At 43.4% G+C, this 72,089-nt stretch overlaps 3 protein-coding genes across 3 annotated transcripts in view; all 3 read left to right on the top strand.

The window, feature by feature from the left end:
- Positions 1-12,178, top strand: part of LOC115147147 (collagen alpha-1(I) chain-like) — a 71,224-nt gene extending 59,046 nt beyond the window's left edge. The window contains exons 39-58 of the mRNA XM_065004600.1: positions 34-87; positions 445-552; positions 725-778; positions 1,177-1,230; positions 1,385-1,438; positions 1,548-1,601; positions 1,702-1,809; positions 2,015-2,068; positions 2,248-2,301; positions 2,541-2,594; positions 2,781-2,834; positions 3,029-3,082; positions 3,221-3,274; positions 3,447-3,500; positions 3,589-3,642; positions 10,479-10,532; positions 10,751-10,804; positions 11,405-11,422; positions 11,684-11,737; positions 12,047-12,178. Of these exons, the coding sequence (XP_064860672.1) occupies positions 34-87; positions 445-552; positions 725-778; positions 1,177-1,230; positions 1,385-1,438; positions 1,548-1,601; positions 1,702-1,809; positions 2,015-2,068; positions 2,248-2,301; positions 2,541-2,594; positions 2,781-2,834; positions 3,029-3,082; positions 3,221-3,274; positions 3,447-3,500; positions 3,589-3,642; positions 10,479-10,532; positions 10,751-10,804; positions 11,405-11,422; positions 11,684-11,737; positions 12,047-12,178 (1,230 nt within the window). The remainder of the gene's footprint in view (positions 1-33; positions 88-444; positions 553-724; positions 779-1,176; positions 1,231-1,384; positions 1,439-1,547; positions 1,602-1,701; positions 1,810-2,014; positions 2,069-2,247; positions 2,302-2,540; positions 2,595-2,780; positions 2,835-3,028; positions 3,083-3,220; positions 3,275-3,446; positions 3,501-3,588; positions 3,643-10,478; positions 10,533-10,750; positions 10,805-11,404; positions 11,423-11,683; positions 11,738-12,046) is intronic.
- A 33-nt stretch (positions 12,179-12,211) lies between these two features.
- LOC135562382 (collagen alpha-2(V) chain-like) lies at positions 12,212-19,104 on the top strand. Its single transcript, XM_065004676.1, has 5 exons — positions 12,212-12,373; positions 14,324-14,433; positions 15,207-15,287; positions 15,461-15,643; positions 15,845-19,104. The coding sequence occupies exons 1-5, from the start codon at positions 12,214-12,216 to the stop codon at positions 16,046-16,048; spliced, it is 738 nt and encodes a 245-aa protein (XP_064860748.1). The 5' UTR covers positions 12,212-12,213; the 3' UTR covers positions 16,049-19,104.
- A 12,570-nt stretch (positions 19,105-31,674) lies between these two features.
- Positions 31,675-45,849, top strand: man1b1a (mannosidase, alpha, class 1B, member 1a). Its single transcript, XM_029689186.2, is given in 15 exon segments — positions 31,675-32,164; positions 33,078-33,221; positions 34,984-35,092; positions 35,244-35,491; positions 35,682-35,818; positions 35,967-36,088; positions 36,237-36,428; positions 36,567-36,715; positions 37,745-37,933; positions 38,246-38,436; positions 38,620-38,740; positions 38,913-39,107; positions 39,668-39,799; positions 40,750-40,784; positions 40,786-45,849. Coding segments are annotated over 14 exon segments (2,094 nt in total). The 5' UTR covers positions 31,675-32,164; positions 33,078-33,119; the 3' UTR covers positions 40,958-45,849.
- Positions 45,850-72,089: the final 26,240 nt, after the last annotated feature.

Here is a 72,089-nt window from a genome sequence, read left to right as displayed (position 1 = left end):
TGTAACTCTTGAGATGTCTCCTTTGGTTCTTAGGGTGATGTCGGACCTACTGGCGATGCTGGTGGTCCAGGTTTCAAAGGGGAGAAGGTAAACAAACACTGACTTTTCAGCACACAGCATCAATGTGAATGTGCTGTATGTATACTGCATATCTATTCTATTCATATCTATTGCATTGGACACTAATTATTGACAGGGCCATAGAGGGGGTGGGTAGTGGTTACAAAACAGGTTGAAAACTGGTTAAAATTACATCATTACAAACAAAGTTGAACATTTGTTGAAATTATTTCTTAATTTTAATTGAACCTTTATTTAACTAGGCAAGTCAGTTAAGAACAAATTCTTATTTACAATGACGGCCTACCCATAATTACAAACAGGTTGAAATGTGGTTGAAATGACATCATGGTGATGTCTGACTGACATGGCTGTTATTTGCAGGGTGATGTGGGACCTCTGGGGCCAACAGGGCGGAATGGTCCATGGGGGGCGCTGGGGGAGAATGGGGAGAAGGGACCAAAGGGAGAAAAGGCCCATATCGGACTTATGGTGAGTGTTCAGATGACAATACATAATGAGCTGCACATTCTAGCTTATGTTCAACACACATTGAAACCATCAAATGGAATCAACTGAAGTGATTTTCAATGTGATTTTTGAGATGTGGCTTTGGGTGATCAATTTGATGACTGATGCTCCACCTCTGTGCTGTGTCCACCAGGGTCAGCCAGGATTTATGGGAGAAATAGGACCCGCAGGCTTGTCAGGGCTACAGGTGAGTCAGGAAGCGATATTTATGTCAATGAAATGTACGTGTTTTTCTCTGACAAGTATTGACCAGATACTACTACAGTATATGTCACTCAAAGTTCTACGTTTCTTGTTGACATTAACTCAAATTTATCAATGTCCAATGAGCATATATATAGATTAGACTTCTCTGCACTGTTAGGCTCTTTCTCAATTTATCCTTCCTCGATTGCTCACATCCTCTTTTTTTGCTTCTTTCTCAAAACTGATTGGAGAAGAAGACCTGAAGGGACCTTGAATCTAGTCCTCCAATAGGGTTGAGAAGGAGGCGAGGAGATAGGATGGGAGGAATTGAGGAAACACGGTTGGACATAGTGTTGTCAGGGTGACGGTGATTCATTGGTCTCTTCTGCTTCTTCTCAGGGTATCATGGGCCCCAGGGGGCCTCCAGGGCCAGATGGACCTGAAGGAGAGAAGGTAATGACTTGATTCCCTGGCCTGCACATCAAATGGAGGAGCAATTCAGGACAGGGAAATGCTAAACGCTTCCACTACCCCAAAAAATCCAAGCAATTACTTCAGAGCAGATCTGTAATTCCCATCTGATTTCTCTGTCTCTCTCTTTCTCTAGGGCCAGTCTGGGTCTGGCGGAACCATCGGACAACCTGGCAGAATAGGGCCTCCGGTAACAGTCGCTTCAAAACCTAATTACTACAGTACTGATATTGTATGCAGGGTGAATGGCATTTGTCCTTTTGGTATAAATGCATGTTTTCTTGTTATTGTATTCTCAGGGGGTGGCTGGAGTCTCAGGGGTCAGAGGTGACCCGGGGAAGCCAGGAGCACAGGTCTGTGTCTTTTAGACCACCGTCTAGTCAAGTCAGCCATATTCCCAGTGATTCCCCTACGAGTAGCATTATCCATGTGCTGGTGTGGTGTATATTGCAGGGTCCAGTTGGGAAGGTTGGGCCTGAGGGAGACTTGGGCCATAAAGGTGAGCCAGGGCCAGACGGAGACAAAGGGGAGCCAGGGGAATCAAGCGAGCCAGGAGAACAGGTGAGCACATTCATTGTTGCTGCCAGTTTGGCCTTTAGGCCCCTAAAGCAACACATCAGTTCAGGTGAAATAGACAGTGCCCCATTTAACCCCAATTCAATGTCTGGTTTTATTATAAATGTAATTTTCATAATATACTCTACCATGCAATTAATCAGAAATAGATAAGTCTTCAAGGTATTTGATTTTGTATTGGTCTCTGTAGGGGCTCGACGGTCTGCCGGGCATCAGAGGGCCACCAGCACTTCCTGGTTTAGAGGTAAAGAGCAGCGACATCTTAGTCTGGTCCCAGATCTGTTTGTGCACTTGCCAACTCTGTTGCTCATTGTCAAGTCAAACATGTCAGGCACTCCGGCTAGAAAAATCTTTCCTCAAAGACATACTATTTGCTTCGGCTTCATTCTTCCCTGTTTGTTATTGTCTCCTCTCCCACAACAGGGGCCACAGGGTGAAGTGGGAGCCCAGGGGCCAGAAGGTCCCCTTGGGGTGCTGGTGAGTACACAGACACAGGGATGCCATGGATGATGTAACTGCATTAGGCTCCTATAGCAGCGGGTTTCCCTATGGGTTTGTTGTCTAGCCGATAATGAGGACTCAAGCAGTGTCAAATGGTCATCTTCTGTATGTAAAACTAACAGCACTACCAGAAGGTCGCCTATATGTCTTCAACCTGATCATCTCTGACATCGTGGATGTTTCTTAACGTCATTCTATTGTGTTGAATGTTGCAGGGTGTCAGGGGAAGCCAAGGACCTGAGGGACAACAGGGACTGAAAGGAGAGAAGGTGAGATCAAGATGCTCCATCTCTCATCTCTCTATTATCCTTTTCTCATTCCTTCTCCTCTTTGTACTGTGAAACCCAATCTCAAGTCTGGCACTGGCCTGCATTCAGCTCACCTCTCTGGGGCACAAGTGCACACAGAGGCTAGATTATATCCTCCTGTTTGTTGATGCTGTGTTTGCTCAACAGGGAGATGACGGCAGAGATGGATCACCTGGAAAGACAGGTCACATCGGAAGGAGGGTGAGGGCTCCCTCCTTCAATCCGTTAAATTGCACAGTGTGAATAAAAAGGGGAAAATAGATGATCCAGGTTCATGAATGAAAGATGAGGGAGTAGCTCACTACAAAGGGAATAGGGTGTCATTAAGGACACGACCGAGATGTGTCCGTGTGTTTTACCCTTGCCTCGTTCACCGACATTGTAAACATTCACAGGGCAAAAGAGGCAAGGCTGGAATCAGGGGCACAAGAGGAGAGAGGGGACCAAAGGTCAGAGGTCGGGTGATGTGAAGGGTCACACACGCACATGCACACACACACACACACCCCACACTCCAATCTCTTAACCATGCTGTATATCATACATATCATGGTGTGCACGAACGTTGTGTCCTGTCATTCCTACAGGGGAAAAGGGGAAATGTGGGATTGATTGGTCATCCAGGATGGGCAGGGTCTATAGTAAGTCCAACAGATTGATACTGTTTCATTTCATCATTCAATCGCAGGCAGAGATAGCCTCCGATGCACTTCACTGTGAGCAGTATTGTTTTATAAGAGTAAAGCGTCGTTACATGATAATGCTTTAGGTCGGCTGATGATCGATACACAGCTGACGTCTTTTCTCTCTCAGGGAATCCCAGGCTCGCGAGGAGACGGAGGGCATCAGGGTGACAAAGGGAGCAAGGTAGGAATAGAATTTAATTATTGATACTAGTGAATCAGCGAGAGTTGCATTGGGAAACCTTATTTACCATATATGTCCCCCCCTACAGGGAGAGAAAGGGGACATAGGGCCGCTCGGTCCGCCAGGGGGTGATGGCCTAAAGGTACGTTTTGATTGAAAAATGTCTGGTATTCATAAAACGTCTCAGACTAGGAGTGCTGATCGAGGATCAGGTCCCCCGCCTGTCCATTGTCAGGGTTCACCTAGCAGTCATGATTTGGGGCTGTACAAATGTTTGATGTATCAGAATAATTGATTATGCTTATGTTTTATGAACAGAAGGGGAGGGGTTATAAGACATTTATAGGGTTTTAGACTACGGATTAACAGTATATTTATTCATTGGTTCTGGTCCCAGGAGTAGAGGATGATGACGTAGGCAGTGACATCATCAGGGCGCGACTCAGGGTTTAATGAAACAACTGGAGACCTTTTGTTGGAGGCAGAACTTACTCAGAAACAGCCGTGCTATGTTCCTGTTTGTCAACCTCTGTCTGCAATTGCATTAATAAAGGTTTTTGAATGATTTTATTGAAGATATTGTACTAATGCTAATTTCACCGATGAACCAATGATTGACAAAGAAGGACGTAAGAAACGAACCCTTAACACCATCGACTTCAATCTGGAATGCAAAGCTTATCCTAGGTCAACACTCCTACTCTGAGACACGACAAACAAGCCTTGGTGTCAATCTGGAATGCAAAGCTTATCCCTAGGTCAACACTCCTACTCTGAGACACGACAAACAAGCCTTGGTGTCAATCTGGAATGCTGAACACTCCTACTCTGAGACACGACAAACAAGCCTTGGTGTCAATCTGGAATGCAAAGCTTATCCTAGGTCAACACTCCTACTCTGAGACACGACAAACAAGCCTTGGTGTCAATCTGGAATGCAAAGCTTATCCTAGGTCAACACTCCTACTCCGAGACACGACAAACAAGCCTTGGTGTCAATCTGGAATGCAAAGCTTATCCTAGGTCAACACTCCTACTCTGAGACACGACAAACAAGCCTTGGTGTCAATCTGGAATGCAAAGCTTATCCTAGGTCAACACTCCTACTCTGAGACACGACAAACAAGCCTTGGTGTCAATCTGGAATGCAAAGCTTATCCTAGGTCAACACTCCTACTCTGAGACACGACAAACAAGCCTTGGTGTCAATCTGGAATGCAAAGCTTATCCCTAGGTCAACACTCCTACTCTGAGACACGACAAACAAGCCTTGGTGTCAATCTGGAATGCAAAGCTTATCCTAGGTCAACACTCCTACTCTGAGACACGACAAACAAGCCTTGGTGTCAATCTGGAATGCAAAGCTTATCCCTAGGTCAACACTCCTACTCTGAGACACGACAAACAAGCCTTGGTGTCAATCTGGAATGCAAAGCTTATCCTAGGTCAACACTCCTACTCTGAGACACGACAAACAAGCCTTGGTGTCAATCTGGAATGCAAAGCTTATCCTAGGTCAACACTCCTACTCCGAGACACGACAAACAAGCCTTGGTGTCAATCTGGAATGCAAAGCTTATCCTAGGTCAATACTCCTACTCCGAGACACGACAAACAAGCTTTGGTGTCAATCTGGAATGCAAAGCTTATCCTAGGTCAACACTCCTACTCTGAGACACGACAAACAAGCCTTGGTGTCAATCTGGAATGCAAAGCTTATCCTAGGTCAACACTCCTACTCTGAGACACGACAAACAAGCCTTGGTGTCAATCTGGAATGCAAAGCTTATCCTAGGTCAACACTCCTACTCTGAGACACGACAAACAAGCCTTGGTGTCAATCTGGAATGCAAAGCTTATCCCTAGGTCAACACTCCTACTCCGAGACACGACAAACAAGCTTTGGTTTCAATCTGGAATGCAAAGCTTATCCTAGGTCAACACTCCTACTCTGAGACACGACAAACAAGCCTTGGTGTCAATCTGGAATGCAAAGCTTATCCCTAGGTCAACACTCCTACTCTGAGACACGACAAACAAGCCTTGGTGTCAATCTGGAATGCAAAGCTTATCCTAGGTCAACACTCCTACTCTGAGACACGACAAACAAGCCTTGGTGTCAATCTGGAATGCAAAGCTTATCCTAGGTCAACACTCCTACTCTGAGACACGACAAACAAGCCTTGGTGTCAATCTGGAATGCAAAGCTTATCCTAGGTCAACACTCCTACTCCGAGACACGACAAACAAGCTTTGGTGTCAATCTGGAATGCAAAGCTTATCCTAGGTCAACACTCCTACTCTGAGACACGACAAACAAGCCTTGGTGTCAATCTGGAATGCAAAGCTTATCCTAGGTCAACACTCCTACTCTGAGACACGACAAACAAGCCTTGGTGTCAATCTGGAATGCAAAGCTTATCCTAGGTCAACACTCCTACTCTGAGACACGACAAACAAGCCTTGGTGTCAATCTGGAATGCAAAGCTTATCCCTAGGTCAACACTCCTACTCCGAGACACGACAAACAAGCTTTGGTGTCAATCTGGAATGCAAAGCTTATCCTAGGTCAACACTCCTACTCTGAGACACGACAAACAAGCCTTGGTGTCAATCTGGAATGCAAAGCTTATCCTAGGTCAACACTCCTACTCTGAGACACGACAAACAAGCCTTGGTGTCAATCTGGAATGCAAAGCTTATCCTAGGTCAACACTCCTACTCTGAGACACGACAAACAAGCCTTGGTGTCAATCTGGAATGCAAAGCTTATCCTAGGTCAACACTCCTACTCTGAGACACGACAAACAAGCCTTGGTGTCAATCTGGAATGCAAAGCTTATCCTAGGTCAACACTCCTACTCTGAGACACGACAAACAAGCCTTGGTGTCAATCTGGAATGCAAAGCTTATCCCTAGGTCAACACTCCTACTCTGAGACACGACAAACAAGCCTTGGTGTCAATCTGGAATGCAAAGCTTATCCCTAGGTCAACACTCCTACTCTGAGACACGACAAACAAGCCTTGGTGTCAATCTGGAATGCAAAGCTTATCCTAGGTCAACACTCCTACTCTGAGACACGACAAACAAGCCTTGGTGTCAATCTGGAATGCAAAGCTTATCCTAGGTCAACACTTCTACTCTGAGACACGACAAACAAGCCTTGGTGTCAATCTGGAATGCAAAGTTTATCCTAGGTCAACACTCCTACTCTGAGACACGACAAACAAGCCTTGGTGTCAATCTGGAATGCAAAGCTTATCCTAGGTCAACACTCCTACTCCGAGACACGACAAACAAGCTTTGGGGTCAATCTGGAATGCAAAGCTTATCCTAGGTCAACACTCCTACTCTGAGACACGACAAACAAGCCTTGGTGTCAATCTGGAATGCAAAGCTTATCCTAGGTCAACACTCCTACTCTGAGACACGACAAACAAGCCTTGGTGTCAATCTGGAATGCAAAGCTTATCCTAGGTCAACACTCCTACTCTGAGACACGACAAACAAGCCTTGGTGTCAATCTGGAATGCAAAGCTTATCCTAGGTCAACACTCCTACTCTGAGACACGACAAACAAGCCTTGGTGTCAATCTGGAATGCAAAGCTTATCCCTAGGTCAACACTCCTACTCTGAGACACGACAAACAAGCCTTGGTGTCAATCTGGAATGCAAAGCTTATCCTAGGTCAACACTCCTACTCTGAGACACGACAAACAAGCCTTGGTGTCAATCTGGAATGCAAAGCTTATCCTAGGTCAACACTCCTACTCTGAGACACGACAAACAAGCCTTGGTGTCAATCTGGAATGCAAAGCTTATCCTAGGTCAACACTCCTACTCTGAGACACGACAAACAAGCCTTGGTGTCAATCTGGAATGCAAAGCTTATCCTAGGTCAACACTCCTACTCTGAGACACGACAAACAAGCCTTGGTGTCAATCTGAATGCAAAGCTTATCCCTAGGTCAACACTCCTACTCTGAGACACGACAAACAAGCCTTGGTGTCAATCTGGAATGCAAAGCTTATCCTAGGTCAACACTCCTACTCTGAGACACGACAAACAAGCCTTGGTGTCAATCTGGAATGCAAAGCTTATCCTAGGTCAACACTCCTACTCTGAGACACGACAAACAAGCCTTGGTGTCAATCTGGAATGCAAAGCTTATCCCTAGGTCAACACTCCTACTCTGAGACACGACAAACAAGCCTTGGTGTCAATCTGGAATGCAAAGCTTATCCCTAGGTCAACACTCCTACTCTGAGACACGACAAACAAGCCTTGGTGTCAATCTGGAATGCAAAGCTTATCCTAGGTCAACACTCCTACTCTGAGACACGACAAACAAGCCTTGGTGTCAATCTGGAATGCAAAGCTTATCCTAGGTCAACACTCCTACTCTGAGACACGACAAACAAGCCTTGGTGTCAATCTGGAATGCAAAGTTTATCCTAGGTCAACACTCCTACTCTGAGACACGACAAACAAGCCTTGGTGTCAATCTGGAATGCAAAGCTTATCCTAGGTCAACACTCCTACTCCGAGACACGACAAACAAGCTTTGGTGTCAATCTGGAATGCAAAGCTTATCCTAGGTCAACACTCCTACTCTGAGACACGACAAACAAGCCTTGGTGTCAATCTGGAATGCAAAGCTTATCCTAGGTCAACACTCCTACTCTGAGACACGACAAACAAGCCTTGGTGTCAATCTGGAATGCAAAGCTTATCCCTAGGTCAACACTCCTACTCTGAGACACGACAAACAAGCCTTGGTGTCAATCTGGAATGCAAAGCTTATCCTAGGTCAACACTCCTACTCTGAGACACGACAAACAAGCCTTGGTGTCAATCTGGAATGCAAAGCTTATCCTAGGTCAACACTCCTACTCTGAGACACGACAAACAAGCCTTGGTGTCAATCTGGAATGCAAAGCTTATCCTAGGTCAACACTCCTACTCTGAGACACGACAAACAAGCCTTGGTGTCAATCTGGAATGCAAAGCTTATCCCTAGGTCAACACTCCTACTCTGAGACACGACAAACAAGCCTTGGTGTCAATCTGGAATGCAAAGCTTATCCCTAGGTCAACACTCCTACTCTGAGACACGACAAACAAGCCTTGGTGTCAATCTGGAATGCAAAGCTTATCCTAGGTCAACACTCCTACTCTGAGACACGACAAACAAGCCTTGGTGTCAATCTGGAATGCAAAGCTTATCCTAGGTCAACACTCCTACTCTGAGACACGACAAACAAGCCTTGGTGTCAATCTGGAATGCAAAGCTTATCCCTAGGTCAACACTCCTACTCTGAGACACGACAAACAAGCCTTGGTGTCAATCTGGAATGCAAAGCTTATCCTAGGTCAACACTCCTACTCTGAGACACGACAAACAAGCTTTGGTGTCAATCTGGAATGCAAAGCTTATCCTAGGTCAACACTCCTACTCTGAGACACGACAAACAAGCCTTGGTGTCAATCTGGAATGCAAAGCTTATCCTATCCCTAGGTCAACACTCTGGAATTGGTGTCAATCTGAATGCAAAGCTTATCCCTAGGTCAACACTCCTACTCTGAGACACGACAAACAAGCCTTGGTGTCAATCTGGAATGCAAAGCTTATCCCTAGGTCAACACTCCTACTCTGAGACACGACAAACAAGCCTTGGTGTCAATCTGGAATGCAAAGCTTATCCTAGGTCAACACTCCTACTCCGAGACACGACAAACAAGCCTTGGTGTCAATCTGGAATGCAAAGCTTATCCTAGGTCAACACTTCTACTCTGAGACACGACAAACAAGCCTTGGTGTCAATCTGGAATGCAAAGTTTATCCTAGGTCAACACTCCTACTCTGAGACACGACAAACAAGCCTTGGTGTCAATCTGGAATGCAAAGCTTATCCTAGGTCAACACTCCTACTCCGAGACACGACAAACAAGCTTTGGTGTCAATCTGGAATGCAAAGCTTATCCTAGGTCAACACTCCTACTCTGAGACACGACAAACAAGCCTTGGTGTCAATCTGGAATGCAAAGCTTATCCTAGGTCAACACTCCTACTCTGAGACACGACAAACAAGCCTTGGTGTCAATCTGGAATGCAAAGCTTATCCTAGGTCAACACTCCTACTCTGAGACACGACAAACAAGCCTTGGTGTCAATCTGGAATGCAAAGCTTATCCTAGGTCAACACTCCTACTCTGAGACACGACAAACAAGCTTTGGTGTCAATCTGGAATGCAAAGCTTATCCTAGGTCAACACTCCTACTCTGAGACACGACAAACAAGCCTTGGTGTCAATCTGGAATGCAAAGCTTATCCTAGGTCAACACTCCTACTCTGAGACACGACAAACAAGCCTTGGTGTCAATCTGGCAAAGCTTATCCCTAGGTCAACACTCCTACTCTGTCAATCTGGAATGCAAAGCTTATCCTAGGTCAACACTCCTACTCTGAGACACGACAAACAGGCCTTGGTGTCAATCTGGAATGCAAAGCTTATCCTAGGTCAACACTCCTACTCTGAGACACGACAAACAAGCCTTGGTGTCAATTTGGAATGCAAAGCTTATCCCTAGGTCAACACTCCTACTCTGAGACACGACAAACAAGCCTTGGTGTCAATCTGGAATGCAAAGCTTATCCCTAGGTCAACACTCCTACTCTGAGACACGACAAACAAGCCTTGGTGTCAATCTGGAATGCAAAGCTTATCCCTAGGTCAACACTCCTACTCTGAGACACGACAAACAAGCCTTGGTGTCAATCTGGAATGCAAAGCTTATCCTAGGTCAACACTCCTACTCTGAGACACGACAAACAAGCCTTGGTGTCAGGTTTAACCTCATAGAGAAACGACAGACAGGTTTGTCAACATTCCAGAAGTGTGACGTTGCCTATAATGCTGTAAGTAGGACATGGGCTGTGACAAACAGACTGACCAGCTGTATGTTTTACAGGGTAGTCAGGGTCCTGTTGGGGTGCCAGGACAGACAGGCCCAAAGGGAGATCAGGTGAAACAACATTATCTCAACACACTCTTCCTTTCAAACCATCTATAGCAAGAACTCTCTACGATAAGCACCATAGCCATTAGTGACAATTACCAAAAGCCATGAGGCTCATTGAACCAATAGTGATCTATCAGAGTTATTTTGCTTTCTTTTTCTTTCTGAAAAGATTCATTGATAACTTTTTAATCAACGTTTCATGATCTACTATTTCCAACCAGGGGAATATCGGACCTTCTGGGCCAAGAGGAACACCTGGGATGCCAGGACTACCTGTAAGAAACCCTTCCTGGATCATCTCAGAAATACCTTCCCAAGCCCTTTCAATCCTCTCAAATGGCTCCCTATTACTTAAGTAGTGCACTACTTTTGACCAGTGTCCATAGGGCTCTGGTTGAAAGTAGTGCACTATATATGGAATATGTGTTCCATTTGGGGCACAGGGAATGTAAAATCATAGTTCTTTTGCAAGGACAAACGAGCGCTAGACCACTAAGTCCATCATTCAGCCACATATCTTAACAACCCCCATGTCCATTAACCATCAAGACCAAGACTCGGCCTAAAAATAAGTTATTATGATGATTATGATCATGCCTAGAATTCCTTTTAAATTGCAGACTCTTATATAAGTCCATTCCTTTACTTTCACCAGACTGTCCTGCCATTCTGCCGTTCTCTCCGAGTTTAGCTGTAGATTATTACTCTGTTCAACTCGCCATCGCCTCGGCTCTTAGAAGCAGTGAAGCTGGAGCTAATGTGATCCTAATGCAGTGAGTCAAGGCATTGCAAGGTTGCAACAGCTGTTAGTGCAGAGCGGTGCGCTTCCGACCTGCGACTCAAACTCATCTCCTTTTTCTTCTCTCGATCTGTAGGGTTTGTTTGGAGAAAAGGTATGATATAACAAATGAGTTTCTTGTTTTCTCAACATTTCAAAACCAAACCCCACGTAGAGCTGCGTGTTAGCTTTTTCTCACAGTGAAAGCAAACATTCACAAGCACATATGTCATCACAATGGAAAACACAGAGGGGAAAGTAGTGGGATAGTACTATAGTGTGCATTTCCTTATCTAATTACATTTGAATATGGCGTAGTAAGTATGGAATGGTAGAAATCCACTCTCGTCTCACTATATGGCCTGTATGTCCATAGGGTTTGAAAGGATTTGAGGGATATCCTGGGGAACCTGGTAAGAGGGGCCTGCCGGTAAGTGGCACTGATTTCATACGTAATGGTCAATAGTACATTTCGTCAAATGCTGAAGATTGACCACAGAGACAACAACAAAAAAAGATTGCATCCATCACACAATAACCTCCCACTTAGGGTTACACAATTCTGATTATGTTCCCAAAATTCCCAGATTTTCTAGAAATACTTGTTGGAGGATTCCCGTATTTCCTGCTTATTCCCACACGATTTGAGGAATATTTCTGGAAAACCTGGGTATTTTGAGAAAGTTACTGGAATTTTACAACCCTAGTCCCACTCTTTTTTTTGTTGCATTTGTTTCAGGGGGCACCTGGACTCCCAGGACTTCCAGGTCCTTCAGTGAATCTGACCCTCACTCAACTCAAGGCAAGTCATTCATCTTCGGCAAGTAGGACTGTGTCCCAAAATGAAGTGGTGGAAGGAATAACTCCATAATGATCATATCGTTCTCATCACCATTGTAGGACCTGATGTATCTGTCAGACAAGCCCAACTACCCCCTGCTCCAGACCCTGCTGGACTCTCTACACCAGGACCTGAGGCTGCTGATGGACCCCCCTGACGGCAGCAAGGAGCACCCTGCCACCACCTGCCTGGAGCTGCGGCTCTGCCACCCCGATTACACCAGTGGTCAGAAACCCTATCTATCCCTGTATTGTACAGCTGAAGTCAGAAGTTTACATACACTTAGGTTGGAGTCATTAAAACTTGTTTTTCAACCACTCCACAAATGTCTTGTTAACAAACTATAGTTTTGGCATGTTGGTTAGGACATCAACTTTGTGCATGACACAAGTAATTTTTCCAACAATTGTTTACAGACAGAATATTTCACTTATAATTCACTGTACCCAATTCCAGTGGGTCAGAAGTTTACATACACTAAGTTGACTGTGCCTTTAAACAGCTTGGAAAAATCCAGAAAATTATGTCATGGCTTTAGAAGCTTCTGATAGACTAATTGACATCATTTGAATCAATTGGAGGTGTACCTGTGGATGTATTTCAAGACCTACCTTCAAACTCAGTGCCTCTTTGTTTGACATCATGGGAAAATCAAAAGAAATCAGCCAAGACCTCAGAAAAACAATCGTAGACATCCACAAGTCTGGTTCATCCTTGGGAGCAATTTCCAAATGCCTGAAGGTACCACGTTCATCTGTACGAACAATAGTACGCAAGTATAAACACCATGGGACCACGCAGCCGTCATACCACTCAGGAAGGAGACGCGTTCTGTTTCCTAGAGATGAACGTACGTTGGTGTGAAAAGTGCAAAATCAATCCCAGAATAACAGCAAAGGACCTTGTGAAGATGCTGGAGGAAACAGGTACAAAAGTATCTATATCAACAGTAAAACGAGTCCTATATCGACATAGCCTGAAAGGCCGCTCAGCAAGGAAGAAGCCACTGCTCCAAAACCGCCATAATAAAGCCAGACTATGGTTTGCAACTGCACATGGGGACAAAGATCATACTTTTTGGAGAAATGTCCTCTGGTCTGATGAAACAAAAATAGAACTGTTTGGCCATAATGACCATTGTTATATTTGGAGGAAAAAGGGGGAGGCTTGAAAACCGTATAACACCATCCCAACCGTGAAGCACGGGGGTGGCAGCATCATGTTGTGGGGGTGCTTTGCTGCAGGAGCGACTGGTGCACTTCACAAAATAGATAGCTTCATGAGGAATGAAAATGATGTGGACATATTGAAGCAACATCTCAAGACATCAGTCAGGAAGTTAAAGCTTGGTCGCAAATGGGTCTTCCAAATGGACAATGACCCCAAGCATACTTCCAAAGTTGTGGCAAAATGGCTGAAGGACAACAAAGTCAAGGTATTGGAGTGGTCGTCACAAAGCCCTGACCTCAATCCTATAGAACATTTGTGGGCAGACCTGAAAAAGCATGTGTGTGCAAGGACACCTACAAACCTGACTCCTTTACACCAGCTCTGTCAGGAGGAATGGGCCAAAATTCACCCAACATATTGTGGGAAGCTTGTAGAAGGCTACCCAAAACGTTTGACCCAAGTTAAACAATTTAAAGGCAATGCTACCAAATACTAATTGAGTGTATGTAAACTTCTGACCCACTGGGAATGTGATGAAAGAAATAATAGCCAAAATAAATCGTTCTCTCTCTCTACTATTATTCTGACATTTCACATTCTTAAAATAAAGTGGTGATCCTAACTGACCTAAAACAGGGAATTTTTACTAGGAATAAATGTCAGGAATTGTGAAATACTGAGTTTAAATGTATTTGGCTAAGGTGTATGTAAACTTCCGACTTCAACTGTATCTATCTGTGAGCCAAAGCCCTTTGTGCTGCTTGAAAATACTCATTAATGGCCACAGCATCCTAATCCCATGGCTCCCAAGTTGTCAAAGCAAATTAGAAGCACGGTAGAGAAAGACAATGTTATCCATTGTATGGCTAGTTCTCAGAGGAAGATCTCATAGCTCTTTAGGAGTGTTGTTGCACATCATAGCGTATGACGACTAGTGAATATACATGAATGTTACAGGTCAGAATGAGGATACACTGAGATGATGGTTGCTCTTTGTCTGTACAGGGATGTATTACATTGATCCTAACCAGGGCAGCACTGCTGATGCTCTCCTGGCCTACTGCAACTTCTCTGGTACAGCCGCACACACCTGCCTTCACCCCAGAGACGCCCAGGTAGACAATAACATCATCAGTACCCCACACATCTCACCTCTCACCCTCACACCTCTCTATCAAACCAACAGTGGGAATAATCCTGCAACAAATGGCTACAGAATAATGAGATGCTGTCTGGGCGAGCAGAGAATAAATCCATTTTTAACGGGAATCCAATTTATATTTTTTTTTTTGCCTTTGAGCTAAATGCTAATATCAAGAACAGAGACTGTCAACAAACACATTTTTAAATATGCCTCCAGGTATCAGTGTAAACTTTTTAGAATTCATGCCATCGACCAGTGTGTATCTGACAATTGAGCAGATCCTGCAAGCTAATATCCACAATCATATTTATACTTAATACCATACGCATAATTGTCACACCCTGACCATAGTTAGCTTTGTATGTTTCTATGTTTTGTTTGGTCAGGGTGAGATCTATGTTACATGTCTAGTGTGTTTGGCCTGATATGGTTCTCAATCAGAGGCAGGTGTTAGTCATTGTCTCTGATTGGGAACCATATTTAGGTAGCCTGTTTGGTGTTGGGTTTTGTGGGTGATTGTTCCTGTCTCTGTGTTTGCACCAGATAGGGCTGTTTTGGTTTTTCACATTTCTTGTTTTGTTAGTCTATTCGTGTATAGTTTCTTTATTAAAATACCATGAATAATAACTACACTGCGTTTTGGTCCGCCTCTCCTTCAACTCAAGAAAACCGTTGCAATAATACATAATCATATTTATACTTAATAACATACTCATAATACATCATATTGTTTTATACCTAAAGATGCCCACGAAGGCCTGGCTTATGGATTCAGAGACAGACAGCTCGTTCCAATGGCTCAGCAAACAGGAACAAGGATTTCAGGTTGTCAGTTCTCTCTACTTCTCCTCTGAAATATACTCTCTCCAGTGTCAACTATTCAATTTATAGTAACAGAAAGCTAATTCAATTGCAACTGCATCAATTGAGTGTATTATATGTGTCTCTCATAGCAGAGTTCTAAAGCATAATGTCTCCCTTTCTGCCACCACTGGCAGTTCTATTATCCAGGGGCCAATGTGGTCCAGATGCGTTTCCTGAGGTTGCAGAGTTGGAGAGCCTTGCAGAAGATCACCTACACCTGCCACCCGGGACACAGACTGGGCCACACAGCCAGGGAGGTCAAGTTCCTGACAGACACAAGGAGACAGAGTTACTTAGGAGCTCTTAACGACTGCATTGTAAGTTTGGTTTTGTGTCATTTGACTAAGTATTTCACTTACAAATACGTTAGAGTTATGCACTCCTTGCTAAGAGTGACAATGGGATGTCACAAAAGATAAAGTATGAGAAATAGGATTTTAAAATATAGTTTTTCATGATCGCTGATGTTTATTTTTGGCCAACTGCGTAATTGTTTTTCTGTGTTTGTGCTGTGGCAGCCGGGAGATGAGGTGGACTCGCTGGAGCCGCGGGAGTTTGTGCTGTGGCAGCCGGGAGATGAGGTGGACTCGCTGGAGCCGCGGGAGTTTGTGTTTGAATTTGAGGACCTCAACCTGCTTCCTGTGAGAGATGTGGCTGTGTTCGGGGGCGGAAATGTCACGCGCGAGTTTGGCTTCACCATCGGGCCCGTGTGTTTCAGCTAGAGAGGGAGACATGGGGCACATAGGCTCATTTCCCACCCCCTTGGACTCACCGAGGGAGGATAAGAGACTGTGTTCAGGACCCCAAAACAGCCGGAGAACAAGAAGACAAAGGGAATCAATCGTTCTGGCATTTTGTGAGGGCATCACTCCTCTTTCCATTTGATATTTTTGGTGGAGATCAATCAATTCTCTAATTGACTGGCTCCACATAAATTACTCTTTGAGCGTGCATCAATTTCCAAAGTTCTTTCGGACAATTGTGTTTTCGTTTACAGAGACGTTTATCATGTAATGAATAATTTATATAATGTTGTTTTGATTTCTATATAAAATGGTTATTTTTTAAATCTTTTTCCATTTGTTTTCACAGCAACAGTTTATTATGATTTTTTACGACCTATTTTGTATATGAACAGTCCTATGCCCTAATGGTCTGTTTTGTGTCCGATGCAGTGGATTCAACCTCTCACCAATGTGGACACAGCTAACGTTGTCCTATAGATCATCACTGACCTTCCCAAAGGTGCTCACTGACAAACCACTGCGCCAAGGAACTCGCTTTTGCGTTGTTTAACTTGTTTCTTTAGATTAGATAATGACCAACCTGTTCTAAAACCCTGATCTCTTGCAATTAACTGATTCCCTCCCTGTTGGCAGTGACGGAGGCACAAAAAAAACTATTTCAGCCATCCTTGACATTTGTACAGTTACTGGCCTATTTTTTATTTGTAAAAAGCCATGCACCGCGTATTATCAGTGCTCATTCTTGTGGTACAGTCTCAGGTGCCGTCTTGATATTCAACATGGCACTGAAGCTGCTGTGCACACTACGTGATATATACTACGTGCATTCAAAACATAACTCAATTGAAGGGCTATAGATCTATTTCAGGTGTTCTAATAAAGAGGCATTATGTTGGACTGCTGGCTCTCCCGCCCAAGCACTTTAGCACTGGGCAATTGCTTTCCAAGTCATCATTTCATTCAATCAATTAGCCTAAGTGAAGAAGCAGCATACCCTGTCCCTGCAGCTGCTCAGCAATGCCAGGATTGCTCAAGAGGTGGGTGTTCATTATTGGCCTGTGTTCACAAAGTGTTTCAGAGTAGGAGTGCTGATCTCAGATCAGTTTAGCCTTTTAATCATAATTATATGGACCGGGGGACCTGATCTCAGATCAGTTTAGCCTTTTAATCATAATTATATGGACCGGGGGACCTGATTGTGGATCAGCACTCCTACTCTGAGACTCTTTGTGAATATGGGCCATTGAGAGCAGTGCATTTAATTTCTTTCCATCATATTTTTGATCATAAAGAAATTCAGTATTGTAATTGTCTGTCTATACTTATGTAGGAACTTGAATTTGAACACCCTTTGGTCCTGAGAATTTGCAAACTTATAGTCTACTAATGTCCATTAATTATAATCCACATAACAATTCACATTTCATGTTGCTGCAGGATTATTTTCCTCCTGTAGCGAACTGGTTCAAATTAAGATCCTACATATGCACACTATATATACAAAGTATGTGGACACCCCTTCAAATGAGTGGATTTGGCTATTTTAACCACACCTGTTGCTGACAGGTGTATAAAATTGAGCACACCGCCATGCAATCTCCATAGACAAACATTGGCAGTAGAATGGCCTTACTGGAGAGCTCAGGGACTTTCAACATGGCACTGTCATAGGATGCCACCTTTCCAACAAGTCAGTTTGTCAAATGTCTGCCCTGCTAGAGCTGCCCCAGTCAAATGTAAATGCTGTTATTGTGAAGTCGAAACGTCTAGGAGCAACAACGGCTCAGCCGCAAAGTGGTAGGCCATACAAGCTCACAAAACAGGACTACCGAGTGCTGAAGCGTGTAAAAATTGTCTGTCATCAGTTTCAACACTCGCTACCAAGTTCCAAACTGCCTCTGGAATCAACAAGCACAATAACTGTTTGTTAGGAGTTTCATGAAATGGGTTTCCATGGCCGAGCTGCCTCACACAAGCCTAAGATCACTATGCGCAATGCCAAGCGTCGGCTGGAGTGGTGTAAAGCTCGCCGCCATTGGACTCTTGAGCAGTGGAAATGCATTCTCTGGAATGATGAATCACGCTTCACCATCTGGAAGTCCGACGGATGAATCTGGGTTTGGCAGATGCCAGGAAAACGCTACCTGCCCCAAAGCATATTGCCAACTGTAAAGTTTGGTGGATGAGAAATAATGGCCTGGGGCTGATTTTCATGGTTTGGGCTAGGCCCCTTAGTTCCAGTGCGAGGGAAAGCTTAACGCAACAGCATACGATGACATTCTAGACGATTCAACTTTGGAAACTAGTGTAAAGGCTGTTTTAGCAGCAAAGGGGGGACTTACACCACATTAATGCCCATGATTTTGGAATGAGATGTTCGACGAGCAGGTGTCCATATACTTTTGGTCATGTAGTGTATGTGTAATGGCCAACCAACGAACATGGAATTCAGGAAGGTCTCAGGGAACATACAGTATCTTTGCATGCAGTAGCTTGCATTTAGGAACATGTATAATGTTCTGTCTTATAAGTACTCAACTTCCAATCAGTAGCCACCTCCCATAACAAACTCCAGGAAGAACATTCCAAGCATTGCAGATAGAAATGTTTCATAGAAGGGTGGACATCACTATGTGGAGTACAAGAACAGTGTCCTTTCTAGTGTACAGTAGGGCTTATTTTTATCAGCAAAATATTGTATTTTTCACTGTACACACTTGGATCACTGATAGGTAATGACATTCCTTAGGCTCCTACGGCTGTTGGTGTTTTTGTAAAACAGTGTATAGGGGTTCATCCAACCCTAAACACATGCAATTACTAGCCTAACATCAACATTGAACATGATTGCCTTAGCTGGCTGAGACTGATCATTGGTGCTTTTTAGTTCTTGTTTTGTACAAATCCTCATAATTTGAGATTTTGTTATTACTGTCTTGAAATTATATGCTGGACATTTTTATACCTGTGTATAATGCAGCAGCTCATTCAAAGAAATGTATCAGCTGAATAAAAAAAATCACATATCAGTATTCTGTACTTTGCTTTGTTTCAAATTTGATCAACTATAGCCCGAAAAACTATAGGTTTCTTGAAAAGAAAAGGTTTCTTGTAAGTAAAGCAGTTTATTCTGGAACCAAGTGCTTAAGTCTCTCTAGGCAGACATGTTGCCTCCCACAATGGAAACAAGGTTTCAGTTTCCATAGAGATGTAGAATCTTAATTTGAGCCAGGTTGCTACAGAAGGAAGATAATCCTGCAGCAACAGGGAATGTGAATTATTATGTGGAGTATAATTAATGGGCATTTTTGTATGGTTGATTTAAAAAAATGTACGGTAAAATCGAGTCTAAAAATGACAAACATCAGAAGCTTTTTTAAATACACTACAAGTTTGACATTTCCTGTCTTGCATGAACGTTCTCATAAAGGTGATCAAATGAAGATCCTATCTGTAAGCCTAGGATTTTCGAGTGTGAAACTGGATTTTCGAAATTGTTTTCTTGGAAATTCTAGGGATAATAAGGAGGCTTGCGTCTTCTGACCATTGGCAATTTTAGCATTTAAATCTTGGTGGGGCAACAACAACAAACATGGGGTATGCATGCCAGCAATGCCACTACACAACACAACACTAAACAATACATGAATTGCACAATAATGGTGACAAACGGTGCCCACAAACTGTTAGATCCTACATAAAGCTGTCCCCAACAGCAGTCCCAACACCTTACCACTGCTACACCTGGCTATCAGCGGAGCCTTGTCTGGCAGCGAAACAGTTCATTTAGCCTCATTTACTGCCTTTCAAAAAAACATTGCTGTTATGGCTGACTTGATTTGCCAAATGTGGTTTCTACTGACAATTGAGACGTACAAACTATGGCTTAAGGGAGCCACGAGCGGATAAGAGGCAATCCCTAATTTCGATTAAGACATTAATGAGCGAGCTAGGACGAACATAGTCGATATAACTATTTGTTCAGCACTTTTGAAATGTACAGCAACAGAATTCAGAACATGGGCTGTTCTTACAGTGTTCTCCCTGTACACCAAGTCAGAACCGTAGGATAAATAAAAGGGCATATTCGATGATTACATTTCTCAAAAACAGGTTATTGGCTACATGTGCACCACCAAGTCAGAACTGTAGGCGAAATTAAGAGGTGAAAATAGACCAAATTATTAGAGTGAGGCACATGGGCTACTAACAGCTTACTACACAACATACACTTAGTATTACTTTCTTAGCTACAGTATACATATCTCCCTGGCATATTACATCAATTATACAGCAGCATACAAGACATTTTTGGACTCAACTTGTTGTGCTGTGCTCACTTGAACAGGAAGGTGGCTTCAGGTCATAGCCTTAGAAAGAAGCCAGAGCTCCGGATTTACAATTCCGAGTTGGATGAAAGTTCAAAGCTTATTTTCCCAGATGTAGCATTTTTCCAAGTTCCCAGTTGTCTTGAACTCACAAAACAGTTGTTTTGAGCGCGGCACAAATCATGCTTCATTGACAGCATGGCCAATGTTGAATGTTTATCATTTTAAACTAGGAAAAGAGACCCTTAATCTAAGACTTGGGACCACACAGCCACTCCACTGAATAGCAGTCTAATGATTGCTTTGCAATGCTTGCAGCCACTGATTCCTTCCAAACCACTCATTGTTGAGTTTGCAACTTATGTAATATTCAATGGCCGATGAGCACCGATACGTTTTTATCTATAATTTCTCTTCATATGACAAGCATTAAAACGGATTTGCCAGTAGATTGTTCGACTTGATTCATGATGATGACCACTAGCTAAGATTTTGAAAGTATGATGTTGTCAAAGCTACTGTAGATATCACGTGATTTGACATAATTTTATCTGTGGCCAATGACCTTGAGCCTTCTTGGATGGGCACTTCTAATGTCACTCTATGGCAGCACCAAAGGGGCTTGAATTTCCAAGCTCTACCCTTAGACTTGGTGGTGACGAAGTGTCCCCATGAGTGACAAAACACTGAGCCAATCACGGCGCAAAGCTCTGTATTTTTGCTAGCCAGCAGCATATCACCCTGCATCCCACTGCTGGTCTAAAACAGAACTCAATGCCCCAGGGCCTGTGTAGGGTGCCGTCTTTCAAATGGGACGTTAAACGGGTGTCCTGACTCTCTCTGGTCATTAAAGATCCCATGGCACTTATCGTAAGAGTAGGGGTGTTAACCCCGGTGTCCTGGCTAAATTCCCAAGCTGTCCTTCATAGCATCATGGTCACCTAATCATCCTCAGCTTAGAATTGGCTCATTCATCCCCCTCCTCTCCCCTGTAACTATTCCCAAGGTTGTTGCTTTAAATGAGAACGTGTTCTCAGTCAACTTACGTGGTAAAATGTTTTTTAAATTCTGCTGGCCCCACCACCACGTACGTATAGGTATGTACTTGCCCCACCACCACAGAAATCACTGAGCTTGGAGCTGCCTTACTCAAGAAAACAAAAAAAGGGACCATGTTTGTATGAGGCTTTATTAACTCAATTAAAAATATATTTTTTACATTGTTTGCGAACTGATATGTGACATCTATTAATGCCAAAATAGCATGCAAAACAGGCAGCACCCCCCCAGCAAATAATGTTAATTATTTGCTAGAAATGTAGGGCTCAAAACAGGTAGGGCTCTGCCCCGAATGGAACCAAATCAGAGACGCAGGTAGGAGCAAGCCCATGTAATGCTTTGTAGGTTAGCAGTAAAACCATGAAATCAGCCCTAGCCTTAACTGGAAGCCAGTGTAGGGAGGCTAGCACTGGAGTAATATGGTACAATTCTGGGGTTCAAGTCAAGTTTCTAGCAGCCGTATTTAACACTAACTGAAGTTTATTTAGTTCTTTATACAGGTAGCCCGTGAGTAGAGCATTGCAGTAGTCTAATCTGTAAGTGACAAAAGCAAAGATTTGTTTTTCTGCATCATTTTTAGAAAAAAAGTTGCAGATTTTTGCAATGTTATGAAGATGGAAAAAAGCTGCCCTTGATATGTTCATCAAAAGAGAGATCAGTATCCAAGGTAACACCGAGGTCCTTCATAGTTTTATTTGAGATGACTATACAACCATCAAGATTAATTGTCAGATCAAACATCAGATCTTTTTGTTTCTTGGGACCTAGAACAAGCATCTCGGTTTTGTCCGAGTTTAAAAGTAAAACATTTGCCGCCATCCACTTCCTTATGTCTGAAACACAGGCTTCCAGGGAGGACAATTGTGGGGCTTCACCATGTTTCATCGAAATGTAGAGCTGTGTGTCGTCTGCATAGCAGTAAAAGTTGACATTGTGTTTCCGAATGACATCACGAAGAGGTAGAATATATAGTGAAAACATTTACATTTACATTTAAGTCATTTAGCAGACGCTCTTATCCAGAGCGACTTACAAATTGGTGCGTTCACCTTAAGACATCCAGTGGAACAGCCACTTTACAATAGTGCATCTAAATCTTTTAAGGGGGGGGGGGGGGTGAGAAGGATTACTTTATCCTATCCTAGGTATTCCTGAAAGAGGTGGGGTTTCAGGTGTCTCCGGAAGGTGGTGATTGACTCCGCTGTCCTGGCGTCGTGAGGGAGTTTGTTCCACCATTGGGGGGCCAGAGCAGCGAACAGTTTTGACTGGGCTGCGCGGGAACTGTACTTCCTCAGTGGTAGGGAGGCGAGCAGGCCAGAGGTGGATGAACGCAGTGCCCTTGTTTGGGTGTAGGGCCTGATCAGAGCCTGGAGGTACTGAGGTGCCGTTCCCCTCACAGCTCCGTAGGCAAGCACCATGGTCTTGTAGCGGATGCGAGCTTCAACTGGAAGCCAGTGGAGAGAGCGGAGGAGCGGGGTGACGTGAGAGAACTTGGGAAGGTTGAACACCAGACGGGCTGCGGCGTTCTGGATGAGTTGTAGGGGTTTAATGGCACAGGCAGGGAGCCCAGCCAACAGCGAGTTGCAGTAATCCAGACGGGAGATGACAAGTGCCTGGATTAGGACCTGCGCTGCTTCCTGTGTGAGGCAGGGTCGTACTCTGCGGATGTTGTAGAGCATGAACCTACAAGAACGGGCCACCGCCATGATGTTAGTTGAGAACGACAGGGTGTTGTCCAGGATCACGCCAAGGTTCTTAGCGCTCTGGGAAGAGGACACAATGGAGTTGTCAACCGTGATGGCGAGATCATGGAACGGGCAGTCCTTCCCGGGAGGAAGAGCAGCTCCGTCTTGCCGAGGTTCAGCTTGAGGTGGTGATCCGTCATCCACACTGATATGTCTGCCAGACATGCAGAGATGCGATTCGCCACCTGGTCATCAGAAGGGGGAAAGGAGAAGATTAATTGTGTGTCGTCTGCATAGCAATGATAGGAGAGACCATGTGAGGTTATGACAGAGCCAAGTGACTTGGTGTATAGCGAGAATAGGAGAGGGCCTAGAACAGAGCCCTGGGGGACGCCAGTGGTGAGAGCGCGTGGTGAGGAGACAGATTCTCGCCACGCCACCTGGTAGGAGCGACCTGTCAGGTAGGACGCAATCCAAGCGTGGGCCGCGCCGGAGATGCCCAACTCGGAGAGGGTGGAGAGGAGGATCTGATGGTTCACAGTATCGAAGGCAGCCGATAGGTCTAGAAGGATGAGAGCAGAGGAGAGAGAGTTAGCTTTAGCAGTGCGGAGCGCCTCCGTGATACAGAGAAGAGCAGTCTCAGTTGAATGACTAGTCTTGAAACCAGACTGATATGGATCAAGAAGGTCATTCTGAGAGAGATAGCGGGAGAGCTGGCCAAGGACGGCACGTTCAAGAGTTTTGGAGAGAAAAGAAAGAAGGGATACTGGTCTGTAGTTGTTGACATCGGAGGGATCGAGTGTAGGTTTTTTTAAAAACAAAAAGGAAACCTCGACGAACACCGAAACGCACAATCGATTTGTCAGAGGACAAACCATCCACAGAGACGAACTGAAATCTTTCCTACAGATAAGATCTAAACCAGGCCAGAACTTGTTCATGTAGACCAGGCCTGGGCAAAGGTCGGCCCGCAACCTGATTCAATACGGCTCAAGGAATCATGCTCAGATCACATAAAGAATTTGCGATAGTAAAGTTTTGAAAAACGTATTTGTTATTCAAATTAAAAGCCCACTGAAAACTCTCCTTTATGTAATGATTCAACTCCCACCGCTTGTGGACATTTATTAATTAAAATGACTTTTTCAAAGATTTCAAAGAAAAAGAAAGTAGACAGTGAATGTAGGGTGTTCCAGCAAGAGGTATCAGGGAAAGCTGTGTGTCTTTTTGCACATCAGATGTACAGCCTTGTCAAAGCTTTCAAGGGAAAATTACTCCGCCTGACCCGCGAAGTAGAAGCCAACAATCTCACCCACATTCTGACGCTACTAGTCTGTTCCCTATCAGATGAGCTTATCGATCTTCAGTCTGATGCAGTGATTGGAGAACTATTCAAAACAATGTCACTGACGAGGTTCTATGCATCTCTCGGTGAACAAAGCTTTCCCGTGATTAGGAGTCATGCTCAGATGTTTGTACTGTTTGGGTCAACAAGTCAAGACACAGATCATCTCTTACTGACTCTCACCTCTCAGCAAGCCTGTGCATAGCGACGTCAGAAACTATACCTGACTTCACTGCTCCAGTCAATGCCTATCAGAGACTTCGCTCCCCACACTGATTGAGTTGTTTAAATGTAATGTTGAGGTCTCTCTCTTTCTTGTGTTTTTATATACCCGTTAACAAGGGTTCTGTCCGTGGTGCTGAATGCACAGTGTACTTTTCCCTCCGTGTAGTTCATTGCATGTTGAACAATGAAAATACCTACCAGAAGGAGAACATGGATGTGGTTTATTTCTGTGCATGTTAAAAAAGTAACGTAAGTTGTATATCTGGATGTGATTTATAGTAGATATCTGTCAACACAGTCATACACATGATGTATAATCCTGTAATATGATTATGGCCCACGTTGGCAAAAATATATTCTATATATTTAAAAGGCCATTTACCACCTTCACGAGTGCAGTCTCAGTGCTATGATGGGGTCTAAAATCAGACGGGAGTTTTTTGTATACATTATTTGTCTTCAGGAAGGCAGCTTTTTCTAATGTTTTTGAGAGGAATGGGAGATTCAATATAGGCCAATAGATTTTTACATTTTCCAGGTCACGGTTTGGCTTTTCAGGAGAGGCTTTATTACTGCCACTTTTAGTGAGTTTGGCACACATCCGGAGGATAGGGAGCCATTTATTATGTTCAACATAGGCGGGCCAAGCACAGGAAGTAGCTATTTCAGTAGTTTAGGGTCCAGTAGGCAGCTGGAAGGTTTAGAGGCCATGACTATTTTCGTGAATGTGTCAAGAGATACGGGATTGAAAAGCAAGTGTCTCCATTGATCCAACGTCCTGGCAGTTCTGTGCACAGGACATCTGAGTTTTGGAGAAATACACAGATTTAAAGAGGAGTCCGTGATTTGCTTTCTAATGATTATTATATTTTTGTTGAAGAAGCTCATGAATTCATCACTGCTGAAGTGAAGCCCATCCTCTCTTGGGGAATGCTGCTTTGTAGTTAGCTTTGCGACAGTATCAAAAATAAATGTAAGATTCATTTCATTCTCCTCAATTAGGTCGGAAAAGTAGGCTGATCGTGCAGCAGTGAAGGCTCTTCGATATTGCATGGTACTTTCTTTCAAAGCTAGTCGGAAGACTTCCAATTCTGTGCAGTGGATTCCGTTCCAATTTTCTGGAAGCTTGCTTCAGGGCACTGGTATTTTCTGTATACCAGGGAGCTAATTTATTGTGCAAATGTGTTATGTTTTTAGAGGTGTGACTGCATTTAGGATATTACGCAAGGTTACATTTAGATCCTCGGTGAGGTGGTTAATGACAGCTGCCTCTGATTGGGAACCATACCAGGCCAAACACATAGAACTAAAACACACAGAACAAACATAGAATGCCACCCCCCCAACTCACGCCCTGACATGAAAAAGGAACTAAGGTCAGGACGTGACATATGGAGACATGTTGGACAAAACCTACTGAGTTGATGATCGCGTCGAAAGCCTTTTCGATGTGAATAATGAAGTCACCAAAAATTGGAATATTATCTGCCATGACTACAAGATCCGATAGGAATTCAGGGAACTGTAAAACAGTAACTATAAAAAGTGATTGAGTAGTCTGCATAGATTTCATGACCAGAAGCTCTAAAGATGAAAACGCAGTCATTTTTGGGGGGTTAAATTGAAATTTGCAGACTAAATGTTAGCAACCCTTCCGCCTTTGCGGGATGCGAGGGGGATATGGTCACTCCAGAGAACACGTTTCCACTGCTCCAGAGTCCAATGGCGGCGAGCTTTACACCACTCCAGCCGATGCTTGGCATTGTGAAAGGTGATCTTGGATTATGTTCGGCGTCTCGGCCATGGAAACCCATATCATTAAGCTCCCGACAAACAGTTCTTGTGCTGATGTTGCTTTCAAAGGCAGTTTGGAACTCTGTAGTGAGTGTTACAACCGAGAACAGACCATTTTTACACACTAAACCCTTCAGCACTTGACGGTCCCTGTTGGTTCTGTGAGCTTGTTTCCACGTCACAATAACAGCACCTACAGTTGACCCAGGGCAGCTGTATTTGACAAACTTACTTGATGGAAAGGTGGCATCCTATGAATGTGCCACGTTGAAAGTCACTGAACTCTACAGTAAGGCCATTCTACTGCCGATGTTTGTCTATGGAGATTACATAGCTGTCTGCTCGATTTTATACACCTGTGGTGGCTGAAATTGCCAACTAATTTGAAGGGGTGTCCACATACTTTTGTATGTACAGTATAGTGTATGTTCGTCAAAATAGAGATCAGGGTCCAGAGTATTACAACACTTTTAAAACAATGACCTGCACACAAGATCGGCAAATTAGACAATAGATGGTATGGGCATACTTGTCTAGAACAAATCAATCCGTTTATATTGTCATGACAAAGTATATTTGTCTTTGTCTCTGCCAAGGCAGCAGCTACTCTTCCTGGGTTCCAAACACATTATGGCACTTACTGTATATCACACATAAAACAAAAGATAAAACAGTACATCATATAACATTATCACACCACTACATATCTACAATACAAAATGTATAATACCACCATACAACAATATTACAATGTATGTGTGTGTGAGCCTGTGTGTCTCTGTGTGTCTCTGTGTGTCTCTGTGTGAGCCTGTGTGTCTCTGTGTGTCTCTTCACAGTCCCCGTTGCTCCATAAAGTGTATTTGTATTTGTTTTTAGAATCTGATTCTGCTGCTTGCATCAGTTAGCTGATGTGGAAAAGAGTTCCATGTAGTCATGGCTCTATGTAATACTTTGTGCCTCCCATAGTCTGTTCTGGACTAAGGGATTGTGAAGAGACGACAAAGTCAATCTCTCCTCCACTCTCTGTGTACATTTAAGGGCCAGCCCTGCTGCCCTGTTCTGAACCAATTGTAATTTTCCTATGTCCCTCTTTGTGGCACCTGACCAAACAACTGAACAGTAGACCAGGTGCGACAACACTAGGGCCTGTAGGACCTGCCTTGTTGATAGTGTTCTTAAGAAGTCAGAGCAGCTCTATATTATGAACAGACTTCTCCACATCTTAGCTATTGTTTTGACCATGACAGTTTACAATCCAGTGTCACTCTAAGCAGTTTAGTCACCTCAACTTGCTCAATTTCCAAATTATTCATGACACAATTTAGTTAAGGTTTAGGGTTTAGTGAATGATTTGTCACAAATACAATGCTTTTAGTTTTTGAAATATTTAGGACTAACTTATTCCTTGCCACCCATTCGGAAGCTGACTGCAGCTCTTTGTTAAGTGTTGCAGTGATTTCAGTTGTTGTGGTAGCTGACGTGTATAGTGTTGAGTCATCCGCATCCATAGACACACTGGCTTTGCTCAAAGGGGCCTAGACAGCTGCCCTGGGGAATTCCTTATTCTAGCTGGATTATGTTGGAGAGGCTTTCATTAAAGAACACCCTCTGTGTTCTGTTAGACAGGTAACTCTTTATCCACACGATAGCAGGGGACATAAAGCGATAACACATACGCTTTCCCAGTAGCAGACTATGATCAATAATGTCAAAAGCTGCACTTGTCTAACAAAATAGCTACCACAACCTTTTTATCATCAATTTCTCTCAGACAATCATTAGTCCTTTGTGTAAGTGCCATGCTTGTTGAATTCAAATCTAAATAAAATAAAATTGCATTTGTCACATGCACCGAATTCAACAGGTGAAAATGCTTACTTACAAGCTCTTAACCAACAATGCAGTTTTAAGAAAATAAGAGTTAAGAAAATATCCTCTCAGGGATCGCGGACCGCTAGCGGTTCACCTGTGACAACATTCGGTGAAATTGCAGAGCGCCAACTTCAAAATAAGAAAATCTAAATAGTAAACACTCATGAACATACAACTGTCTTACATCATTTAAAAGCTTAACTTCTTGTTAATCCAACCACGTTGTCAGATTTCAGAAAGGCTTTACGGCGAAAGCATACCATGTGATTATCTGAGGACAGCGCCCCACATCAAAATACTTTTTCAACAAGCACCGTCTTCACAAAAATCACAAATAGCGATAAAATAAATCACTTACCTTTGAATATCTTCCTCTATTTGCAATCCCAAGGGTCCCAGCTACACAATGAATGTTTGTTTTGTTCGATAAAGTACTTCTTTATATCCAAATAGGTCTGTTTAGTTGACGCCATTGATTTCAGTAATCCACTCCTTCAACATGCGTACAAAGGAATTCAAAAAGCGACCGGTAAACTTCATCCAAACAAGTCAAACAATGTTTCTAATCAATCCTCAGGTACCCTAATATGTAAATAAACTATAATATTTCAGACGGAAAGAACGCTGTTCAATAGAAAAGGAAAATAACAAAGAGCGCGCCCTCATTCACGCTCGCCAAAAGTCTACCTGTCCTGATGAGAACACCTTGAATAACCTACAACTACTTGTTCGTTTTTCAAGAAACAAGCCTGAAACCCTTTCTAAAGACTGTTGACATCTTGTGGAAGTCATGAGAACTGCAATCTGGGTCCTATTTATTTGTATATCCCATAGGCTAGTATTGAAAAGGCCCATGACCTCAAATAATGTACTCACATACATTATTTTTAACAGTTTTAGATACTTCAGAGTGTTTTCTAGGCTTCTGGGCCTGAGTAACAGGCAGTTTACTTCAGTTTACGTCAGTCATCCGGAAATTCAGCTCCCTTGCCTTACTAAATAAACTAAAGTAAAAAGGTAACACAATAAAATAACAATATACAGGGGGTACCAGCACTGAGTCAATGTGCGGGGGTACGGGTTAGTCCAGGAAATTGACGTAATAAGTACATACATGTAGACACGGATACATTGAATATGCAGCGAGTAGCAGCAGTGTATAAAAAAGGGGGGGGGGTCAACGCAAATTGTCCGGGTAGCCATTTCATGAATTGTTCAGCAGTTTTATGGCTTGGGGTTAGAAGCTGTTTTAAGGAGCCTTTTTTTCGACCTAAACTTGGCGCTCCTGTACCGCTTGCCATGCGCTAGCAGAAAGAACTGTCTATGACTTGGGTGACTGGATTCTTTTTGGGGCCTTCCTCTGACACCGCCTAGTATAGAGGGCTTGGATGGCAGGAAGCTTTGCCCCAGTGATGTACTGAGCCGTACGCACTATCCTCTGTAGCGCCTTACTGTCGGATGCTTCAACACTGCCTTTTTTGTATATTTTATAACCATGTATTGTTACCACTGTATCATCAAAGGTATTATCTAAGTGAGTTCCTGAGATAGTCAGAATATGAATGTCATCTGTTACTATAAGTTATTGATTTCATGAACCTTGTTTCTTAGGCTACTTACTGTATGTTAATGTGGGCTATTTTTTAGCACTATTCTGGGAAGAGTATCAGAAGTAGACATGCCCATGTTATTTATGGTTGAGCTAATAGTGCAGGGTGAGGTGACAACAGTGGACTTCCTACTAGGGCACACTGCCTCAGTTCTAACAGTATATCTCTGGTTCATAGGCACATGATTACTGCATACAATAGTTGTAGGATCAACAGAGGCATTCAGGGCAGTTAGAGCGACAGAAATTAGGTTACTTACATTGTGTCTGTCAATGTCCCTGGGATAATGTACATTTGCTGCAGCATTATCACAACTCAGCGACACAATGGTATGAATTAACTGAGCTGGTCTTGGGACATATATATTTCGCTTAGATATGCTCAATCTAAATAGTGTACCAAATGATTCAACTCAGTTTCTCCTTCAAGTACCATCTGACAATCCGCCCTGTGTGTCTGGGAAACGTGGGAAAGGGCTGTTGTTGCCATAGCAACGTACTCTGCACTTGCTCTGTGCAGAGGCCAACTGCAAGTTGAAATCGGTGAGATAGACTCCTAAATTGACAGTCCCGTTCTTTAGGCGATTTTACAGCTATCTACTTCACATGCAGATACTGACTTTGCTATTATTGTGTGTAGTTTGCTTGCTAACTAGCAAGCCTAGAGAGAGAACATTGCATTGTGGATTTTGTAATCGACTTGAGCTGCAACAGATTTCCACAACAATTTTCACATGTTGCTACCAACCTTGTTATAATGAGAAATTACAAAACATATTGTTTTCACCAGTGGGAGGCTTCTCAGAGGACGGGGAGGACCATCCTCCTCAGTAAATGTATTTTTATTTTTATAGTGAAACATTGTGCTAGCTACGTGTGTGGAAAACATTTCATCACAAGTAAGACATTGTAACTCCATTCACTATTTGTAGCTGTATAGTCTGTTTGCTTGTGTTGTTGGTCTTGGCTAGCTTAATGTTCCGGTTGGAACATGGCATGGGAAAGATAATAAACAAAAGTTAAATAAACCATTTTTAAAAATATTGCAAAAGTTCCAAAATAATAAAGACATTTCAAATGTCATATTATGTATATATACAGTGTTGTAATAATGTGCAAATAGTTCAAGGACAAAAGGGAAAATAAATAAACAGAAATATAGATTCTATTTTCAATGGTGTTTGTTCTTCACTGGTAGCCCTTTTCTTGTGGCAATGGGTCACAAATCTTGCTGCTGTGATGGCACACTGTGGTATTTCACCCAGTAGATATGGGAGTTTATCACTCACTAACTCTCTCAAGTGTCTGCTAATACCTTCATGAAAACAAGCATGATGGAAGCCCTAAAATATTACGTTTTTCTGAGTAGTGAGCGGGCATTGTTGAAAAGTCATCTTTAGACATATTGTACTTTTCTTAAATGTAGTTTTGTAATTGACTAAAACAAGAGGACAACAACAAAATTGAGTTTGAAAAGGTCATGTTTTTACTGTGAGCCAATTGGGTAATAAGCACAGGGTTATATTCCCCACAGGCGGGCAATAACCACAGGCTTATTTTCCCTACGGGCGGGCAGGCCCGCGACATCTCGCAGCCAATGATGACGCGGCCTCGCGTCATGTGACCCACACTGAACTGTCCGGGGTTGGTGGAGTTTCCAAAATAACAATCTCCGTCAACCGGGGTACCGGACCTTGCGAAACAAATACGCCCATTGGTGAGCTGTCACTTTTTGAGGATGCAAGCTGCTATCAGCTAACCACAATTTTCACCAGTGGCGGTTAGTAAAATTTACCAGACTGGGCACCCGAACCTAGATAAACGTTGGTCTTTACAAAACCGCCCACTGTTTGGAGGCGAAAAAAAGTAAGATAGAGGCACTAGAGGCAGCTGTCGAAAGGCTAGCTATCGTAAGCTAACAATATATAGTAGCTAGCTTGACATGTTGTTACTGGGGAAATGAAAGGGATCCTCTCTCTCTTCACTTGCGAGAAATGTGGATCAATTGTCAACACTTTGATAGCTAGATTTCTAATGTTGTAGGTTATAGGATAGGTAGGTAGCTAGCTAGAGCTAGCTCACCATGACTCGCTCTTCCTAACGCGCCCGGAGAGAATACAGTCAGTGTGACAACAACGGAGGCTAACGTTCGCTACCTGGGTACAACGGGAAAAGGTAAGCTTACGGTGCACTTTTGAGTGACATAGCTAGCCAAAGAACTAAAAGGTTCCTACTTTTGTCTGTGATATAGCTGTAGCTGGTTAGCGACACATCGTCAGCCAACTAGCTAGGTATGATTCATAACTCCTAGCTAACTATATTGATCATTTTTAACTCCAAGACAAGACAGATTGTAAAAAGCCTTTTGGAGTTATAAATCATAGCTAGCCAGCCAACCAACTAGCTAGAATTTAATTTATTTTGGTGAACAGACATATACAACAAAATGTACAATGTGGACCCAGAGGCTATCACTTGAAAGTATGAATTAAAGCGCTTGTTTCCAAAGTGGTCCTCGATGGTAAAAACAATAACACATATAATGGTTAAAAGGCAAGACAAAATTACAAACAACCAATACATGAATTTATGTTGACATCCTTAGAAGTGGAACGATTCACTGCACTTCTCCCTAACCTTAAAAACAACCATATTAATTTAACATGAAAACAATCGCTTCATTGCACGTCATACCCATCATTAAAATAAATACACCTGGCCAGCAGTGGGTGCAGTGGAGTGGTTTCTCTTACTTAGACACAACCGTGTCCAAATTAAAACCTTTGCCTGCCTTTTAAAGCTATTTCTAATTTTTTTGATCTACAAGCGGGCTAATTCCATAGACAACAAGTTCAGTTGCTATCTAACTGGCCTTGATGCCTTAATTATTACTCTTAGTTCAAGTAATGTTAGCTAGCTAGCTGACAATAAAAAGCCATCTTGTGGACATTGAAACAAACTAAATGAAATAATGAGTCAAATGGACCCTTAACCTAAAGGAAGAGTTGAGACACTCCTGTTATTTTTCCTCTACCTTTTTTAGGTCAATTAATCCTAAAACTATTCCCTTCTCTTCCCCATCCCTCAGGCCAGCGTCTTTGACATATGACGGTACCACTCAGCTGGAGAGATGTACTCACCATCTAGAAAGGACTTCATCGCGTTGACCCTCAGTGACCAACACAGCCGCAGCTACAACAACGGAAAGCACCGCCGCCAGTCCTGCTGGAGGGTGAGTATTATTTATTTCAAGCCCTTGTCCTGCAGCCACTTTCTCACAACAGTACTGTGAACTGGGGCCATATGTATCAAGCAACTCTGAGTAGGAGGGCTTATCTACGATCAGTTCCCCCTGTCCATTTAATCTTATTCAGTGTGATCTAAAAGGCTAAACTGCACCTAAATCAGCATGTCCTTGTGTTTGCTGTCCTTCTTTCAAACTGGTTTCATGTTTCACTCTCGAAGGAAAACCCCCTGACAAAAGGTAGTGTAGCCTGCCTCCTCCAGTCAAGCAATGAGATGCTTCCAGATAGCTTGTTGGTACTTTCTTGTTGATTGAAAGATAACTGATTGAGAGATCAACATGGACTAGAGCTGTTGTAAAATGTTTATTAAACAGAAGCAAACGGAATGAAACGGAGAGGGACCTACCTGAATTTATCCAATAGGAACTTTTGTTTAGCTAAGTTTGCTTACATTTGGTTCTTAAACGGTAAACTGTTTCTGTAATGAATACGCCCCTGGTTTTCAGGTGCTTGACAGAACCAGGAGAGATGTGCTTTTTAAACCTGCCATTAGTTTGTGTCGTATATGCTGGTGCAATATGCAACAAATCATAGCAATGATGAATGTAAGGAGTATGGCTTCTAGTAGTTTTCATTGGTATAGGGTAGACTAGGCTATGTCTTCTTGTGTATTGTCTTATTTAGATGGGATCCAGTGACAGTCTCTTCTGAGACAGTGGTGCATTGTTTTCCTTCATGGCTCACTGATAATTGCTCAGATAGGTATTTGTGGCTCAACACAAGTGTTAATTAGGCTAAGTTGCCAACAGTACTTGCGTGTAGCCTGTTGGGCCTCTAGCTATTTTTTGTTGTCTCCCATGAGAGAGCATCCCTCTATCCTCACTGCTTGCTCGCAAATATCAGTTTGTGGAAAAAACAACCATCTAGAGATGTTGGCGTTGTACCGGGCAAGTAACACAATAGCTTACACAGTGTTTGTCAAAAGCTTTGATCTCTCATGGTGATCTGGTATGGGGAAATGAGCTACGGTCCTACTGTCATTTGAATTGACCCTTTGCTAAGCCCTGCCCCCTTGGCTACTGTTGCAAGCTCAGGCAACATTTTCTCAGTTAACACTGGCGAAATCCCCTTTTTAATACACAATGAAATTAAGCACATACAACCCCTTGCTAATCAGGAATCTCTTGGGTATGTTGTGGTGAACTGTCATTACAATTGCTTCAAGGGAACCTGGTAAAATTATGTTTGTAGTGTAGCTAGCCACTGGAGGGCTTTGAATGCACGCTACATGCAGTCTAAACTACTAAGCCCTTTGGGAGCTAATCAGTGCTCTCAAATCGTTTGCTGATTTCGACAGCAGATGATTTATATTCATGATATAGACAAGTTCTATTAAGTGGCTAGCTAGCATTAGCAACATTTGGTGGTCAACGAGACTGAAAGCTAGCTAACAAACGATGTGACTGAAGTATAATTTAGGATTTTTTTAAAATACGCCAACAGGCTCTGCAGTTCAGGAATCACAGTGGCAAGTACCCCAGGTATACTTTTAAATTATTTAGCCATTTACTGGCTTGCATCATGCGTCTCTAACATGAGCTTGTCCGAGGTGTCAGACTCGTCGACAGTTGCTATCCACATTGGAGCGCTGCAATTGGTTGCCCAAAATTCCGTGGCCAGGCTTAGCGAAGGATCAATTGATAGATGTTAAATTGCTTTTGAGTGCTTATTTTCCTCTCTCCTCTGTAGAAGTGGAAGCAGCTGTCTCGGCTGCAGCGCAGTCTCATCCTCTTCCTGCTAGCTCTGCTGCTGATATGTGGACTTCTCTTCTACCCAAGCTTCTCAGAGCAATGGGGAGGTAGGCCTCTTTCCCCACTCTCACTCGCTGTTAGTCTTTTGTATTTGCATGCTGCTATTGATGTTTCACAGCATGCTCCTGTGCTTTGTATTGACGTGTGTGTGTGTGTGTGTGTGTGTGTGTGTGTGTGTGTGTGTGTGTGTGTACTCAGGCATGTCGGACAAAGCGGCAAGGGAGGACTGGGATGAAGACTGGGAAAGAGGCCTGAAACCCGTCCCTCCAGGAGTAAACCCTGTGGCTGGCCCAGCTGGAGGTCCGGCTGTGGGCCTGGCTGGTGTAGCAGTCGGCCCAGAGTTGGACCCAGGGTTGGGTCTAGCTGTGGCTCCAGGACTCATACCAGAGGTCATTCCAGAACCCCGGAGGCCAAAGGTCCCCTCTATACCCAAACCTCCAGCCAAGGTCAGGACCAGTCTGGCTATTGCACTAGTCTTAACTACTTTGATAGTTTTTATTAAACATAAAACCAAACAACCATTCAAGTGATTCTGGGTCCAAGAACAGACAGTGAAGCAACTGTTTTGGCTGTCCTTCAGCGCCTTTGTCAGAACTTGCTGTAATGTATTCTAATTAACTCTGTTTACCTATGTAGAAGAGACCATTCCCCAACAAGAGAGGCCCTCCAAGCCTGCAGAAGGAGCGGAATGTATCAGATTCACTGGTAAAACCAGCTGAGAAAGTGCCAGTGGAGAAAGCTGAAGAGAAGGAGGGAGAGAAGCCTCTTGTCAGGTAAAAACCTATTGTCAACCGTCAACGACACTTGATATCGAATTCAACTCTTTTGCCCAATCGGGATCATTCTGCGGTAATTCTGTTATTACTATTCATCTACAGCTCCATGTCCTTTATATGTGTTATCTGTGTTTCATACACGTAGCTGGCGAGGAGCCATGATCGAGGCTGACGAGGCTACAGAACCCCCACCCTCTGCCCATGAGAAGGATGCCGCTGTGCCTCCTGTGCCAGTCAACCCTGAGGACACAGCCCCACTGGCACCAGGTAAGTCTCTGCCACACGCACCATCTCACACCCTCACCCATACCGCACACCCTCACCCACTCCAGAGCTTGACCAGCTGTGGTGTCTTTGGCTTCCGAAATATAAATGTTTGTGTGTGTGCTTGAGAGAATGTGCTTACTGTGTGTAGTTTCAGTGAAGCCTGTGGACAGGCTGGAGATGGTGCGAGAGGCCTTTAGGCATGCCTGGAAGGGCTATAAGGAGTTTGCCTGGGGTCATGATGAGCTCAAGCCTGTGTCTAAGTCCTACGGGGAGTGGTTTGGCCTGGGCCTGACTATCATTGATGCTCTGGACACAATGTGGATCCTGGGACTGAAAGAAGGTAACTTGGCCTCCTAACACAAAAACAGACACACCCCGCTCTCTCTTTACCAATTGCTTCTCTGTATTTGCTGCTGTCAAACAGAACCCAAGGCTGAATTTCTCTCTGTCTCCCTCTCTCTCGCCCGCTCGCTCACAGAGTTTGAGGAGGCGAGGAAGTGGGTGGAGACTGAGTTGTCATTCTCTAAGAATGTGGACGTGAACCTGTTTGAGAGCACCATCCGGATCCTGGGAGGCTTGCTAAGCACCTACCACCTGACCGGCGATGAGATGTTCCTGGAGAAGGCTGTGAGTGACATGGGAAGGAAGGCTAGGACAGATTGGGCGACTAGAATATGGTCTCTACTTTTTCTTCTCTACCTCCATCTCTCCTTTCACCCTTTCAATCCCACTATTCACTGATCCTTAGGGCTTCTGGCTGACACACACCCTGAGTGTACAAAACATTAGGAACACTGACCAGGTGAAAGCTATGATCTCTTGTTGATGATACTTGTAAAATCCACTTCAGTCAGTGTAGATGAAGGGGAGAGGACAGGTTAAAAAAATAAGATTTTTAAGCCTTGAGACATGGAGTGTGTATGTGTGCCATTCAGAGGGTGAATGGGCAAGACAAAAGCTGGAATTGACTTTATACGGGGTATGGTGGTAGGTGCCAGGCGTACCGGTTTCAGTGTGTCAAGAACTGCAACGCAACGCTGGCTCAACTGTCTCCCGTGTGTATCAAGAATGGTCCACCACCCAAAGGACATCCAGCCAACTTGACACAACTGTGGGAAGCACTGGAGTCAACATGGGGCCAGCATCTCTGTGGAACGCTTTCGACACCTTGTAGAGTCCATTCCCTGACGAATTGAGACTGTTCTGAGGGCAAAAGGGGGTACAACTCAATATTAAGAAGATGTTTGGTATACTCCGTGTACATCAGAGCAGGAAAAATGCTCTTCTCTTCCCACATGGGAATACCACGAGCAAATTCTTTTTTAATTCAAACCGGTCATAAAAGCTCAATGCAAAGTTGTTTACTAACTGGTGATGCGCAAGTTAGATAAATATGAGATCAACCTTTTTTTTTATCACCCACCTAAATTCAAACATCAACCAATGTTCAAATTCTTCTTTCTAAATAAATCACTGAAAACCTCAAATTGTATCTACAAACTTAGTACGTTTCATTGCCTGAGGTTATGGTAAATGAATGGAAAGTAAAAAATCTGAAGAATTAATGAGTCAGACAAGCACTTAATTGAATGATCTAATTTACTAATGAGGATTGATAGCTATGTTCTCAACTTTCCTTCCCTTGTGCTCTTGTAGAAAGATATTGGCTTGAGGTTGATGCCTGCTTTCAAAACCCCCTCCAAGATCCCCTTCTCTGATGTGAACATTGGGAAGGGCACGGCCCACCCCCCTCGCTGGACGTCCGACAGCACCCTGGCCGAGGTCACCAGTGTCCAGCTGGAGTTCAGAGAGCTCAGCCGCCTCACCCAGGACCCGCAGTACCAGGTGATGCCAGAGAGGGGGGCTCTATGTATCGTGTCATGTGTCGACTACGTTTTTTATTTTTGTATAATTTTTTTTCAGACCGTGATCTCTGTTATCTGTCAACAGATGACTCCCATTGAAAAACCATTGTCTCAATACGTAATTTTCGGACACAAAATCTCTGTCCGGACGTATAGGTTGAAATTTGAGGAGTTTAACTTGTTATTGCATAGGTTTGAATTTGAGAAGGTGTTCCGTTGCAAAACGTTTTTTCTACAGTCCGCTCTAATGAATATGACCCAAGTCTTTATCAACCTGCCTGTGCATCCCTAGGAGGTGGTGAATGAGGTGATGAGGCTGGTCCATAAGCTGCCAGGGAAGCATGACGGCCTGGTGCCCATGTTCATCAACACCAACAGCGGCCAGTTCACCCACAAAGGAGTCTTCACCCTGGGGGCCCGGGCTGACAGCTACTATGAGTACCTGCTCAAACAGTGGATCCAGGGAGGCAAGACAGAACCAGAGTAAGCACCTTCCTATCCTTTTTGCCTTTAAGATGGCATGGACACGGAGGACCTGATCCTAGATCAGCTCGCCTACTCGAGAGGCTTTATGAATACAGGCCCAGATCACATATGATTAGAGTGCTTTGAGGAGACTGCCGGATTACAGATAAACAAATAGATATTGATGGGTGTGTTGTTCAGTCTGTTGGAGGACTACCTGGAGGCGATAGAGGGGGTCAAGAAGCACCTGCTGAGAACCAGTGGACCCAGAAAGCTGACCTTCGTAGGGGAGCTCAACCACAATCGCTTCAACCCCAAGATGGTGAGAGACTACACAGAACATCCATACCAATACACACTGTATGTACTACTTTACATGTTTACAATAAACACTCGCTCGCTCACTCTCTCTCCCCCCTCTCGCACCCTCTCCTTGTCCCTCTCTGCCCCCGTCCCCCTCTCTCTCAATCTGCCTCTCGCTCTCTCTCTCTCAGGACCACCTGGTGTGTTTCCTGCCTGGCACGCTTGCGCTGGGTGCCCACAATGGGCTGCCGGAGGATCACATGGAGCTGGCCCTGCAGCTGATGGAGACGTGCCACCAGATGTACATCCAGATGGAGACGGGCCTGAGCCCCGAGATCGCCCACTTCAACCTGCAGCCCTACGACGGGCGAGACGTCGACGTCAAGGTGGGTTCTACAGGAAGAAATCGAGAGCATCCCAGATGGCACGCTGCTCTCTATTTCGTGCACAACATAGGGAATAGGGTGCGACTTAGGGCACTGTGTGTGAGATATAGATGTATTTGGCTCCTACTGTATGTCTTCCAATCCTAGTGTACTTTGAAGCGCGTCTTATTTCTCTGTCTTGCACTAAATCCTTCTCTAGAGATGTTTAATGGCGGAGTAACCGGAGTCAAGTGTGGCTCTGTGGCGTAATAAAGATGAAACCGGCTCTGATCTTTGTTTTCCCCTCACTGCTGGAACTAACCCTCTAAACTTTACAAATGTGTCTCGTCAGTTCTTAAGGTCGTTTGAAAATGTACATTTGATTTCGGTTGTAACTGCTACAGCGCACCAACATCTCCAATCAAAGCGTACAAAGATGTGCTCGCCTTCACTTTACCGTCAATGTTTATGCCTGCGCCTCAAATGGCACCCTATTCCCTAAAAGTAGTGTGCTATATAGGGGATGGGGTGCAATTTGGGACGCACCCCCAATGTGAGTTTGCAAGTCTTTTCTCCCCCAGCCTGCAGACAGACACAACCTCCTGAGACCAGAGACCGTGGAGAGTCTGTTCTACCTGTACAGGTTCACTAAGGACGCCAAATACAGAGACTGGGGCTGGGACATTCTAGAGAGCTTCAACAAATATACCAGGGTGAGTCCCAACGTCTTACTGTACGCTAGACAGCACAGCGACGCCACCTTCACTGATCTGTTACGTCTGATAACTTGCCAAACATTCATTGGGTAGATCAACAGTTGTTTGGCAACAATGGTACTGCGCTGACTTTGTCTGATTAACCCACTAACAGTCAGAATTGATCTTAACAATAACTATAACCCTGTGGTCCATGTTGACTTCTTCTTCCTGGGCAAGTCTTAATTACTCAATTCTACACCTAGCTAAGGAGTTTTGTGGTTGAAGAAGCGCTATTTTTGAAGTTTGAAATGTGCCTGAAAACTATAGCTAGCTAGCTTGGTTGTTAGCTGAGCCAATCCCACTGGCTGCATGATGAAACGAGCTCAATTCTGAGAACAGTCCCGTCATTCTGTGGAGTATGACTTCCATCAGCCAGCTGGATGCCTTGCTCCAAGTTAAATCATTGATGTCTGTAAGGTGTGTGTGTGCTAACGACAACACGTTTGATCACCTGATTGACTGGTGGTGTATGGGTTCTGCCAGCCGGTGCATCTGCCTGCTCTTTCATAGCGCGTCAATGCCAGAACGCCATCATTTTAAAAAAAAAATTAAAAAATTTAAAAAATTAAAACCGGTCCTACTTTCATGCAGCTGCAGAGGAATCTTTATTATTATATATATACATATATTATATATGTTCCACAATTTGGATGACAGACAACTCATGGAAACACGGTTGCATTAGAAAGAAGCCATCTGTCGGAAGACAATTGTGTGAGTACTTGAATTTCTCAATTAACATAATCATCTCGAGCTGTTATACCAAGCTGCCTTCTCAAAGGGATCCAGCTTGACACTCGCTGTGGTGGTGGTGGTGCACAGTCAAAGACCGTTTTGTAAATGGGGTTTCGTTTGGGTTTCCTGTGTTACTCGCTGCTTCCCCTCATGCTCGTCTTCCTATCCAGGTGCCAAGTGGAGGCTACACTTCCATCAGTAATGCGCGACCCCGTGAACCCGGGTCCGAGGGACAAGATGGAGAGCTTCTTTCTGGGGGAGACGCTCAAGTACTTCTACCTGCTGTTTTCAGACGACCTGGAGCTGCTCAGCCTGGACAAGTACGTGTTCAACACAGAGGCCCACCCACTACCCATCTGGCAATTGCCCCCTGTCTGAGACAGGAGGTGATGTCATAGAGAAGTAGCCTACCAATGAGATCCCAGGATTTGAACTTCCTAGCTGTTGCCTTCTCAAGGGATCCAGCTTGACTCACTGTGCACAGTAGAAGACAAACTCGTCAATGGGTTTTCAAGTGGAGAGGTTTTCCTTGGGGGGGGGGGGGGGGCATAGAGCTGGCCTCTTGTACAAAGCTTTTGTAGTTTGGAGTAGACACACTTGAGAATCTTGATGGCTTGCTGTTCAGTTTAAAAGAAACAAGAAGAACGATGGTCTACAGAATCAGCTCAACGGAAACTAGACTGAGACTCCCCCAGGTGCCAGTTTGATTCTTTTCTAACACTAAAAGTAGTATAATCCTCTCCCCCCCGACCCGCTGACGATGGATATGTAATAAGGTGGAAGTACCAGATAATTATGCTTTCCCATTGATTTGTCCCATACATTTATGTTAGAGCATTGTTTACCCTGAAGGGAGTACTGAATACATGGGTTGCATTGTTGAGAGCCTTTAATGGGAGGTGAAACACTCCTAACCCATAGGTCTTTCAGGAGTTCCTCTCCTTGAGAGCCATTACCACAGAAATAGAATGAGTAGAATGGGCGTCGCCATTTACGTCAGTTAATCCATAATGGGTGGACTGGCGGCCATTTTGTGTGTTCATTCTATTTCTATGAGCCTTACACCACTAGTTACTACTGTCGATGTGGAGGACCAATTGAAGTAGCCTATAGTACCGTGACTGTTGAAGCTCCTGTGGTGAAAAAATGCTTTGCACTTTCATCTCTAAAATGTAAGGATTGGTCTTTTTGTATATTTAAGTGACGTGGGAGTAGATTTGAGTAGTGATGCATGCAGGTGATTCTGCGTGCTTTAGCTGAATAGATAAAAACCAACACTGATGGCCTATGAATGAAATGCCATTAATCATTGTTGCACATGGGACCACAGCCTACAATGACAGTTTATTTTTCATTTTTAAATGTATTTATTGATTTTGTTTTTGTGTTTTTCATGATGACTTATAACAAGTCTAACCCTCATGTTTCATGGGATTGTATGAAGGGTAATTGGGAACGTAATCGAGGTAATGAAGTAATGGCACGTTTGTATACTTTTAAATGTGATTTCTCCAATGCCGACATGAGTCGTGTAAATAACTCTATATTAATGTGTTATGAGAATTTGAGTTATGAGAATTTCATGCATATTTCATTCGGGACCATGTGTCTGTGTATTCGTCTCATCGTGAGGGAGTTAAGGTTTGTGCAATCGACTTGTAGGCAAGTCTCATGACTGAACTGCGACATTTTGGGTTCTAGATTAATCGACTTGCCACAGCCTAATTAGTGTGCTGCCACTGAGAATTCTCATGTTTGGGTTCTGGGTAGAATATATTCTTGTTGCTTGAATTAAATCTGTTACAAAGCCAGACTCATTATCAGTCAGAATTAATACCAGAACTAATGAATATAGACTAGTAAGAGTCTATGAGAAGGGTTCTTGTTTTCTTGAGGTGTTGGCGATATTAGGCTGATGGCTAGTTAAGCATACCTACAGAGCTCTCAATCATGAATGGTTGTTTCTCCCAATTTTATGCCGTGCCTGTTGAAGATGTCCACGGTAGTCACTGAGTGTACAAAACATTAGGAACGCCTTCCAAATAAAGTCGTGCCCCCTTTTGCCTTCCGAACAGCCTCAGTTTGTTGGGGCATGGATTCTACAAGGTGTCTAAAGCGTTCCACAGGGATGCTGGCCCATGTTGACTCTACAAGGTGTCTAAAGCGTTCCACAGGGATGCTGGCCCATGTTGACTCTACAAGGTGTCTAAAGCGTTCCACAGGGATGCTGGCCCGTGTTGACTCTACAAGGTGTCTAAAGCGTTCCACAGGGATGCTGGCCCATGTTGACTCTACAAGGTGTCTAAAGCGTTCCACAGGGATGCTGGCCCGTGTTGACTCTACAAGGTGTCTAAAGCGTTCCACAGGGATGCTGGCCCGTGTTGACTCTACAAGGTGTCTAAAGCGTTCCACAGGGATGCTGGCCCATGTTGACTCCACAAGGTGTCTAAAGCGTTCCACAGGGATGCTGGCCCATGTTGACTCCACAAGGTGTCTAAAGCGTTCCACAGGGATGCTGGCCCATGTTGACTCTACAAGGTGTCTAAAGCGTTCCACAGGGATGCTGGCCCATGTTGACTCCAGGGATGCTGGCCCATGTTGACTCCAGGGATGCTGGCCCATGTTGACTCCAGGGCTGCTGGCCCATGTTGACTCCAATGCTTCCCACAGTTGGGTGGTGGACCATCCTTGATGCACATTGGAAACTGAGCGTGGAAAAAACCAGCAACGTTTCTTTTACACACTCAAACTGGTGCGCCATTTACACACTCAAACTGGTGCACCATTTACACACTCAAACTGGTGCGCCTGGCACCTACTACCATACTCTGTTCAGAGGCACTTCAATATTTAGTCTTGCCCATTCACCCACTGAATGCCACACACACATGTCTCAATTGTCTCTTGTAATCATGTTTTTTAACCCGTCTCCTCCTTCATCCACACTCACATTGAAGTGGATTTAACAAGTGACATCAATAACGGATCATAGCTTTCACCTGGATTCACCTGGTCAGTCTGTTTTGGAAAGAGCAGGTGTCCCTAATGTTTTGTACAAAGTGTATATAGTTAATGGTTATGTCTTGTAGAGCGTTTTGGCAAGGGAGGTGTCTTTTATAGCTCACTATTTGGGAGGTTTCAAGTAAAATTATTGCGTAACAAGTGTAAATATTTTATGGGCATTCTTTTTAAATGGTCTCCTGAATGTTGTGATTGTGTTCCCCTTCTGGCGTGTTAAATGCCCAGTGCAGTCAAAAATGTGATTTCTGTGTTTTTATATGTATTTCCACATTTATGAGGTTCGAATAATATTGTGAAAATGAGAATGCCCTTTTAGTGTAAGAGCTGCTTGAAGTTGGCCTGAAATTTCAGCCTGTTTTGATGGCTTGGCCTTTCCATGGTGACCTCACCATGGGGTAAATTAGTTAGACTAATAAGATAGAGTTTCAAGCCTTTGCCAATATCAGACCCCTCCCAGACAGTCCTAGTGAAATTCTATTTTGCTATTTGCTAAAAAAAATATATAGTTTTATTTTCATTGACTATTTTAATTGATAACAATCACAGTAAGGTACTTAATTGTTACCCAGAAATTATTTGATATTGAGATAAAAACTGCTGCATTAAACCTTTTTAATGGTGCTTCTCCCAGTATGAAATATAGACCTCTCCAGAGAGGTGGAGAGGAGGCGTTCATCCCAAATAGCAGCCTATTCCCTATATACCAGAGCCCTGGTCAAAAGTAGTTCATTATATAGGGAATTGGGTACCATTTGAGACCGTTTGTCCTGAAGTCACACTTTGGCTAACATTAATTGTTTAATTTCATAGCCCTTATATTGTGCTTCTTTAAGCATTTTTAACTATAATTCTTCTAGTTGATCAACTGCTTTAAAAACAATACATAGGTTGTGCTTTGCAAAATGATCATAACTCATTACAGTAGGCTATATTTCATAGGTCGATTTCTGAACCCAAATCCTGACCAAAACCATCAGGATTTGAGTCAGCAGAATTGTCCCTGCATCAGTGTTTGGGCAGAACCCTCCTCCACACGGTCTGTCATCCACAGCACAGCTTACCTTCCCTACCACCTTTTGTGGTGTGTTGGAAGTCATTTTAACGTTGTGCCTTCTATAGCAACTAGCGTTTGGCAGCTTCCTCACTCCCAGAGATTGTCTGCTGTTCCTGTAATTGCTTCTCAGCTTTGGCCCCAGTCAGACTTTAAACTCAATCAAATATTCATGATCGCCATTGGTGCTTAGTTGGTGTGAGTTTTTTAAAAGATTGGAGGAGACTAAAGACATGAGAAAAGGAATGTAGTCATTTGTCACCATGGCGATCACTTCGATACACAATTCAGAGTTTCAGAGGTCCTTTTATATTTAACACATCATTACATGGCCATAATGAATTTATCGGGTTGGAAATGAAATATCTACATGGAGAGAAATGAGAGGGAGGATAAAAAGTCAAAATAAGGGGTGTTTTTTTTGTTGTTTCTCCAACGTGACCTTTAACAGTGTGTGGTAAAATGGAAATGTGTTTTTTTTGTTGTTTCTCCAACGTGACCTTTAACAGTGTGTGGTAAAATGGAAATGTGTTTTTTTTGTTGTTTCTCCAACGTGACCTTTAACAGTGTGTGGTAAAATGGAAATGTGTTTTTTTGCATATCTGTTATTAGGGTTTAGTGTTTACTCAAGGGCAGCGACAGATTTGTTTTCCATAGTCGTCTCGGGGATTTGAACTAGCAACCTTTTCGGTTCCTGACTCAACGCTCTAACTGGTAGGCTGAAAGAAAGAAGAAATTTAGAAACTCACTGAAATTACTTGTTTTAAAAGGCCCTACAAAATATAAAATGTTGTCCACTCAATACTGCTTTATAGATTGAAAACGTTGCTCTCCCATGTAGCAATCTGTTGGTGGAGATTGCAAATATGACCCTTGCGTCCTAGACCAAAGACATGATTAATAGTGTTTTGTGTTCTCACAATCAAATTCATTGAACTGTTTAAGAAGTAGCGTCCATTAGAGAAGGGTCAAATCTTCCCCCCAAAGACTACTAAGCCCGGCAATTTCTTCATGAAGATAGTGGTCACAGGGATTGCCTTGCCGTTGAACTGCTACCTATTAAGCTTGACTTTGAAGAATCCTTTCATCTCTCTAAGATTGTCACGCCACAAGACTGTAATATTATCCACACTGCTGTTGTAAGTCCAGCCGCAGCTTCTCTCTGTCATTTGGAACGACAATAAAGATTTTAAACTAAGCCCCGTTGATCTTGTTTTCCTTTCCGTGAATAGATTCGTACCCTCCAGTACATAAAGTCTCATTGATTGATTATTGTATGGCATTAGCAAGTTGAGCATTTCTGTCCTTGTTAATGTACATCTATGTAAACTCCTGCCTGTTGGTACTTTTAACTGTGACTTCCTGGACCGAGCCAAAGGTCAAATACTTAATTATGTAGAATATAGATCATTTGATTCTGGTTAATGACTCCATAGTTCATACCTTTTCTCTTCTGGCTTGTCACAGGGCACCTATGATGTATTTCACAGAGCTACAGTATCATGCAGAGGACATTATTAGTCATGTATTGAAACTTTTGATCTGGGGGTTTATTTGTAAGTGTCTCTATTTATAAGTATCTCTATAAGTGTCTCTTTATAAGTATCTCTATAAGTATCTCTATTTATAAGTATCTCTATAAGTATCTCTATAAGTATCTCTATAAGTATCTCTATTTATAAGTATCTCTATAAGTATCTCTATAAGTATCTCTATTTATGAGTATCTCTATAAGTATCTCTATTTATGAGTATCTCTATAAGTATCTCTATTTATAAGTATCTCTATTTATGAGTATCTCTATAAGTATCTCTATTTATGAGTATCTCTATAAGTATCTCTATTTATGAGTATCTCTATAAGTATCTCTATTTATAAGTATCTCTAAGTATCTCTATTTATAAGTATCTCTATAAGTATCTCTATAAGTATCTCTATAAGTATCTCTATTTATAAGTATCTCTATAAGTATCTCTATAAGTATCTCTATTTATAAGTATCTCTATAAGTATCTCTATAAGTATCTCTATTTATGAGTATCTCTATAAGTATCTCTATTTATGAGTATCTCTATAAGTATCTCTATTTATGAGTATCTCTATAAGTGTCTCTTTATAAGTATCTCTATAAGTATCTCTATAAGTATCTCTATTTATAAGTATCTCTATAAGTATCTCTATTTATGAGTATCTCTATAAGTATCTCTATTTATGAGTATCTCTATAAGTATCTCTATGAGTATCTCTATAAGTATCTCTATTTATAAGTATCTCTATAAGTATCTCTATAAGTATCTCTATAAGTATCTCTATAAGTATCTCTATTTATGAGTATCTCTATAAGTATCTCTATTTATAAGTATCTCTATAAGTATCTCTATAAGTATCTCTATAAGTATCTCTATTTATAAGTATCTCTATAAGTATCTCTATTTATAAGTATCTCTATAAGTATCTCTATTTATGAGTATCTCTATAAGTATCTCTATTTATGAGTATCTCTATAAGTATCTCTATTTATGAGTATCTCTATAAGTATCTCTATTTATGAGTATCTCTATAAGTATCTCTATAAGTATCTCTATGAGTATCTCTATAAGTATCTCTATTTATAAGTATCTCTATAAGTATCTCTATTTATAAGTATCTCTATAAGTATCTCTATGAGTATCTCTATAAGTATCTCTATAAGTATCTCTATTTATAAGTATCTCTATAAGTATCTCTATAAGTATCTCTATTTATGAGTATCTCTATAAGTATCTCTATTTATGAGTATCTCTATAAGTATCTCTATTTATGAGTATCTCTATAAGTATCTCTATTTATGAGTATCTCTATAAGTATCTCTATTTATAAGTATCTCTAAGTATCTCTATTTATGAGTATCTCTATAAGTATCTCTATTTATGAGTATCTCTATAAGTATCTCTATTTATGAGTATCTCTATGAGTATCTCTATTTATGAGTATCTCTATAAGTATCTCTATTTATGAGTATCTCTATAAGTATCTCTATTTATGAGTATCTCTATGAGTATCTCTATTTATGAGTATCTTTATAAGTATCTCTATTTATAAGTATCTCTATAAGTATCTCTATTTATGAGTATCTCTATAAGTGTCTCTATTTATGAGTATCTCTATAAGTGTCTCTATGAGTATCTCTATAAGTATCTCTATTTATGAGTATCTCTATAAGTGTCTCTTTATAAGTATCTCTATTTATGAGTATCTCTATTTATGAGTATCTCTATAAGTATCTCTATAAGTGTCTCTTTATAAGTATCTCTATAAGTGTCTCTATAAGTGTCTCTTTATAAGTATCTCTATTTATGAGTATCTCTATAAGTATCTCTATTTATGAGTATCTCTATTTATGAGTATCTCTATTTATGAGTATCTCTATAAGTGTCTCTTTATGAGTATCTCTATAAGTATCTCTATTTATGAGTATCTCTATTTATGAGTATCTCTATTTATGAGTATCTCTATAAGTGTCTCTATTTATGAGTATCTCTATAAGTATCTCTATTTATGAGTATCTCTATAAGTGTCTCTATTTATGAGTATCTCTATAAGTATCTCTATGAGTATCTCTATAAGTATCTCTATTTATGAGTATCTCTATAAGTATCTCTATTTATGAGTATCTCTATAAGTATCTCTATTTATGAGTCATTGTCTCACCTTTTTTTTTTTTTTTTTGTAAACTTTTCCTTGTATTTTCTTCACTCACTGTTCCTGTTAAATGCAATAATAGTTATGTACTAAGTTGTAACACCAGGAGGCAGCAAAAACAGGACGTATGTGTACCTGCGGGCGCATCATTTTGAAGCATGAATCTTAGTTTTTATAACCAAAGCGTCATAGTGATTCATACAGCATAGTAATTAAGCCAACTCTTCCTTAACCACGAGGGAACGTTTAACTAGCTTTATGTATAAGGCTTGCTGCTTGTGAGGCTCAAAGACTGGTTGATCCTGTGTGTGGGTGTGCACGTGTTCTCATTTTGATGGACACTTAATTAGGTCTGATCAGAAAGCTGTCACTGTGTCATTGTCGTGTGACAAATAACGATTTTGAGTATTTGTGTTTGGGACACTGCTGTCATCTGTCATTTGTGCTTTTTCCTTCAGTCCAAGTGTCAGTCAACAAATTGGCGTGGGGCTCATTTGTATCGGACAAGGTAAGACAAATGCCACCTTACTCCCTATATAGTGCACTACTTTTGACCAGGGCCCATAGTGCACTATGGAATAGGGTGCCATTTGGGACAAAGACCCTGACTACTTTGTTTCTCGTTGGAGAAGAACATGGGTAGGAGTCCTCTATACTCTACCAGACCACTACTGCACATTCCACGCCAAACATTTCTGGATATAACCTTTCGTAAATTACTACTATTCCAAGCTGGGTAGTTTGTGACTGTGTCTCATAGAGCCCTTTGCTTGTAATGTGAATCAGAACTCCGTTATCCTCTCTGTTATTCCCCGGGGTGAGATCATCTTCAAAATCATTTTACAATGACAGCCTTTGTACCGTGTTGTACACACATCTGATAGTGGCCTGAGTGGAAGAAAAGCGGAAGGACATGTGGTGTGAAACGAAGAGCTTTGAGTGTGTGTGTGTGTGTGTGTCTTCTGAGAGGTGTCTGGGCACTCAGCTGTCTGCCTGTAAGTGCAGAGTTATGTTGTGTTCTGAGCAGGCTGTCTGTAGATGTGACGCCACATGGCACATCTCTGTCCCCATCTCTCTGTCTACAACAGAGGCTAACCCGACTTTGCTCTTTACAGTCAAGTGTGACAGGTCCCCGGCCCTGCCTTCCCTCTCTACAATATAAACTCATGTGGTGCTTTCCAGTCTGCTGACATGTACTGTTCTCCTATGACGGCCTACAGTAGCTGTTGAACATGTTAGCCCTTTGCTTACCTCTTTAAAACCTTTCCAATCCAAAGCTATCACTTTGGCCTGTATAATGTGCCATTTTCAATCTGTGCACGTTTTGATATAATCCATGTGAGATGTCAAGTTTTTATCTTGTGTTGTATTTCGATTGCATCAGAGCAAAGATGCAGCGAATGTCATGAAGCGTCGAGGCTTCGCCGCTTTTCCGGTGTCGCTGCTGTTGCTGCTGCTCTGCCCCCCCCCCCCCCCCTGTCCAGGGTCCTCGTCTGTCTCAGCACCCCCACTGTCCAGGGTCCTCGTCTGTCTCAGCACCCCCACTGTCCAGGGTCCTCGTCTGTCTCAGCACCCCCCCTGTCCAGGGTCCTCGTCTGTCTCAGCACCCCCCCTGTCCAGGGTCCTCGTCTGTCTCAGCACCCCCCCTGTCCAGGGTCCTCGTCTGTCTCAGCACCCCCACTGTCCAGGGTCCTCGTCTGTCTCAGCACCCCCCCTGTCCAGGGTCCTCGTCTGTCTCAGCACCCCCCCTGTCCAGGGTCCTCGTCTGTCTCAGCACCCCCCCTGTCCAGGGTCCTCGTCTGTCTCAGCACTTCTCCATCTGCCAGGACAGAAACAGTCTGCCTGGAGAATAACCCTGGTTGGATCTAATTACAACTCTTATCAGTTCCTGATGGGATGGGCTTGGCTGTCACATCAGCAGTGCAGGGCAGACTGTGAAAGAGACTTTTGGAGAACATACAGCACCGTACTGTGCAACTTTAATGGCCCTCATTTCCCTCATACTGTTCAGTTTTCAGACTCGTATTTGTCTTATTATTAGCAAGAAAGATGATATCTGAGTGCCGAGGATTATGGGTACCAGGCCCAGGGGAAGCGCCAGGGGGCTTGCTGCTGTATGTCTTGCTGTGTGTGTGTCTCGATGATACTCTAGCAGGCATAGGCTTCTGGAAGCTTCTAATTGTCGCCTGGAGAGGAATTTGAGAGTTTTCACAAGCTGTCTGTGAGCCCCTTGCCAAGAAATTAGGCTCTGAAAGATCTATGAGGACACCCACAGAAATTAGTTAACCTCCAAACATATCCAGCTCCTTTTTCACATAACCACCGAAAAAGTCAAAAACTTACTCTTACTAAAAGTAGTGGTCTGAGTTTCAAAGTGCATTGTGGGAACTGTAGTAAAGAGGTACCACATAAAGTGTGCTGCTTGTTAAGGATATTTAAGAGCGCCTGGACATTGAGAAGCTGAGTGTTTCTGTCCTGGCAGATGGAGAAGTGCTGAGACAGACGAGGACCCTGGACAGGGGGGGTGCTGAGACAGACGAGGCCCCGAGTCGTTGATATCCCATAAGATCAGTCATAGAAATAGCTTTCTCTGTGATGTAAGTGCTGTACTTCCCAAAGGTAGTGAAAGTCCTGAAATGATCATCCTCCTCCTGTATGGGGTGATTCATGGGTGGTGCAGACTGGCAGAAAATGAAAATGGGCTGGTGAGATCAGTTAAATTAATTTGAGTTAAATACATCTGAGCTGAGACCTTGGCTCCAGCGCCGTTGCCCGGTTATCTATCATGGAAATGTCAGGTGCAGCGCCAGGCTTCCTCAGATGAGAAATGAACAGAGAGGAGGTAGGAAGAAAGGAGAAAGATGGATTTGCTTCGGGTACTCTGTGTCCTGTCCAGAGTTGACACCAAAAACAAAGACAACCTGGCAGTCATGGTCATATTCATTAGTACACACCGTAGCAACCATTTTGCAAAGGAAAACATTTTTCAATGTTTATTATTGGAGGTTCGGGTAGTCCCTGATGTTGTCTTCCATTTGGTGACTACTGGCCAGTCAAGCAGACAGATTGACAATCTGCACTGTGTATAGTCATGGTATTTTTTACGCCCTATTCTGTATAGTCATGCTGTTTGTTATGCCATATTCTGTATATAGTCATGTTGTTTTTACTCATTATTTTTTATTCATTATTCACTGACACTAATTCAATGAAATGTTTTATCTAATCTTTGACTCTGCAGTATTAGTCCGACACCTGTTGTCTACAAAGCATGTGACAAATAACGTTTGATTTGATTTAATCCCTGGAGATTGGCAGTGCTTTCTGTCTGACAAGGAAGCTAAACAGAGGATAGAATCATGAGTCACACCGATGCCAATGGGCTTGACAGACAGCCTATCCCCGTGGACCTGCAGTCTGCTGCTAAAAAGCTAATGACAACACACCGGTCCAACACCACCACCACTCCACACACCACAGTCTGGCGAGGTGCGTCACACACCTACCTTCATCTGAGTGACTTACAGCTTTGTGGTGATTTAAGTCCCAACCTATGTCAGACAAATTAGGCAAAAACGAGGCAAAATACACTGAATCCATTGAAGTGACTCACTGTATACAAGACAGATGGATACTGGGTAAACAATGGAACATTTACCAAAGGACTTGTTTTTCTTATTGCTCATTTCACTCCACTAATGTGATGAATGCAGTTCCCTAATGTGTTTTACCGGACTGGTAGTGTTTCTTCAGAAAAAGCAGACCCATTAATGTAAATGATGCATTGGAGATGCCGCGTTCTATAATTGTATTCGTCATTAAGGGGTACAACACACAAATTCCCTTAGTACATCTTCATGTATTACATTTCTGTTGTCTCTGGTCCCATTCTAATAGGGGAAAGTGTCAGACCAAGATGGACTTTAGCCATATTAAATGTTCATCAGTGGAGCTGCCATAGACTGAGCTAAGCAGCTGGAAAATGGGTCACTTTGTGTAGTGGACACTGTGGAATTACCTTTTTTTTATCACACTGATGTGTTTAGAGAAATCAAATGGATAAAAGTAGAAACCAGAAATATGCACCACACAGTCTCCTGCACAGATACCTAGTATTTTCCTATTATTGTTATGCTGTGAGCGTGAACGAGCACATTAGGCAAACCCAGCTGTTACATTTGATTTCTGCCTACTTGCATTGTGTTGTGTGTTAAGTGTACATGGTTAAGTACTGTATGTGTACTTAAACTGTTGACAATTTGGGGGGATACAGAGTCTGTGTATCTCAAGGCTTTTGCTCCTGCTGCCTTGCTCCTGCTGCCTTGCTCCTGCTGCCTTGCTCCTGATGCCTTGCTCCTGATGCCTTGCTCCTGATGCCTTGCTCCTGATGCCTTGCTCCTGCTGCCTTGCTCCTGATGCCTTGCTCCTGATGCCTTGCTCCTGATGCCTTGCTCCTGCTGCCTTGCTCCTGCTGCCTTGCTCCTGCTGCCTTGCTCCTGCTGCCTTGCTCCTGATGCCTTGCTCCTGATGCCTTGCTCCTGATGCCTTGCTCCTGATGCCTTGCTCCTGATGCCTCATTGAACTCCTCCACTGTAAACATTTTAATAAAAATGATAAAAAATACATGTATTAAATAAATGGTTCAACAGTATTTTTTTTAAACTCATATTGTAGATCAAAGTGTTACCTGAATGTACTAAACTCAGTTTAAAAAAAATAAACCTCCCCTTTTCAGGACTCTGTCTTTCAAAGATAATTTGTAAAAATCCAAATAACTTCACATATCTTCATTGTAAAGGGTTTAAACACTGTTTCCCATGCTTGTTCAATGAACCATAAACAATTAATGAACATGCACCTGTGGAACGGTTGTTAAGACACCAACAGCTTACAGACGGTAGGCAATTAAGGTCACAGTTATGAAAACTTAGGACACTAAAGAGGCCTTTCTACTGACTCTGACAAACGCCAAAAGAAAGATGCCCAGGGTCTCTGCTCATCTGCGTGAACGTGCCTTAGGCATGCTGCAAGGAAGCATGAGGACTGCAGATGTGGCCAGGGCAATAAATTGCAATGTCTGTACTGTGAGACGCCTAAGACAGCGCTACAGGGAGACAGGACGGACAGCTGATCGTCCTCGCAGTGGCAGACCACGTGTAACAACACCTGCACAGGATCGGTACATCCGAACATCACACCTACGGGAAAGGTACAGTATGGCAACAACAACTGCCCGAGTTCCACCAGGAACGCACAATCCCTCCATCAGTGCTCAGACTCTCCGCAATAGGCTGAGAGAGGCTGGACTGAGGGCTTGTAGGCCTGTTGTAAGGCAGGTCCTCACCAGACATCACCAGCAACAACTTCACCTATGGGCACAAACCCACCGTCGCTGGATCAGACAGGACTGGCAAAAAGTGCTCTTCACTGATGAATCGCGGTTTTGTCTTATCAGAGGGGATGGTCGGATTCGCGTTTATCGTCGAAGGAATGAGCGTTACACCGAGGCCTGTAACTTAGCTCCAACTTGAGAAAGATTTTGTCAATTTAAAATTATGTGTTTGCTCAACTTGTCTCATGTTGTCACTCAACCAGAAATGGTTATTTCTTCCCTAAAAAGGGCTCTGGAACTAGTTAAACACACACGCTGCTTTTGATATACAATGTTTTCAACTTACATATTTGACACACATGATAACGTAAAGAAGTCAAACAAATCCATGATGAGAGAATAGTCTGATTACTAGATAATTGACGCAGACATTGTGTCGTAGCAGGAAGTTCAGAAGGCTGTGAACCAAGAGGTTGTGAGTTCAAATCCCAGATGATGACATGTTGGAAAGAAATGACTGTATAAATGAACATGCACAACGTATTGATCTTAGTCAACATCTGTCAAAAGCACTGTGGGTGTCCAACTCATTCCAAAGCCTTGAAAATTCCCAAATACTTTATCGTTAAATTAACATATGAGGCAAGTTGAGCAAACACATCATTTTAAATTGACAGAATGTTTGCCTAAGCTTTCTCATGTTGGAGCTAAGCTGTGCAACCAGTTACGTAATAATAATGAATTGAAACAACTAGATTTTTTTTTACAATGTATAGTAATGTATAGTAATATACTAGCTCTAGTAATATACTAGAGCTTGATGGAAAACACCATTTCATTGTTTGAGAGGATTGTGTCTCTCCCTGTAGTCCGAGGCTGAAGCAATCAGTTCAGTCCAAGTTCAGTCCAAAAAATGTGTTGGAAGTCATATTCACCAGGGCTCTTCCAAGTTGAAGGCAGTCATTCGTTCCTGTATCAGTCATTTCGTCTCACATAGGCCTAACCTAGAAAATATAATGATGGGATACAACATGATCAGGACCTGCATTTGTATGATAGGCACTGAATTGTCTTTATTCAAAAGTTCCACAGCCGAGGGTGTGCAATTTATACTAAAACTAGCAGGGTAGCAAACTACCATAACAGCCTTCGTCGGTTTTCATCTTCGTGCTGCATTTAGAGGAATGAGAGTGGAGAGCTGAAGTAAATGATTCCTACAATTCAATGGTGTAGCTAGCATTACCTGATAAGTGCTAGCTTTAACAGGGATACAAATCAAATAAGACAACGAATGGACATGGGGAGGGATGGAGCCATATATATCTCTATGTATGACTCTAGGGAGAGATCACTTAACACGCTTAACATGCAAATTCACTTCCTGCTGTTGTGAAATGGACCAAAATAAATGCATGCGTGAAACACAGGAATAGTGGTTCATCCCCAAGGAACTCTTACTTCCAGTTTAAGAGCCTTTCTAGCCATTTAAACTTAATGCACCAAGCTCTCAGGCTTACCAAAGTCACTAGCATCTGACTAGCCTACCTCTGGGATATCACACTACTCTGTGTATCAGAAGATTTGTTGTGAACTGTTATGGAAGGGGGGTAACTAGTCGGTTGCACAACTGAGTACATTCAACTGAAATGTGTCTTCTGCGTTTAACCCAACCCTTCTGAGGCATTGAGGTGCAGGGGGCTGTCTTAATCGACGTCATCGGCGCCCAGGGAGCCATTGTTGTCGGGGGTTAACTGCCTTGCTCAGACTTTTCCACCTTGCTGGCTCAGGGATTCGAACCAGCTACCTTTCGGTTACTTAACCGCTAGGCTACCTGCCACCTGTTATTAACTGTTATTGACCCATATATACGCACATCCTCATCATCAATTTCTATAATGAAAAATCTACAATAAATTGCCCTGTCTACTATAGAAATTGGAAGGTAATTGAACTAGGAGTGGCAATAGCACACTGTTATGATAATATAGATTTTTTTTGTTGTTTTTAGATTGGCTGATGTTGCTTAATGGAGTCCATTCCAGTAGTATGGAGGGCATAAACAGTTTCCATTTGCACAAAACTGATGACTGGGGATAGGACTGAGTCATATTCAACTAAGCCTATTACATAAAGCACTTAAGTCTCTTTCTCAGTACAAAATTATTCAAATAATCAGGAACAGTTCTGTCTGCTATTTATATAATTTTTCATTCTCTCTATGTCATTCACAACTGCTGATAGCTAAAACCCCTTGACACACACACACAGACACGCGCGCACGCACGCACGCACACACATACACGCGCACACAAGCAAGCACTCACACACACACACTGTCCACGGTGCTGAATGTTATCTCATTTTCTGCAGCGCTCTCTCTTGCACACACACATACACACACACACACACACACTGAAGTCCATTCAGATGGCTCTGTCAGAAGGTTCTTGATTTTGCACCACACTATTGGTGGTGGCTTACAGTGGCCTCAATTATACTTTAATTGTCTGCCACTATGAACTATAGGATTAATATTTGTCTGTCCTTGCAATCGCAATGCGGAGTTTCTGCAATAACATTGAAAATCAAGCTGATAGCCAAAGCCATTAGCTTGGCCGGTTCTGTGAGGGAAGAGACTTGTTAATTGCCTCTCTCTCTCATCTTTGCTTATTGTTGTGGAATTGTTCTTGTTTGTCACTCTTTCTCCATCTGATTGTGGATGCTCTACTTTATAATAGTGTTTTACTTTGCTTTCCCTCAGCGATCGCCCCCAAACTCCTTTAATTAGCGCTATCAATCACTCCCACTCTCTTTCTCCCTCTCTCTCTCTCTCTCTGACCCGTACCCACAGCTCAGTTTAGTGGAGACAAGGACTCCATTCCTCATTATTCTTCACAGGTGAACCTTTACTGAGGCGGTTGGATCGCATCTCCCAGAGCCACTGGATGTCTCTCAGATGAGTATAACATGGCTGCGCTGATGTCTCATAAACAGATCTCACAGAGAGCACCTATGGAAAGAGAAAATGACTTATTAACATGCTAATACCATGTTGATATGATGCACGGTGCAAAGTCCAGTCCTATTGACATTGCTATTGGACGATTCCTCTCTGGCAAACTTGGATGCATTCAGCAGAGCACAATGTTGTGGAGGACAGAAACGTGTGATTTCGAACAAACCTCTCTGAGTCTGGCATGTAGAATCATGCCAGCTCTATTTGTGACACTTCTGTCTGCAATGTTTGCCTGCTGAACGCGACCCTGCTCTGCTGTCAGGTGGTTCACTTGTGTATTCGTTTACTATTTAACTCGTTGCTTTCTGCCCCATCAGTCGACGCAGTGGACTGGCAGGCTGAATCTGTCCAGCGATAATCCAGTGATAATCCAGTATCACAGATGGCCTATAATTAGACCAGCTAGATGTGACGTTATCTGTGGATCTGTGCCTCCCGCCATGCTCCCCACTCAACAATAACAATGTCCATTCACTGATAACAATATGTGACTAGAATTAGTTATATTGTTATATCTCTACTATCATATTGTTAACCATGGACAGACATTTTTACGATGAGAGATGTGTCTATTCACAGGGGATTGGAATACATTGTCTGTGCACTAAAGCCCACATAATTACATCAGATTGCTGTGGTAAAGCCAATTAAACAATCAGTCATTTCTTTGCTCAGTGCATATTGATGCCATGTGTGTTCGCATCCTTATTATTATCGATGCATCTGTGCGTGCCCGCGTGCATAATGACTGCGTCAATCTGTAGTGCGCTTCGAATATTCAACTTTTCAATTAAGCTAAAAAGGTATCGCCAATTAGAGTTCTGTCTGCACTCGGTCGACCAGAGGAGTGTGTGTTGTTTGTTACCAAGCAACTTATTCACTCCACACTGTTGGCTGCGTCATTTCCTCCTGACAAGAGACTGGAGAGAGGGAGCGACACACTCTAGCAGCGTCTATATGCTCGGGAAGCTCGCGGAGACGCATCTGCAGTCTAGGTCAACGCAAGGCAGGATACAAGATAAAGGGATATAAACAAAAAACTACCAGGATTTTTAAAACTCTGGATTACTTGAAAATGGCTGAATTGTCTATGCGTTATTTGTAACACTTTTAAAGCTCAGGCTGGATATATTTGGATAGACAACTCCACAATATGAACTTCGGTCGCCGATAAAGGAACCAAGCAAAAATAACTACTTCTATCAAGAACATCGCGCGTATTATTTCCGAATCTTCCGCATGCATACATAATGGTAGGCTTAAGTTTACCACTTGATATTCATAAGTAGTAGACATGTTTTATTTTGTTGCGCTCAAGCTTTTCTCCGGTGCCTGTTGACTAGGTGATATCTGTGGATACCGGAGAAGCAGCTGGCGGGCTACCTGATCTCTTCACGCACAAAAGCAAGACACGAGCTAATGACACAGAAGCTTGTCGTGCTCACCATTACGCTTTCTGACAGAGTTGTGAGTTTTCTGACCACGGTTCCGAAATGTTTCTTCTATGTGCGTTAGTCTATTTCAGGTGCCTTTTTGACGCATGATTAGCCTAACTTATTACGCATTAGGCCTACTGAAGTTCTGATGTTAGGCTGTTATTTAAACTGCAAATCTGTTGAATATGTCCTATAGTTTGTGTTTGAAATTATAACATTGAACTTAAGTTGTGTATTTCATTGCTCGAGGCTGCGTTCTTAAAACTGTTGGAATTCAGCCGGTTGGCTAAGCCAGACCCAGGCTCAGACCTAGCCAATATGACTATTAGTGGAGTGGACGTCCTGCAGGAATCGCTATGCCACGCTCCGTTTTAAAGGAGCATACCCCAGCATTGTCAGCCCCTAATGCCCAAATGTCTCCCCGCTCCAGTGTTGCTGCGTGACGCAGTCACATGTCTAGAATGAGCACGGATCTAGAGCGTATGTCGCTCAACTCCTCCTCCGCCAACTCGGTGGCCTCGAGTGCCCGCACGCTGTCAGCCAATGTCAAGAAGCTGCACAACGCGCTCAACCTGCTGCTCAACGAATTGGAGCGGGAGCAGTTCATCCACTGCCTCAACGTGTACCACTCCAAGCGTAATGTCTACGACCTGGTTCAAACACTTAAAGTCATCCTCAATGCGCCCAGCAAACGCCAACTTCTGCCCATGCTACGACAGGTCATTCCCCGCTCAGACCAGCTTTTGTTTGACCAGCACACCTCGGAGGGCCTTTACTTGAAATCGGATTTACTTGCCAGAAATGGGAGCGCCGAAGCGTTGGGCGAAGTTCCCAGTGGGAGTCCAACTCCTCCTGGGCATTTCTTGCCAACCCCTCCCGGATCTCAAGTTGCGATGCGCGGCTCTCCGGATAGTTTCAGCACCAGCAGCGATGGGACAGCTCCCCTCGTCCCGCTGCTCGGGAGAGGCTTTCTGCACGAGCCTCCAGGAGAGGTTCGACAAGTGACCCTGAAACGGCACAAGAGCAACGAGGGCTTGGGTTTCAGTATCCGCGGAGGATCGGAGCACGGGGTCGGGATCTATGTGTCTCTGGTGGAGCCGGGATCCCTTGCCGAAAAGGAGGGACTAAGGATTGGGGATCAGATTATGAAAGTCAACAACACAGTGTTCGATAAAGTCACTCATGCTGAAGCAGTGAAGGTAAGTGGTTGTGTGGTAAAGTGTGTGTGTGTGTGTGTGTGTGTGTGTGTGTGTGTGTGTGTGTGTGTGTGTGTGCCCAGCAATATATAGCATGTAATCACAATACAGAGTTAATACACAGAACACCAAACACACACACACACACATAGAGAGAGAGAAGGGATCGAAAGGAAATGATGCTGGTTTACAATGTTTTACTCCCACTGTACAGCCTGCCTCTACTAGCTCTCCTATGCTCCCCTTTTTTAAAGTTCCCCTGAAGCTCTTAACTGAGCAGTCTGTCTTGGCTCTGCTTCTGGGGTCTGTGCCAGGGTGGGCCACACAGTCAGCGCTTAGAGCTTTTTTAGGATCATTTTTTTCATGGCACGCTTGGCGGCGAGGAACACCATCGTGACGGGAACTGGGTCGTAAATCCCGCCATCCCGCGGCCACGTCCAATTGGACGAAGCAGAGAGATGCAGAGAGAGAGAGAGAGACGCCTGTCTACCTACCGCCTCATCCGATTGATCTGAGTCTCTGACTCAGTGATGAAACAGAGAAGGCTGGAGATGAGATGACTTTCCCTTTGGCTGGACTCTCTCTCTCTCTCTCTCTCTCTCGCTCTCTATACCAGGGCAGCGTACTCTTTTGCTGTTTAGGAATGAACAGAACTCTCTGACTAGTGAAATGAAATACACCCTCTTAGAGTTCTTCAGAGTTACTCCCCTGGGACTTCTGCTGTTGTCTGACCTGCCTGTGTGTGGATGGCCGTGGGAACGGATATGTGGAGCGGTAAGGTGGAGGTAGTAGTTAACCCAGCTGCTGGTTTGGGGCCCACCAGGCATACTGTTAACTGGTAAAGGCCCACCAGGCATACTGTTAACTGGTAAAGGCCCACCAGGCATACTGTTAACTGGTAAAGGCCCACCAGGCATACTGTTAACTGGTAAAGGCCCACCAGGCATACTGTTAACTGGTAAAGGCCCACCAGGCATACTGTTAACTGGTAAAGGCCCACCAGGCATACTGTTAACTGGTAAAGGCCCAGCAGGCATACTGTTAACTGGTAAAGGCCCACCAGGCATACTGTTAACTGGTAAAGGCCCAGCAGGCATACTGTTAGCTGGTAAAGGCCCACCAGGCATACTGTTAACTGGTAAAGGCCCACCAGGCATACTGTTAACTGGTAAAGGCCCACCAGGCATACTGTTAACTGGTAAAGGCCCACCAGGCATACTGTTAACTGGTAAAGGCCCACCAGGCATACTGTTAACTGGTAAAGGCCCAGCAGGCATACTGTTAACTGGTAAAGGCCCACCAGGCATACTGTTAACTGGTAAAGGCCCAGCAGGCATACTGTTAGCTGGTAAAGGCCCACCAGGCATACTGTTAACTGGTAAAGGCCCACCAGGCATACTGTTAACTGGTAAAGGCCCACCAGGCATACTGTTAACTGGTAAAGGCCCACCAGGCATACTGTTAACTGGTAAAGGCCCACCAGGCATACTGTTAACTGGTAAAGGCCCACCAGGCTTGCCGTAAGTCAGGCCTCTCTTGGTCTCTGGGGGTCTTGTCAGTGATCATCAAAGATTGAACTTTCTCTAGCTGATGGTAAATTGTCATGGCCATGATGAACGTACAATTCCCTCTGGCTGAGCCTAGGGGCCTGTCTGTGTGTGGACTGCATGTGTAAGGAGCAGGCATGTAAGCAGGTACATGACTGAGAGTAAGGTCAACAGCAAGATTGGATTCTTAAGTAGATTTCTATCACTGTAGTAGTAGTTCTAATTCTTCTTCTTCTTCTGTCATCTGTGTCCTGAGGTTCAAATGGCAAAGCGATGACAGTGTATTTATTGTGAAGAGGACTTTTAGCGTGCTTCTGTTGCCTATTCCTTATAGGTCATGCTACACTATAAGGTCATACTGAGTGGTCATAGCTCATATCCAAGAGACCGCAATTTGTAACAGAGGTCCACCTTTTAAAATAATTAAATGATCTGTCCAAAATTCACCGGTCCCTTGTCGAGAATACATTTTGCAGAATTGTAAACGTTGCAAAAACAGCACTGAGCTCTGTTCATGATTTACCGATATGGACATTGGCTGCAGCTCAACAACCCCTATGTTTTCTGCCCTAAATAATTGTGGTCCAATCCTGGCCAGGGTTTCCTGGCTCACCACTTGTTGTTTAAGTACAGGACCGGCCCACTTTTGTAATGATGCGGGGGTGTGCCGTGCGTCATCCTCTCCACACAGATAGCTCAGAAGAGAGAAGAGACCAAAACAGAGTGCTGAGGCCAGCTGGGGTCTGCTGTGGTCACTTGGGTCCATTCCTTTTTTTAATGACGAAGTGAATTATGTATCAAATGCTTTAATTGCACAGGCGGAGAATAATTCCTCTTGCCTTTGTGTGGCTGTGCACCGGTTTGATTAATATTGAAACGTTTTCCCGAGGTGCGTTTGGAGGACGGGTTAAGAAGGAGAGCAGAATGAAGATTTCATCCCAAATGATACCCTATTTCCTATGTAGTGCATTACTTTTGACCAGGACCCATAGGGAATAGGGTGGCATTTGGGACACAGGCGAAGTCACATCCGTCTCACTGATCCCAATTTATGCATTTACAGCCACGGGAGAAGATGGAGCGATCCTTCACACAATCTTTCAGCCATCATCTTTACCCTTTTTCTCATGTTTTCACTGTCGCTCATACTCAAACTCGTTCTTGTCATCTTTCTACTTCCCCCATTTTCTCATCATAAACAGAAAACACATTCATCCCTCTCTTCCTGCCACCGGCTTATATTGGTCACATGCACGCAGGCCCGGTACACACACACACACACACACACACACACACACACACACACACACACACACACACACACACACACACACACACTGGCAGACTCTTTGTCAACATTCTTCATCCCCTGTCTGTCTTAAAGTACTGTTTGTATTCACCTCCTACCACATTGATTCTATTGCGGCTGTCTAATTGTTTTACAATGGACTGCAAGGTTGAGTCAGTTCACAGCCAAAGTGCCTCTAATCCATCACCTGGTCTCACTTGTTCTCTACAGGCAGAGTATTGCTGGACAAGCCATTAATATCACCTATTCACTGCCCAGAGCTGTGGTCAGATATGTGCTGAAATATCACTCATTTTATTAGCGTCTGGCCTGTTCACTTATACTAACATTGATTTCAATGGAGACACTGGAGACCGCATTGGGTGCACCATTAAAGTGACAGTTCAATTGTCTGGGTGGTACATGGTTTAGGTGACACCATGAAAATGTAAGGCTAAACTCAGACAACTGAAATGCTTGTATGGGACTTCCAGCTTTATTACTTTAACCGTGTCCCAAATGGAACCCTGTTCCCTACTTAGTGCACAACTGGACTCTGGTCAAAGGTAGTGCACTATGTAGAGATTAGGGTGCCATTTGGGACACAAACTGCATGATTTATTGTAGAGTACCTTGCCTCCTCAATGGACTCTGACACAGTTTACAATGTGTGTTGATCACTCTGGTCATAGACAGCACCCTTAGCATATGTCTGATTTCAGCTCCGGTGGGTTTACAGCTGAACTGGGCATGGGGGATTCTCTCAAAGGCCTTTCTGCGTCCCAACTAACATCCTATTCCCTATGTAGTGCACTACTTTTGCTCTGATCAAAAGTATTGCACTATAAAGGGAATAGGGCACCATATGGGACACAGCCCCTCTCTCCTCCCAAGGTTACGTGGGAAGGGTGAGCCTCCGGTGGAGGTCTGAGGTGAATATTAAGTAGGATAACAGGATGGAGGGATGGAGGGATGGCTCTGTCTGGGCTATTTGGATTTTTGCTCAGTAGCTTTTGACAGGTATGTGTTTGATGTAGGATGGAGATTTACACAGGCGCGCTGACACAGGCGCGCTGACACAGCTGTGCTGACACAGACACGCACGTACACACGCACACACACGGTTGTGCCTTAGTTAGGGCTTAGTTATCCTGCAACGGAAAGGAAGACCACCCTGGCTGGTGTGTTGATAATCCTGTTTCTTTCACTGAGGATGAGAGAGGGAGACAATGAAGAGCGCATCAGGGGCTTTTCAGTAGTATCACACTGAAACATGTTGAGTGGAAATCCTTTTCCTTGGAGAAAAACACAAATACATACACTCTCTCTGTCACACATACTCTCTCTCGCTCTCTCGCTCTCTCGCTCTCTCTCTCTCTCTCTCACTGCTGCTTACTGCCTGATGGGTGCCGCCAGCTAACGATTTCCCTTCCAGAGGAGGAGGAGGATGGAGTGAGGGAGGGAGGGGGGTGTTAGAGTTGCAGAATGGGATAGGATTTGAATCATCTCAAGGACTTGATGGAAAATTGTGAAGTTCTCGGATGTTTCACTGTGGTATACTCATGTTCAGGACCAGAAGTGATCCTAACCACAGAACAGGAAAAGTTACAGCATATGAAGACCCAGAGTTGTTCCCTGTCAGGTCAAAGTCGTAAAGAAGAAATGACTGGCCCGATTCACTTTCACTTTATCATTATCAATCTTTAATCATGTTCAATATTCATATATTTAACCAGGGTACGAATTATGTGGGAATCAGGGGGTGCTCAGCTCTCCCGAATAAGATATTAGCTCCCCTAAATGCAACAAAAATCTATCTTTGGGGGAGATTTCTAAATAATGCTAATTTAAGCATTCTCCTGTTTGTTTAAAATGCAGTGCTAAATATGAAAATAAAAGCCCCTCTTTCTGATGGTTTAAACCATATATCTCTACATGGCTGCACAAACCGTCTCCCTTTCCACGGCGCTGTTCACTCAGTAGTGCTGAATGTCTAATGATTTAAACCATATATCTCTACATGGCTGCACAAACCGTCTCCCTTTCCACGGCGCTGTTCACTCAGTAGTGCTGAATGTCGGCCTCAGATGAGCTCCTGTAAACACACAGATTTCCTTTGTACCTCCTCATTTTCACCATCTGTTTTCCATGCGTCCTTGATTTAAAAAAAAGAACCAATGCCTTTTATTCCTAATGCATTAGATGTATCTGTTGATTTGTCATTGTTTGCTTCTGTCAGTCATCTGTTTAGAGCGTTTATTTAGCTTCGTTGTTCTATGGAGGTGTTTTGTTTTTCTTTCCTCGATCAGCGGATGATGGTCGCCAATATCAATTGACAATTAGCCTACAGCTGGACACCAATGCGCATCCAATCCATCCAACATTAATGACAGTAGGCCTGTATTTGTCTCTGTAGAAGCATTTGATTTTGTAACTGCATAGGACTACGTTATTGTGGATTTGTGTCCCCATGAGAACTGTTTTCAGGGTGAAACATAATGAAACGTAGGTATAGTTACACTCACAGTGGACTTACAGCGATCTCACCGTTTCCTGAAGAAATGTATTGAAAGTCTAGGGAGCATAATATTTATTTTATCGCGACCGGTGATCAGAGTTTTACCCACCAATTTTTTCGGCCACTGGCTACCGGTAGGCCTATTTGAAGTTCATGGTAATAGGCCTACACATTGTAGCCTCGTGTAGCAAATGTACTGTTTATTTTTTTATTTCACAAGGTAAGCTAGTTGAGAACAAGTTCTCATTTACAACTGCGATTGTGTGTGTTAGGGTGACCATCCTGTTTTTCCCAGGACAACTTTCAGCCCCATTTCAGGTGTCCCGACTTAATCAATGGAAATTGGCAAGTTTCATTAGGCACACTTGTTGGTGTTTTGTAAACAGATGTCTATTTCCACTTATACAATGCTGATTGGTTAACACCGCATTCCAGACGGTGTCTATTCCACAAGTTGCCACCGGCTAAATTCGATCTGGCAATCTTTCGGTTACAAATCCAACGCTCTAACCACTAGTCTACCTGCCGCTCCATAGTAATGAGCGTATCGGGACGAGACAGACAGGCAGCGTTTCTCAGCCAGTATCCAAATAAATGTCACTAGAAAACAACTTAAATAAATGCAGCTAAATCCTGGCGGCACTGTTTGACGTGACTGTAAATTAGCCGTAGTTGGCTAGCTAGCAAATAAGGGATACGAACGTTACCAGCCAGTATGGCAATGGAACATTTAGAACGTATCCATAGATACAGAACAAAAAGACTGAACAATTGGGTCGGGTTCATAGATACAGAACAAAAAGACTTAACACCTGGGTCGGGTTCATAGATACAGAACAAAAAGACTGAACAACTGGGTCGGGTTCATAGACACAGAACAAAAAGACTGATCAACTGGGTCGGGTTCATAGATACAGAACAAAAAGACTGAACACCTGGGTCGGGTTCATAGATACAGAACAAAAAGACTGAACAACTGGGTCGGGTTCATAGATACAGAACAAAAAGACTGAACAACTGGGTCGGGTTCATAGACACATAACAAAAAGACTGAACAACTGGGTCGGGTTCATAGACACAGAACAAAAAGACTGAACAACTGGGTTGCGTCTCTGGCAACCGAGCCAATAGAATGAACGACCAGCCGGTTTGGGTAGCAACTCTAGATTTGTGAAGGGACTATATCTTGTGGAAAGATGAAATAGTATGATTAAATTAATAAAAATTACGTTTTTAATGAAAATATTTAAATCATTATTTAAATATGTTGATCACCCGTTGTATAAAAGTGATAATTCCCTTGAAGTCAGTGTTTGAAGGATATATTGGCACGGTTTTCCAGCCCTCGACTTCATCTAGGGCCTAACACCACCCGTGCCAATATATCCTCCAAACATCGACTTCTCTGGCATTATAACGTAATTATCAAATGGCGAGTGTAGGCTACATGCATTGCACTGTTTGGATTCTCTTGGAGCAGATGAACATGCACACGTATCCTACTTACATTTTTGTTGGGGTGTTTATGCACACATTAAAAGGTCATTCATTTTTACCATTAAATTACAACATTATTATTAGGCCCCCTGAATGTCACGGTGTAATTCACACTCTGTAATTACCACAGTCAGTCTCTTTCAACTGCATGCAGTGTCAAGTCTGGTACGACATAGTGAGCTAATTGGTCACAAGTCGATTCTGCTAGTCCAGTTATCAAGCTGTTTCATGTTGTAAATAGATAATGAATGGTCATATAGCTACAACAAGGATCTGTCTACAGAGCATGACAGTATGAGAGCTTTTTCTTTGGCACCCTATTCCCTATATAGTGCACTACTTTTGATCAGGACCTATAGGCTAGTGCACTATGTAGGGAATATGGTGCCACTTGGGACACAGCCTTTATCTAGGGGATCCAGATGTCTTCTTTATCTCCAGGATCACCTGGGAGAAGCTCTGTCTCTCTCTGGGTCATCTGATGCACGTCAGCATCGAGTCTCTTCTCTCCCACGTCATATGACCCTGGACACTGTCTGCCACCTCCCTCCCTCGCTACCATCTGTTGCATACAATATAATAACTCTCACTGGTACCTGTTATCACGACTGATATGCATGTACATATAAACCCACACACACACACACACACACACACATATATAAACCCATGCAACCACACACATACCTGAGAAGAAGGTAAGGAGACACAGAATGAATAAGTGCCCTTCTCCTCCTCTGCATAAGATCTCTGTGTACCGTTGCTAGCTAGGTGGGCATCTGCCTTGCTAATGAGTGATCCTGGAAGGTATTGATTTTAAGCACATGGGGAGAGCCCGGATGCCCAGTCCTGTTCAGTCCCCTCTCCTTGAAGACGTCTGATAGGCTGTGTCAAGGCTTCCTGGGTCTGAATTATTGAACAAGAGCTAAGCTTCACCATATTGTCTGTCTATGAAAGAGGGAAAGAGAAAGGGGTAGACAGAGAAAGAAAGGTTTAGTTTTCTTTCTCTGCTGCTCTTTGGCAATCCTCTCTTCTCTTTCTGTAAATCTCTGTCTGTCTGTCTGTCTGTCTGTCTGTCTGTCTGTCTGTCTGCCTGCCTGCCTGCCTGCCTGCCTGCCTGCCTGCCTGCCTGCCTGCCTGCCTGCCTGCCATTTCTACTGTTGATCAGAGAGCACAGGATACAACAGGTGTCATACAGTACAGTGAAATTCTTACTTGTGAGTTCTTTCCCAACCGTGCTAAAACAAATCATATAGATAATCAAACATCTCATTAAAAACACACAAGAGAAACCGGAGAATGCAAGCATATACAGGTCAGTGCCTGTCCCATACTCAATGTGTAGGGGTACAGGAAGTGGTGGTAGGTATGTACTGTACATAGAAAGTGACTGGTAGGATAAATACACTACCGCTCAAAAGGTTTGTGGTCACTTAGAAAATAACATCAAATTGATCATAAATACAGTGTAGACACTGTTAATGTTATAAATGACTTTTGTAGCTGGAAACTGCACATTTTTAATGGAATATCTACATAGGCGTGCAGAGGCCCATTATCAGCAACCATCACTCCTGTGTTCTAATAGCACGTTGTGTTAGCTAATCCAAGTTTATAATTTTAAAAGGCTTACTGGTCATTAGAAAACCCTTTTGCAATTATGTTAGCACAGCTGAAAACTGTTTTGCTGATTAAAGAAGCAACAAAACAGTCTTTCTTTAGACTAGCATATTATAGGAAGAAAGGGTCCAGATTGTCTAGCCCAGCTAATTTGTAGGAATCCAAATTCTGCAGCTATTCCAGGACATCAGCTGTCTGGATTTGGGTGATGGGGGGGGGGGGCAGTTGCTGCAGGGGGTGCAGAGCTATTGGCCGGGGTTGGGGTAGCCAGGTGGAAAGTGTGGCCAGCCATAGAGAAATGCTTATTAAAATTCTCGATTATTGTGGATTTATCGGTAGTGACAGTGTTTCCTAGCCTCAGTGCAGTGGGCAGCTGATAGGAAGTGCTCTTATTCTCCATGGACTTTACAGTGTCCCAAAACCTTTTGGAATTATTGGTGCAGGATGCAAATTTCTGTTTGAAAAAGCTAGCCTTTGCATCCTAACTGACTGTGAATATTGTTTCCTGACTTCCCTGAAAAGTTGCATATCGCGGGGACTATTCGAAGCTAGTGCAGTGCGCCACAGGATATATACAACATCCGCATCGAGTTAAAGGCTAGAGCTGTCGCTTTCAAGGAACGGGAGACTAATCCGGACGCTTATAAGAAATCCCGCTATGCCCTCAGACTAACCATCAAACAGGCAAAGCGTCAATACAGGACTAAGTTTGAATCCTACTACACCAGCTCTGACGCTCATCGGATGTGTCAGGGCTTGTAAACTATTACCGACTACAAAGGGAAATCCAGACACGAGCTGCCCAGTGACGCGAGCCTACCAGACGAGATAAATGCATTTCATGCTCGCATCGAGGCAAGCAACAATGAAGCATGCACAAGAGCACCAGCTGTTCTGGATAACAGTGTGATAACACTCTCGGTAGCCGATGTGAACAAAATCTTCAAACAGGTCAACATTCACAAAGTCGCTGGGCCAGATGGATTACCAGGACGTGTACTCAAAGCATGCACGGACCAACTGGCAAGTGTCTTCACTGTCATTTCCAACCTCTCCCTGACAGAGTCTGAAATACCTACATGTTTCAAGCAGACCACCATAGTCTCTGTGCCCAAGGAAGCGAAGGTAACCTGCCTAAATGATTACCGCCCCATGCACTCACGTCGGTAGCCATGAAGTGCTTTGAAAGGCTGGTCATGGCTCACATCAACAGCATCCTCCCGGACAGAGGATGAGAATTCTGAGAATGCTGTTCATTGACTACAGCTCAGCTTTCAACACCATAGTGCCCACGAAGCTCATCACTAAGTTAAGGACTCTGGGACTAAACACCTCCCTCTGCAACTGGATCCTGGACTTCCTGACGGGCCGCCTCCAGGTGGTAAGAGTAGGCAACAACACGTCTGCCACGCTGATCCTTGACACTGGGGCCCCAAAGGGGTGTGTACTTAGTCCCCTCCTGTATTTCCTGTTCACCCACGACTGCGTGGCCAAATACGACTCCAACACCATCATTAAGTTTGATGACGACACAACAGTGGAAGGCCTGATCACTGACAATGATGAGACGGCCTATAGGGAGGATATCAGAGAACGGATTGAGAGTTTCAAATTTCACATCACCAACGAACTATCATGGTCCAAACATACCAAGACAGTCGTGAAGAGGGCACGATAAAACCTTTTCCCCCTCAGGAGACTGAAAAGATTTGGCATGGGTCCCCAGATCCTCCAAAGGTTCTAAAGCTGCACCATCGAGAGCATCCTGCCCGGTTGCATCACCACCTGGTATGGCAAATGCTCGGCATCTGACCCTAAGGCGCTACAGAGGTTAGTGCAAATGGCCCAGTACGTCACTGTGGCCAAACTTCCTGCCATCCCGGACCTAAAAAAATTGTCAGAGACTCCAGTCACCAAAGTTATAGACTGTTTTCTCTGCTACCGCATGGCAAGTGGTACCGGAGCGCCAAGTCTAGGACCAAAATGCTCCTCAACAGCTTCTACCCCCAAGCCATTAGACTGCTGAACAATTCATAAAAATCCCCACTGAACAATTTACATTGACCCCCCCCCCCCCCCCTACACTTGTTGTATTCTGGGCACAAGGCAAATAAAGTTTGATTTGATTTGACTCTGCAGGTACCAGATTACGTTTGGACCTGGCGAAATGTAGAAGCTATACCGTCCACTAGGGGCAACGTGAGCCCTTGTTAGCCTCTAGTAGACTTGCAGAAATGTAACGTTGCATCTAGTTTAAGCCGCAGATTTCGGGTCGCCTGTTCAATCCCAGTTCTAGGCATTTGTTATTGCTTTTCATCCTTTCCCACACCTTAACCACTCAGAATTAAAGCCTAAAATTACGTGTAATGAAAGAATGTATATAAACTCTGGATTGCTGATGCTATGTATTGGCCATTGAGAGGCTATAAAGCCACCGGTCGGCCATATTGGCTCTCCCCAGTAGGAGCACTCCTTCATAGGAATGAATGTTATTCTACAGTATTTAAATTACATTTAAGTATTTTTTTTGTTGAAATAGGGACAGTAACATAAGTAATGGTTTTAGATATTTTAAATTTTTTAATTTTTATGCTTAGCTCACATATCATTTAAAAGTAGGCATTAAAGTGTCTGTAATATAATAAATGTACCAAGAGTACCAAGATGGAGGGCACGTTGGCTTCAACACAGCACCCCCTATTAGTCATCTAGTGTATATATACACATTATTGGTTTAACCCTATCCTTAACGCTAACCTTAACCATTTGGAACTAATGCCTAAACTTAAATGTAGTTTCACTTTTGCGGGGTTTGCCTGGCAGCTAAGATACGGCACCACATGGTGTAATTCTGTGACAGCTAAGATACGGCACCACACGGTGTAATTAAAAATTCAAGCTACATGGCGTAATTCTGTGACAGCTAAAATACGGCACCACATGGTAATAATTCAAATGTCAAGCTACATGGTGTAATTCTGTAACTGCAGTCACGCCACAGGTTTCATTTGGAGATTCGGTTGATATAGCAGCAGCATGAGGGGTGAGTGGATGTGTGTTGCGTCAGTAATGAGTGTGTGCGTGTATGTGAGTTTGTGTGTGTTTGTGTGTGTGTGTGTGTGTGTAAGAGTCTCAGTGTAGGTATGTGTACCTCTGTGGATAGAGACCTGTGGATGAACATAGAGTCAGTTAGATAGAGTCGAGAATAACCGTGGGAGAGGAAGGGCAGTAGTTGGTAGCCATTTAACAGTCTTATGGCCAGGGGCTAGAAGTTATCTCGGTCATTGGATGAATTTGCCTTCTTTGATTGTATTTTTCATATTGCTCCTGGAACAGTGTCAGCTCTTAAATTCTGTTAACTTTCCCCAAATTTCCCATGTTCTCCAGATATTTGCTTAACACGCTCTGCAGGTGTGGCTACCTTCCACTCTGAATACGTGTTATTCAACCACGCGTAAAGGTGGTGGAATTATTAGGGGATGAAGTCAATGTCAGAATACGGCGTATCTGTAGACACACCTACGACACACCTTCATTTATACGATCTCCACCCCAAATGGTGAATAGCTATTCTCATACTAAAGTTCAAGGTCAGAATACGCACAGAGAGAAAAATGCATAGAAACGGAATTACGTTCCATTTACACGGCCTAAACTTGGGTCAGAATCGGGCCCTGGTTGAATTGGAATTTTAGTTTACTTCCTGAATTGATTGCCTTCCATTCTGACATGACCCTCTGCATGGCCTCTGGAAAGTCGGATTGGATCAGACCTGTGGGCATATGCATGCGGGTGTGCATGTTTGCATTTGTGTGGGAATCTGTGCTAGATTATGATAGTCACTCAACTGACCCAGGTGTCCTTCAGAATACAGGGTCACAGCCACAGCATTAGCCATGAAGGCTAGACATATTGTCTCTAGGTGAAATGACAGGCTTATTCTACGGCTGCTTCCCAAATGGCACCCTAATCCATATAGTGCACTACTTTTAACCAGAGCACTATGGGGTCCTTCTGTTAGGGAATAGGCTGCCATTTTGGACACTGAGTGTATATTAATGAAACGTTGTTGGCGTCTCATGCTTCATTGTCCTCCAAATGCAATTGTATCCATTAAGCCATTCTGGTAGCCAGAAGCTATGATAATCGCCTATTGGGGCCAATTCTGGCCACATTATTTTACCTCCTCTTGTTTTGTATCCCTTGTTATATTAGATCAGGGAGGCACATTCACGGTTATGCTATTACCAATTGTGGTCAAATGAAGACACAATTTCCTTCCAAATGAAAATGAGTGTACATTTAATG

The sequence above is a fragment of the Oncorhynchus nerka genome, linkage group LG19, assembly GCF_034236695.1.
Source record: "Oncorhynchus nerka isolate Pitt River linkage group LG19, Oner_Uvic_2.0, whole genome shotgun sequence".
In the NCBI taxonomy this organism is placed as follows: domain Eukaryota; kingdom Metazoa; phylum Chordata; class Actinopteri; order Salmoniformes; family Salmonidae; genus Oncorhynchus; species Oncorhynchus nerka.
This window is presented reverse-complemented; position numbering and strand designations above follow the sequence as displayed.

Bases quoted from the DNA above. Each gene is read 5' to 3' on its own strand.
- LOC135562382 (XM_065004676.1), top strand. From the start codon at position 12,214: ATGTATCTGTCAGACAAGCCCAACTACCCCCTGCTCCAGACCCTGCTG. The intron at 15,288-15,460 runs GTTGTCAGTTCT...CACCACTGGCAG, and splicing joins AACAGGAACAAGGATTTCAG to TTCTATTATCCAGGGGCCAA. The intron at 15,644-15,844 runs GTAAGTTTGGTT...GTGCTGTGGCAG, and splicing joins GAGCTCTTAACGACTGCATT to CCGGGAGATGAGGTGGACTC.